Here is a 72,089-nt window from a genome sequence, read left to right as displayed (position 1 = left end):
TAGCCTTCCAGACTTTTCCATCATTTTTCATTAATTCAGACCGCTTCACTTTTCCTTTCTTACTCTGCCAAAAATTGCCTCAAATGCAATTTTTCTGTGCAGCCAAAGTAGTTGTTTTGCCATGTAGATCTATATACATCGCAGGAAATTGAGAAGTTGCTCCTGTATTTCAAGGAGAAAAGCTTTTGCTCACTGACCTGCAAATGCTACAGAAAAATCTATTTTAAATTGAATGTTGATCCAAATAAGAAAGGACTGTACCACATTACATGAAAAAAGAAGCACTCATCTTCCAATTATTCTTTGCTAAAGTCAATCATCTTGCTTTCTGTGATGGTGCAGCAAACACAAAAAGCAGTTGACTATCTTGTTACCATGGAATTAGGGCAAAATTATTGCAACAGCTATATTGTTAAATCCTGACCTTTCTGTTACAGGGTAGGACTATTTTTTCATTATAGGTATAATGCTAGGGATAAGAGGACCCTGCTCCTTATTAGGTCTCCTGTATGGACACAACTAATAATAAAGAATTAAGGAATGGACACACCACTTTCGCAATAAAAGTAACTGCTTCCTCATGTCAGACTGGTCAGGGCACGTTGCAGTAATGTGCCATGTGGGCCACTTTTCTGCTCTTCCAAGCAGGAACAGAATGTTTTGTTAAACCTTTTGCTGATTACAGCACATAGAGAAGGTAAGTCGTGGTCACAGAGCACAAAATAACTCCTGTATCAATATACCATCCTGCTTAAAGCCTTGTTTCACAAATGGAGCAATTTTTTTTGTTATGGCATTTTTTTCTGAAGAAAGATATGACACTGATAAATGTTTTCCTGTCTTCATCACAGCATTGGTGGAGCAGAATACTAGAGTGTTATATCATGCTTGATTAATTTGGAAAAGGACATTTTAAAGGGCTTATGGTCATTTCATCACATGTCAAAATTCTTGGTTAAAAAAATGAATTTTTGCAAATTCATTTGTAGTTCCCAGCAGAAGCCTCCACTCCTCACTTTGCATGAGTCATGGATGACTGAAAGGACAACCTGTGTAGGTGTAGAAACCAACAGATCTTGCTGTCCTGGCACCTGGATAGACAGTGCTGCTTGATCTAGCCCAAAACAGGTAACATGGATCAAACATCAGATCAAAATATCAGAATCCTTATATTTCATACTGTCTGTGGGAAGGGCAATTGAAAACGCAGTAATACAAAGATTAACAGAAGCTAAAAGTTTTGAAAAGAATAAAGGAAAAAAGTTCTACACATCAAATGCATTTGCTGGAGCTTATCCAGCTCTGCTAAGCCTTCCTCTGTTTTCTTTCACAAAATTGCCCTGACTATCCAACCAAGAAACAATCCTGAATTTGAAGCATGCAATCATGCACAAACACTTTCCAAAATCCTGTCAAAAGAGATGTTTACTGACACAGTCTTAGGGGAAAAAAAAAGTTTCCAGGTGTGTTTAGTGAATGTGTGTCTGTATATTTTAAGTCTGTAACTGCTTCAGAGATACAAGCTGGGAGAAATAGGCTTCACTACAGTCAGTGGAACCAGGATTTCAGGAGGAGGGAATAAAAGCTAAAGATGTAACTGCTGGGGGATAGATGTAGCCTGCATTTAAAAATCTGTTTTTAATTTCTATACACAATTTTTTTCAGTCATGTCTTTATTGTCATGTGCGACTTTATTGTCATGTGCAAACTCAAGCTTCTAGACAGACTCATTTTAATTAAGATCTCAAGATATATGGATATATTCTAAACCACAAAGGCAAGCAAGTTGATTCAAAAGATGTAATGATTTATTTGGGAGTGCATGTAGCAGTTGTGTTTTAGGTACTTAGAGTATCTAGTGATCACAAACACATTCTTTAAGATTTCCAGACCTGTTCATTTTGAAAGCTGCTCAATTACAAGAAAACTTGCAACACTATGCTAAGAACAGTTCCCAATAACATCCTTCCTGAAGCCTTTTTTTGTCTTTCATTTGTAGTGGGTAACTAGTTTAAATGGAAGTTTAACAGATATGTTACACACCATCGCGGAAAAATTAATTCAGTGCTAAATCGTATAGAATCCCAAGTTTGATGAATTACAAGCTAGATAGTAGTGTTAAAGACATAAATATGTACCCTCATAAATTTAGGGGGAAGATTATTTTTATCAATTGTCATTCTTTTTCCCATCCAATCATTCATAAGCAGTTATAAATATTGACCAGATTTTTTCATATCCAATTCAAGAGTTTAGACACTTCCATTGTGACATGCCTGGGATAAGACCCTATTTATATGGCATAACTTTTTGGCACTTCATAGAAACTTTGCTCTTATAAGTAGTTGTGAGCTGACATATTCAGAGGGTATTTTCTGAATTCTTAGAAACTGAATAGTCATAAAATAGAACCATGGAATCATATAGGCTAGAAGAGACCTTTAACGTCATTGACTCTGTGATGTTAACCCAGCACTGCCAAGTCCACCACTAAATCATGTATCCAAGGACCACATCTACATGTCTTGTAAATACCTCTGGGGCTGGTGACTCAACCATGGCCCTGAGTACTTATTTCCTCCCATCCTGTTGCCTACTTCACAGAATCACTGCATTTAACTGAGCCTGCTGACACTACAGTACTATGACATGTTGGATGTTATATTCATAGCATTTTATGTAGAAATCCTCTAGGTAAAGTGTTTAAAGACCATTCTACTTATGTAACAAGTGTGGAAAAAAATGTATTTCTGAATGCTTCAACAGCAAAAAGTAGCTCTGTTCTGGTTTTGGCAATACTTCTATAACTCGGGGAGCCAGAACAACACAAGTATTATTTGGGCCAGGAGAATTTCACAGAATTTTGGAAGACTCCTTTTGCTTTTTATTTCTTTCCATTGTTAAGTGTTAAGAAATTCCTGACACAGAATGTAGCAAATATTTTCAACTTCAGTCCTTGTCAATTCTTCAAGAGTTCTGCCTTCTTGTTCCAGAAAATGAATATACACAATGTTTTCATTTGTCTGTTTGACAAATACTCCTGAATGCTCAATAACTTATCTTTGAAATTAACCTGTCAGAGTAGTCATGACACAAATATAATGATGAAACATTACTCTGCTTTAAAGATGAATTTCTGCAACAGTAATAACTGGCCCCTGGGGTGTTACTGATTGATGAAGGAATACTTCAATAGAAATTGAACTAATTTATGTGCAGGTCTACAAGAAAAATCTGCATATTCTATGTGAAGATTCATTTGGCTAACCATGAAAAAAATCATGAGGGTTGTAGACTTCGATTTGTGTTTGTTCAAGAGACATGTTAAGATGATGTATATATTAACCTAGAATAAAAATATATATGCATATATATATCCTGTTTCTGTATTGTACATTATTTCTTTGCAATGTTCCACATTAAGATAAGAACTTATTTAGCTTTGAAAATATGGCAACTAATTATTACACTAAAATTAGTTTTTATAAACCAACAAATTTTACACAGTGAGGAAATATAAAACACATACTGCCTAATTCAAACCCAGAACTGTACTTTCTCTAATTGAATGTTAACAACCTGTAAAGTTAATCCCAATATTCCTTGCCTGATTGAGAAAGTACAGGAATGGTAATAATTATTTCACATAATAGCAGCTGTATGACCTTACCTTTTTTGATTTCTTGTGATATGGTGCAAATTTTGCACCATATTAGAAGAAATGAAACTAGGACACAAGGTCTTAATTTCAACTCAGTGAAGCTGAGCTTTCAAAAAGATGTTCCTTCCAAAAACTAGAAGTGAAAATTTACTGATTTTTAAATCATGTGGTATAATCATATCTAGTAAACTTCTTTGTGGTTTTCTTTTTTCATTTGGCTTGGTTTGGATTGGTTTTTAGGGATTGCATCATTGTTGTTGATTTTACATTTCCTTGTAATATAAGTCTGTCTGCCAGGGTAGGAACCGATAAATAGCTAATTTGATAGAAAGAAAAGAAAGAGTTGTTATGAGCCATGTCTTGGTCTCAGTAACTGCTTAGATCATGTTTCAGCTGGTATAAAGGGGTCTGAATGGCTTTCTCTGTTACAGAAGCTGGTGCTGTAAGACCTGCATATCTTGCCGTGATACTTTCATTCACCATTTTGCTCTTCACACCCTGGGTTTCATCAGATGGCCTAGATAAATTATTGACTTAAGATGCTGTTGAGTGACAATGCAGCTGTTCTATGAAGATAATGCAGAATGAGGGTTTTAGTGTCATTGCCCTGTCTTGGAATCATACAGCCTCCATTTCTTTCATTAATTAGCTGTAAACTGACAAACTATTTCCTGAAACTACCTAAATCTGTACACAGGGCACACTGACTTCACCACCACTTCCCTTCCCTCCACCAAAAAAAAAAAAAAATCATTTACAAGCAGTTTCTTGTATACATATACATACATATGTATATATAATATATGCATGGAATTCAAAAGCAAATGTTTTCCTATGGGTAGGATATTCATGTAGGTGAGCTATTACCACAATTATGTACACATGAAACTAAATGTCAAATATAAAATGGATGTGTTTCCAACTCTGTTTTACAAAAGGCATACAGCTTTTTAATGCAGTAGGTTTTGTTTAAGTTGGTTGATATTTTTTTGTGGAATTGCAGAGAAAATGAAAAGACCCCTTAACAGGATTTATTGAGCAAAGTTCAGTAAAGGTCATCCAATCAGTGGCTAAAAAATCTCACCATCTACTTGAATTTATCCAGGAGCTCATCTCAGTTGCTCCTATATAATATGTAATTTAGTGGGAACACTGTACAGAATTACCTGACTGTTTTCTATTTTACTCTAATGCTTTTGAAAGAAGCTATAATTTTCTGAGGAGAAGAAGCATATATTATGTTTCCTGTAATTGCTATCACCAGTTCTTTAGAATCACAAATGACCTTTTTTCCCTTTGATCAAAAGAATTTGAAATACTCTGAGTCTTCAAACTAAAATTCCCTTCATTTCAGACTGTGTATTTTTGAGTAACTTTGTCCATCAACATATATTAAGGAAAAACTTGATTATTTTTTGGGGATGAGATGGGCTTGTTTGATTTTGGTTTTGGGCATACAATCATCTTTGTTTTTATATCATAATCATTTCACAGAATTTAGGGACAAAATAATTGAGGAAGAAGGTTGCCCTTTCTTATTTTAAGACGTAAGCCACTGGGCATGTAGCTGAATGAAATACTTCTAGTGCAAATTTTTCACATATAGACACACACAATATCAGACAAGCTAAATATCTGTTTAGTAGAAAAAGCTGATAATATGTAATACATCACTATTTTTCAAATATTTCCATTCATTTCTCCAGTGAACTCTCTGACTTACAGACATGGATGGTAACTGAATTAATACAGAATTTGCAAAAGGTTCCTTCAAGTTTCTTCAATAGGATTTTTAAAATCACAGGTTTAAAACTTTCCTCAGTATTCTCACAATTTTACTGCCAAATTTATGACCCTCATAACCCCTGTCAGAAATGAAGCCTCACACAGCCACTCACTTTCTTCCCTGCAGTGTAATGGGGGAGGCAGTTGGAAGGGTAAAGTTGGGACAAAAGTTGTGGGTTGAAATAAAGATAGTTTAATAGGTAAAGCAAAGCTGTGCACGCAACCAAAGCAAAAGTGGGAATTCATTCACCTGCCTGTCCGTGGGAAGGGGCGTTCAGCCCTCTCCAGGAAAGCAGGGCTCCATCATGCGCGATGGCTGCTTAGGAACATCCCCCACTTCCCTCTCCTTCCCCCAGCTCTGAGCATGGCACCCCATGGTCTGGGTCAGCTGTCCTGGCTCTTTCCTCTCCCAAATCCTTGTGCATCCCCAGACTCCTTGCTGGTGGGTCAGGGCAGGCAGCATAAAAGGCCTTGATTCTCTATAGGCACTTCTCAGAATTAGCTGAAACATCCCTGCATGATCAACATTATTTCCAGCACAAATCCAAAATATACCCCCACACTAACTGCAAAAGAGAAAATATATATTTTCTCTATAGCTACTACAGAGAAAAGCACAAACCACCACAATATGTAAAAAAATGTAAAAAAATTACTATTTGTAATTTGTTTGTCATTAATCTTCCATGTCGGCTCTCCTGAAGCACATTTTTCTGAACAGATAATAGCAGATAACACAGATGCGTACTAAAATCTTTCTGTTTCTCTGACTTGGGAAATATGTTTTCTTCCACAAAGCCATTTGTTACACACATCTCTGTGAAAATTACACTTGAAAATCCAGCAAAATGTATTTCCTGTTTCCCTAAAGTATTGCAGGATTAGACTCTTTGCACTTCACGTAGTTTTTCCATGTTCCATTTAGCTCTGTGTCAGATGAGGAACAATGGAGAGGGACAGGGGAAGGACATGCCTCTTCAAGGATCTTCTCTCATTCTGAGCCCTGCCTGGGATGAATATGGACAAAATCTCTGCCTCCCTTTTTATATGTAGTCTGGATGTGCCTTTGTCTACAGGATGTAGAACCTCTGTAGAGTCTGGAACTTCCCTTGAGTGCAATGTGAGCATGAGTGGATAAAAAGCTTCTTTGTGTTCTTCTCCCTGCTCTGTGCAGCATTACAAAGGTTCATCTTGTCCTTAATCTGGTAGTCATGGGGCACTTTTTTCTATGGTCTTTAGATAGGCACTATAACTGCTTTAGAGATTGAGAAATTTAAACTATGCCACTTTTTGGTGAAATAAATAATAAGCAAACACCTAAATTAAGACAAAATATTGTTTTCAACATAGAAATACAATTTTTTTCAAGCTGGAACTTGCACTGTCTTTCTCCATGTGCTTCCTGTGATGGGCTGACTTTGCCTGAAAAGTGGCTTCTTTCACACAACTGAAGAGTGTTTTGGCAGCTCTATGATCTGGATACTGCCTGCTTCAGTCTGTCTGCCAGATCACACTATGAAATCTGAGACAAACTTAAATTAGTATCACAAAAAATGTTAGTAATAAAAAAGGACATGGCACATCCTCATGTTCCAGCCTGCATGGGAAACTGAGATTACATGAAGATACACATATTTTTGTTGTACTCGAGATTTTAAGGTACTCTTCTCTGTAAATAGAATCTAGAATAGAAAAAGAGATTTGTACTTAATCAAACCTTGACCAGTGCCCAGGCAAAAAAAAAAAAAAAAAAAGGACATGAAAACCTCCTCATTCAGAAATGTATTTGAAAAGTATAAATGTGCAAAAAACTGGCCGCTGCTGCATAAAAAAGCAAAAGAGTAAAAAATACAGAGCATGCAGATATTTATTTTTTAGAGCGTAAGTCAAACACTAGGCTGCCCAAGGTCAGGAATATATTTTCACTCTGGTCAGTTGCACATTACAGAATTTTCTTCACCTTTCTCAAAAGCATTGGATGCTACTTAGTTTTCAAAATAGCAAACAGGACCAACTGAAGTATTGGTTTAAGCTAAAAAGGCACTTGCGCAAATTCTGCAGGACTGGCAAGTTTTGCCTTACATCAGAGGTATGACTTTCTCAAACAAGCAGCACAATAAGAGCAGAAATACATTCTGGCATTTGCCTGCATAGCAGCAGTTTGCAGTGACCTATATTTGTCTTCTGGAACCAATTCTCAGTAGCCTCTGTAATGATCAAATTGATGGTTTAAAGGTGTGGCTCACTGGAAGTAATAAAATATGATGTTTTCCTTGTATTTCAGCTTCAAAATGGTTGAGAATTTGTGGCACAAAGCCACCAAAAATACATCATAATAATTTTCTGAATTTAATGACTTGTGGTTATGTAATCCCTCAAATATGCCAGTAGCAATCTTTTTAAAACTGATTGATTTTGACCCGTGGCTTTCTCTATGGTTTCTTCTATATAAAACAGCACTTTAAAATGTTCTTCAACTTGATCTTTATGGTATACATTTTATTTTCATTTCCAATTGCCATTTATTTTAAAATGGCAGGCACTTATTTAGTATCTTACAAGATTGACTCTTGGGAACCAGAAGCACTGTGATGTGTTTCTGCACTGACATCTCTTAGTGTGATTCCTAAGCCAAGCAGCAGAGCCACAAGAGAGAGCTGGCCTAATTAATATTAAAGTAGTTGTGTATCTGTCCTTTATTTCACTTTGTGACTACACATCTCATGTACTTCCCTTCCTCTTAAAATTGTCCCCAAAACAGTCCCCACAAAAGACTTTGACATTGAATGCACAGTTGGGAGGACTGTGCAAACTGCACCAACTCATACTTTGTTTGCCCAGAAACACACAAGCTCTTAGCCACACTCTCAAGCACTGCAGACTATGGCAAATTGTAACCCAAATTTGACCTAAATTCTTCTCTCACGCATCTCAGATGTCTCAGATTCCCAGGAGAGATCCTTCATTTTGTACTAGCTATCCTGTCTTTTGCCAAACAATTGCAGTACAAACCTGCAGTACCTAACTGAAGAGTCATAGCAATACCCAGCATGCTGGACAGGTCTGAAGGTAGCAGCAGTCTCCTCACAGAATTGATTTTAGTATGAGTGCTCAGCCATCTTTTGTAGAAACAATTAATGCGCTTGTAAAATAGAAGAGAAAGGTCCAGAAGGAGAATATGGACCAGAATCGCCCAGACTATGGAATCAGTTTTTTTCATAAGTCTAGGTTTTCACTATGTCCCCAGAGTTTTATTTATTCTTATTCTCAACAGAGAAATTAATTTCCAGCCTGACTGGGTACTGTGTTCTGTGGCTCCTGACTGTTCTGCAAGAAGATGCATGAGCAGCTTGGAAGTCCCGTGATGGCATGTGGGGCTTGAGGTGAGAAGCACTGCTAACCAGCTCTCCAGGGCTGATAAGAGCTAGTCTTTCTATGATATTGTGTATATGCAAACATAAAGCAAGGGGACAGTGTTGTCAGAGAACTAAATGTGAATTGAGACAGAGACACTAACTGAAGAATGGACACTATTCTTTACTTGTGAGAGCAGAAGTGTAATGGACCACTAAAACAAAAGCTGAAGGAGTACATCCATGCAAAATATGACCTGTGCCAAATACAACTGATATAGCACAGCAGTTGTATGTGAGAGAGCCTTGCATATTAGGATACTACTTAGATTTTTTTTCCCAGTTCTTGGTAGACACAATTTTTGCATTTTTGATTAATTATGAGGGAGGAATTTCCTCATTTTTAGCTGCATTAATTTTTTAAATGCCTGTCTTTTGTTTTATCTTAGCAGTACCAACTAGCACAATGAAGTTTTTACTGTATTACATAATGCACATGTCATGGACTGAATTTGTTCATTTTGCTATGCAAAAGATCCTGTTGCATGCAATAAAAACCTGGAAATAGGATTGTATATGCTGCAGCTACAGTGTCTAATATATCTTTCAAAGTTTTCTTGTCGCTGCCTTTTTAGGGGGAGGGTACGTGTTTAATAGTTGACCATAGTCTACAAATCAGGCCATTCTGATGACCAAATGTATGGACAATGCTCAGCCAATGCTAAAGACCCCAAGTTAGGCAGTGGGTCTGGCTGCAAATATAATTCCTGAAAATTTAACAGTGAATTATTTAGTTTAAATGGAAGCCTAACCTTTGTTCTGCAAATTATAAACCTACCAAATTTGATCTGCCATAATTTCCCATTCTCTCACAAACCCTTGCAAATATTCATATTGCCTGACTCTGTTACAAGTTAATATCTCTCTAGGAAGTGTGTTTATTTTTATTAGATTCATTTAATCCTATATGTTCCCTTGCAGTTGTTTCCACCTGTTGGGAGCCATAGTACACACTTCTAATTCTGACTAGATAAGATCCTTCCATGCAAATCAGCTCTAGATATTTCAGCCCTTTGAATCTGAGTTGAACATTTGTTTAATTAAGTTTAAGTCTGCATGAGAAACCACGGCTTTATACCTAGTGTAAAAAAGAAAAAGTCTTTTGAATCCTCCAGCATCAGTTATTATCTAAGACAAGCTCCAGCCCACTAGAAACTGTTGTTATGTTATTGCAAAAGTTCCACACCTTCTCAATAATTTCTCATGGACATCTCCTCACAGCACTGATTCCTTCTTCCACACAGCACAGCCAACTCTCTCCTCACCCAGCTAACCCACTCTTCTGTAGCACTCATCTTCACCGGAAACAGCTGTGGCCTGTTAAGGGCAGCCTGTTCCTAATCTTTGGTGATTGGTACAGCGGCAACTCTTCAAGGGTGAGACTGCCTTCTGCACTATTCTCTTACATTCTATCCCTCCACAGGGAATTCCCATGCTACTATGACCCAGTCCCTTTCTTTTGTGAGCAGAAAGACATTAAACTGAGCCATAAAACTCTCTCTTATTTAAAATCATTTAATTTGATCAAATAGAAATGTGATGGTATAAAATGGGCACTGAAGAAAGAAGGGCAGCACCTATAATTTATACTTTGAATAAAGTGATGGGAGTGGCCTATTACCTGTTTTGCACTTTAGAGTGAAGGACCTATGCATTTCAGAGTGACGGAACTATACAATTTCAATATTTGAGTCACAAATATTTTATTCAAAAATTGCAGATTTGTAAAAATAAGCTTGAAACTAAAAACTGACATTTTTGGCTCATCTCAGGCAGCAGGCCATGTAATTATGGAGACTTGAGTGGAGATTAGAAGATGACATAACAATTACTTCCATGGTTTTAAATTTACCTACACCTGGAAGGGAAATCAGTAGTGATAACATAACAGCTCTTCACAGTAAGAAATGCATTACCACAAGGCAGTTCATACATAACAATATTTCTGAGCAAAAACAATATTATTTTTTGACATCAGGCAGGGGCAAGTTACACATGACACTTACTACTTCTTGCAGAACCTACTTTAAACCAAAATGATTAACAATGCCATCAATAATACCTTGCACGGTAGTATCATATCGTGGCAGTTTCAATACCATGCTTCAAACAGGGAAAGTGTTTAGAAAAATGTAAATTATCATCTAATTTTTATTCCAACTCTCTCTGGTTTTCCCTCCTGCTTGTCAAAAAATATAAAGCACCAAAGTGAAGAAGAAAATGCACAGCAATATTGATTCTGTCAATATATGCAAAGTAGTAATGAAATCTGTGTTAATTTGCGGCAATATTGATGTATGGTTTGAGATACCTTTAGGCTGGAGGCAATCATCTTCCTCCTGGTTTCAATCTGCAGCACCTTCATTGCAAAGACAGGATCTAAATGTGGGCCCTAGGAAAAGGGCAGCAAGACTCTACCGAGAAAGGGCTGGCTGGAATTTGAATGTTTGTATATGACATCTTCAATCTGACATATACACTGTTACTATAACTTCTGGCTTGCTTTAGAGACTTTTTATATCATCTGCCTATTACTGTATTGGGATACTTTTTTTGTTCCAACTTATTAACCAGATTTTAAAAATACCTCAAATTTTGGAAAATGGTGCACAAAGGTGCACACAAACACAGATGTTTGTCATCTACCTATGAAGTTTTAGACCCTCAAGGGACATGGAAGTGTTTTGGGAGACCTCCTGATTTTGGTCAAGAGAGGTACAAGTTCTTTTGCTGAATCTCAATTCTGAGTCCCAGTGGGACCCAGGAGACAAATAGCTCCTTTCATAGAACAGTTCAGTAAGGGTATGTGGAAGGAAAAGGTCTGCTCTTTTAAAGTACTTGATCAAGGACATTTTCCAATGCAGAAAGAGAGAAGTGAAATAGAAAGCCATAAACAAGGAGGACATAGAGAGCTACAACGCATATTAATTGATGGGCTTTCAAGAAATTAAGGGTGCAACTTTCGGGAAGCTCAGCCTGAACTTTGTAACTGGTAAGACTGTGAACCAGGAGAATCCCAGACTGGAAGGGGTGTGGGAATCTGTTTGGAGCTGTAGAAATCTATAAGGAATGCACAGGGAGAAGAAGGAGTCAGGAGGAATAAATAGGGGGGTACACATAAAGGTACAAAAGGTATAGTTCTGTGTAAAACAGAGCCAGTCAGTGTGCTTGTCTGACTGAGTCCTGCACCTGATCACTGCCCTCTGTCCTATCTTTTTTAAAAATCTTTTTCTGTAATATCCGTCATCATAATCCCACTCTATCCTTTGTGTGTGCATGTTCCAAAGACTTGGTGCCAGCTACCAGTGGGACCTGTATGTGTGAAAGTGAAAATTGCTGCCAGATCCTGGAGCCAGACCAGGATGGGGGTGTCCCTGACCTGTGGTGTCCCTGTGGGAGCAAGTGGGGGTCTCAGTGTTGATGGCTGAAATGAGTGATTTTTTTAAACTCCACATGTGGGGGGGAACAATGCAGGTCCCAAAACCAGCTACCGGGGGGGGGCGGGTGTGAGTAGATGAGGGATCAGTGCCAATGGCTGAAACAAGACCTGAGGATACAGTCTGTGTTCTAGGTGCCAGCTGCTGGGGAAAAAGAGTGCCTGGATCTTTCCCAGACCAGGGGGGCAGTGTGGGATGTGTGTGTGTGAATGCATATTAGCTGGGAAACCTCAGCCTGGACCTGCTGATGAGCAGTGAGGCCTTGGGTTGATGCTCCAGTCCTTTTTTGTATTTAGACCCAAAAGTTTATCCTATAATTTCTCCTTTGAACACATCACAAAATAGTTCTTATGCTTTAACTGATGCCTAGACTACCGCAATTGTCCTCATAGCCTGCTCAGTCCTATTCTGTTTGCCTCTCCTTTAAAGGAATTGAAATTATTTCATATTTTTATGATATGAATGAGCACACATGTCAACTCATTTTCCTTTAATTGCAGCCTGTCTTTGGCAGAATGGATTGTTTGTGACTCACAGGAGTCTTGTGCTTTATGTTTCAGAAGCTCAGAATTCTTCCACTTCCCCAGCAAGATCACTGACCTACATATCAGTTTCTTTGCCTTCCAAATAGAGTATGGAAAATGCCAAGTTTCTCAGTGTTTATAGAGCATCCAGCAAACTAAGTCCTGTGCATTAAATATTCTTCTGGTGGTTTGACACAACAAAATTAGACAGTAATAGTAATAACAAAAATAAATTCTAACATAATTTTTAGGTTTCCTTTGGTTAAACAATTTAATATCTATTCCATTTTTATCAACATTCACAGGATCCTGTAAAAAGAGTATTCAAATGCATTTTAAAAATCCAAACACTAAATGATGCATTGCGTGGATTTACTTTTACTTTTTCTGATACTTCTAAAAATAACACATAAGTAATATTACATTTACCACATTGTACTTACTCTTTCATTTTCACACATTTTTCATGTTTTAAAAATCGTCTTTTGGCAAACACACTGAAATAATTTTAGATATTTCCCTCTTCTCTTACATAAGATCTAAACATCACATTTTATACAGTCAATTTAACTTACTGCACATTATCTCAACCAATAAAACATTAAAAGCAATGTGCTTCTTGGGATACAAAATTGGAAAAAAAGGGTTCTAATAATTTTAATTTTTTATATCTACAGAAATCACAATACCAAAATCTTTTCTTAAAAATGGAAAGCACTTAATTCCCTAGAATCTTGTCAAAGGCTTTTTCTGACCTCCAATCACAATTATTTCATATTTTGAAGTTTTATTCATTTCAGTCAGACTACAGAAATCCTCTTGTCTCTCTTCAGTATAATTGTATAATGTTAGTGGGAAATTTTAATCCTCTTTATCATCACAGTTACCATTTAATTTAATAGCCATAAGAATTATCAGTTGTATTATTACTGTTATTATTGTAGTTCTCAAAAGTCCCATTTCAGACTTAATATATATGTGAATATGCTCATGTCCACAAATGTTTACAACCTAAACCAACAACCAGACATTTGATTCAACTTGACAGATGTAGTAGGAAACCACTGCTTTCCTCATTACAAAATTTTAGTATGAGGTCCACTCTGCATCCCCACCATACTTCAGCTTAGAGGGCTGGTTCAAAATAGCTCAGGAAAGCAGTAAAAATTATCAATTCAGGATCAACAGCACATCTTTACAAAGAGGAATAGTCAAGTCTTTTATATCATGTTTAGCATGTAAAATAGGTGATATTCAGCAATTCACAGTGAACTTCAGGATGGAAACCCCATAATAAGTATTAAGGATGTTCACAGAGTTATAGATAAAACAAAAACTTTATTTCACTAAAGCGTCCATCAAAATCTAAGAGAAGTTTCAACTACCTTTTCAATGCAAAATTATTATATTTTGCACATCCTTGAACTTCCTGTAAAGAAAATTTATGTAATGGTATGACAAATATTATTTCCATTGCTGGGTAGGACTTGTGGAAAAATACAAGTAAGTTTTGGATAATCTTGTACAATTTTGGGATAAAATACAGCTGCTAAGCTTTTTCCATCCATTAGATGTGTTTTAAAGGAATTTTTGCATAAGATTCAGGAACTTACAACTTGTAAGAGTTTATGAGAAATACCTTCTCTAACTTTTGTACTTTAATATAAATCTGTGATAAATTTTATTGTGAGTATCCAAACCCAGAAATTCTTGCTCTGTGATGGGACTGGGGGAGAAAAACAGAGCACAACACCGAGCTGGAAAGGAGCTTGACAGAAGGAGACCTGCAGGTCTTGGTTGGACATTAGGCAGCAATGGGCTCTTGCTGCAGAGAAGGTAAATGGTATCCTGCACTGCATTTGGCAAAGTATTGCTGTCTGGCTGAGGGCTGTCACCCTTCCCTCCACCTCAGCACTGGTGAGGCCACACCAGGAGTGGTGTGTCCAGTTCTGGACATGGATGTACTGGAGAGGGTCCAATGAAGGGCCACAAAGATGTTGAAGGGACATCCCTGTGAGAAAAAGCTGAGAGAGCAGGTAAAGCTCTCAGGTTCACCTGGTAAAGAGAAGAAGGCTCAGGGTAATCACATCAAGGTATTTAAACACCTGATGAGAAGGTGCAGCGAGGAGAGCCAGGCTCTCCTAGCAGTGCCCAGTGACCGGACCAGAGGCAATGGGCACAAACTGAAACTCAGGAAGTTTCCTCTGAGCACCAGGAAACGCCTTCTCCCTGAGAAGGTGACTGAGCACTGGCACAGGCTGCCCAGAGAGGCTGGGAGGTCTCCATCCTTAGAGAAATTGAAAAGCCATCTGACCATGGGTCTGGAGAAGGGGCTTTAGGGTGGCCTGGCTGGACCAGATGATCTTCAGAGGTCCCAGCCTCAACCATTCTTTGACGGCTTTAGTAATAAGATTTTTGTCCCCTAAAAGTTAGCACAAAGATCTTAATTTATGCTGTGTCTGTAGAAATATATTTGTTTAAAAAACAGCAAACATGCTTTTAAACTTACAAACGTCCATCTGCTTGCTAAAATGGAGAAGATTCTCCCTATTACATAATTGTATGATAACAATGTGGGTTTGGACCTGGGGGCCAGCATTTTTTCATTATAGTATACCTGTGATTTATGATCTGCATTAATTGCCAGTTGATTTTTGAGGTGATGATAAAAAAGCTGAGGCCTGGACACTCATGAGAAACTGTCACACCCTTTTATGATGAAGACATAAAAGGAATGATGCTTAATTTCCTCTGCTCTGAGAACATTCCCATCTTAAGACTCTTAAAAATACACTGCCAAATGTTATGCTGTGTGTGAGGTAGGGTAACTGAATTAAAAGGGACCAGAGAAGGCAAATGATGAGCTTTACTTTAATAACCTGTGAGTTCCTTCACTGCTGTGTATATTTAACAGAAGTACAATTTTGATTTTGCACTTGACCCATCCTAGAGAAATTTAGAAATGAGTACTAAACTCTTTGGAAGAATAACTTCAAAAGCTGAGTGAGATTTTAAAAAATATTTAGTTCTTTGATATATCTGTGACCTTGTACTATGTTTTGACTATAACAGCAAGTCTTCACTTTTACAATTTTCAGATAAATACTAACTGAAACAAATCAGAAATGAGAATGCTTCTAAAAAGAAAGGCCGTTCTGTCCCTCACAGGGTCCATAGCTAGGTCATCCATGTGATTTAGACTCACCATTTTTCCATCTGGGTGTTTCATTTCAAGTGAGATGGAGAATTATGTACTTGGTAACTGTGGAAGGTCAAAGATAAATATGCAGAGCAGCAGAACATTGTGTAAATATCTAACTGTGCAATCACTGTAGATTTGATTTTAAAATAGATTTTCTGTGTCACTCAGATGCTTAGCTACATGAAAGTATTTAAAGCAGCAAAGAAAAGCAGTTGACACTGACAATCCACTCATTTAGCTTGAGCTACTACATAAAGAAGTACTTCTCCAATAAAAGCAAACACAAGCATCTGAATATCTGGTAAAGAGACTGTAGAAGTATCATATAACCTTGGGTTCTTTTTTACTTTTGTAAGAAATTAGTAAGCAATACAAATATGTACCAAGACATTGGCCTGACACCCTTCTACTCTAAAGATTGATCCAGCAGTTTGACAGCACAATGCATACAATGATATGGTGAAGTTTGTAGATATATGACATAAGGCTGGTATGATTTATTTGAAAGAGTCCTGATTAGTATGCAGCTGATTCAGTTTCAAAATGTTGTACCTGTTTCCTGTAATGCAAAACTGCACTTCTTCAAATCTGCCTTCCAGAACCAGGATTACTAAAACACTCATAATCTTCCACTTAGCACTCCTCCATATGGAAATTTTCCATACAATGTGTAGCACCAGGCATTTTATGTGGATGATAAAACTGCTGAGAATATTTTGGAAATTCAGTGAAAGCATAACATATTCACTTGTTTGAGTACACAACAAAATAATTCAAATTTTTATTGCCTTTATGGAGCATGCTTTCCTTACAAATCAAAGATAAATTTTACTAGAGAGAAATGAAGAAAACATCAGGCTTCATCAAGATTTTCTAAATAAAAGATGAGATATGTTGAATACAGAACATGAAAGACATGAAATCCCTTTTTACACATAATGTCACAATTTATTAATCCCTGATCACATTTCAGAATCTTTTGGGTTTTTTGGGGGTGAGGGCATTTTTACTGCCTCAAAATCCTGTTATATGGGCCTATTTACTTTGCCAGTAAATAACATCAAATCTGTATTTGGAATCAGAAAATTTTTTTTGATATATGAATTTTCAAAAAATTCACAAGTGAAACAAATCATAAGGCTCTTTGGTCCATGTCTCAGAAGTGAGTAGGTATGCAAGCACATGCCTGTGATCACAGAAGGCCAAGAGCAAAGTTTTGGTATGCTGCCTGTCAAAAGTATATGGTCCCTTCCCAACTCAGACCAGCGCATTTGCTGCTCAATGCTTGTAACTGGTCTGCATTGATCTCCAGGACATTTTCCAAAATGGTAGCATGCCATGATCCCCTCTACACTGGAACTTAGGGAGAGGGACGTCCTGGATTGTATGCTACCGGAGAGCATTGCTCCTGCATCATACAGATATTTTTCTGTCTTTTGCAAAACTTTCTTTCCTCTGCAAATGAAAGAGTAGTGAAAAGGGGATGGAGGAGGAGTTGACCCTTCCCTTCTATTCTATAGAAGTACAGAAATGACAGGATGAAGGAGAAAGGAAACAAAAGTATCACTCTTGCAAGAAAACAACAAAAGGATCAATCTTGCAAGGCAAAGAGTTTTTGCTGAAGATGTTGAGTGCTCTTGTTTATCTCAGCTACAAGTGAAAGTGCTCAACAGCAGGGACAGAAATGGGCCTGTACAGAACTCTAAACAATATAATAGGAAAGATTTGCTAGAAAGGAACATCTTTGTAAGTAGGAAAATAACACAACGCTGGATGGAAAAGGACATGATATTTTGAGAACAATAGTGCCATTACAAGTGATGACAATAAATAACATAAAGATGATAGGAGGGGGATGGAACATAATCAGTGCTCTCAGCAGTATTTTTTTCATGGATACAATACAAGAGGTATGTCCCACTGGAAGATCACTAATTATTAATACACTTGAGCTGACTCTGTGTACATCAACCAAAATCCAGGGCCATTAATGAATTTATATTAAAACCTAAAATGGTCTTTCTTTGTGAAGGAAGGAGACAATGATCAAGGATATGATTCTCCTGTCACATCATCTCTTACCATGTTTGACTCTATTGACTGTAATAGGTCAGTTCCTTGTTTGCAGTGCTGGCACTGGAATAAAGGACTGATATTCAGTAATTCTAAAGGCCAGAGAAAGCAGACATATTTTACAGATAACCATGAGCTGCTGTACAATATATTTTCTGTGAATTTTTTGCTATACATCTCTAAGCTTTAGAAGACAGACATTTGTTGAAGATTTGAGATGTATAGAAAATTCTGCAGTATGGTTTTTAAAAGGGAGAAGTGCTGCAAGATAGAATCCAGTCATGGGCTTCAATAATGTCATGAACACACATTGTATACAGTGAAAGTAGCAAGGCAAATATCACAGCTTTTGATGTAAGTTTTTTCTATGTCTCTCGTCTTTTTCACTTAAGGCAGCCTCACTCCTGTGAGTACAGTAACATTTGGATAAAGAGCTTGCTGAAGACTACAATGACACCTTTTCTGGAATGGAGGAGAAAAATGCTCTCATGACTAGATCTTTTTTGTAAGAGCTCAGGTTACTTCTCCTTTCTGTTCAATTTTGATTGTCACAAAATGAGTCACCTTGATCCAGGCAGTCAGATTTCACTAACCCAGTAAATGATGTTCTTAGATTATAAGGGACATAGCACAAAACATGAGTCCTTATTAACCATTCAAGTGCATTCCAACCAAAAAATGTCCTCTCAGTTTTCACAGAGAGGTGTTAGTAAGCGAACATGATAATTCCCTTTGTTTATTTTTTATTCTGTTTAGCAAATAGGTATGAAGCTATTATCTGCATTTGAAAAAGGAAATGCAAACTCTTAATTTACAGAACATTTCAGTCTAATTCTCTTACTGGAAACAATTGTTAAGCAAACATCCCACAGGGTACAAATAAACCCATGATTTCAGCACTCTCTCTATGTCTTCCTAAAAACAGTAGTCTGGACAAAACCTACTTGCAATTGCTGAAATTTTGAGTGTCTTGCATTTCTAATTCTGACCAGTTTGAGAAAGCACATGAACAAGATATTTTAGAATTACAAATACATTTTCTAAATTATGTGGAGGTAAAAAAACAGAAACTGATATCTAATGATAGTTACTTCATTTGGGATTATTTATTTCATTAATAATCCTAGAAATTTAGCCCTGCCATTTCAAGACAGATTCATCTTGCCTATTTTTTCTACTTGCTACTCACCCATTAACGATATCTATCAATTTATTTGCCACTATCAAGGCAGGTAGATGATACTAGAGTCAGTGGAGAGAAGATGGATAACCATACTAGGTGTTCAGTTAGTGCTTTAAAACTAACTCTTTAACTTGTTCTTCCATTTAAGGGTGTTTATTCTCTAGGTGATGCAACTATATTTCACAGGTCATTCTTTTAAGGTGCTCATTAAAATATTATGCTTTTATAATGTTATGCTTCTTTTTCTGGGAACTATGGTATGATCACAGCTAGCAGAGGGCTATTCAGTTATGATATATTGCAAAAGAATGTGTTATTCAAAATCTGCTGTCAAAAATGTTCTTCTGGTATGTTCTTTCAATTTGATATCTATGCTAAATTAAAAAAGGTAGTGACAAATACCATGTAACCAGAGCTTGGCACATTAAACATATTAAATGGTAAGCTGTTTTCTTAGGGTCATGCTATGCTATTAAAACATATAGAAATAATGAAAAGCAATAAATTTATGGTTTAAAAAAGAAGAGTCAGGGTATCATAAAATTTATAGTTTTTTGGGTTTTCTTAAAATTTAGGTATTAAAATTTTAGAAACTTCTAAATTCTTTACTCTTCCTTTCTTTATGTGGATTGAAACATTTTCAACTATTTTTTACCAAAGGGATTTTGGTATATGTTACCAAATCTATGCTTGTAACTGAATTATTTTAGTTTTCTCATTGATTAAATGCACTAAAAATAAATGCAGTTTTAAAGTCAGTATCCGATATTTAGATTCATTTCAGCATTTTACTGAGATGCGTGATTAATTTCAAAAGCTACTCTGAATCCATGAATCCTTTAGTCATTCCAAATGGCTACCCTTTGGTCTCTTTGTAGTTGATAAATAAAATATTTACTTTTTCTGGTTTCTGATTCATCAAATACATTTAAATTTCAGCTTCATTAAGAGATGTATCATCCCAAGCTCCATTGACTATATTAACTAGGTTGGCCCATTCAGATATAAATTTCTGTCATAGATGCCTTCAGTGTCTGTTATGACAAACTGTCACTAACATATTTTACATAGGCACAGTCTTTGTGTCTTATTTTTGTAATAGTATTGAACTCTTAAGATTCTGAAAATACTGACCTGCGTTCTTGGAAAATATTTTCAGCTCTTGAACACTGTGAATATCTAAACCTTTTGCTTTCCATTTCACAATAGTTTTACGACCAACCTTTTTCTCTTTGATTTGAAAATGAAGTTTCATTCATCTTCTCTTACTTAACAAAATATCCTCCACTTTGTTCCCAATACTGAGTAGCTCAAATAAAATGGAGTTGCTGAGTACTCCAGGTGCTGCCCCAGCCCTTGATCTCACCACATCAGGTTCATCATAGATTTCCATTTCATCTTCTCCAAGGCAAAATCTTGAATTTTTTTAATATCTTCCTTTTCTGTCTTAACATCACTTTTTTTTTATTTTTGTTTTACCCTTGATTTCAGTTTTGGTATCTTCTCAGCTCCTCACAACTGAATGCTCTTTTATTTCATAAGGCTCAAGAAAAGTTGGTGAAATCACTCTTTTCAATACTGCAACTCATTGAAGAAATAGAAAGTACTTTATCTGTAAGATCTGAAAAATTTTGTTTGCTCTTTTTCTCCAATTTTGCAAAACCTACCCAGATGTAAAACTTTCCCATAATGGTTCCTTGATTCAAATTTGATTTTGAAAACTGTTTTTCATCTATTTTACTTAGTTTATAAAAACACATATTTTAATTAGCTAAAAGAGGAACGGGCTATGGATAAGATAAGTGTAGCAAGATTTTCCTCCTTTGGATGTTATCTATGAATGTAAAAAGAATGATGGATATTATAGCATATTTTAACATTAAAATAAAAAAGAAACTTACTCAAGCAGCCAGAAATTATAATGAAGACAGTATTTGCCTAGTGGTATCTCCTGTTGCTCAGATCTCATTGCATGTTTTATTATTTTAGGCCTTTTCTATCATCTCCCCTTTCCATATCTCTCTCTCTTGATTTTATGACCTTCAGACCATACGTGAATTAAAGCTGACTATGATGATCTGTGCTAACTTTTAACTTAGAAAAAAGCCTTGCATTTTTAAAGCATTATCACATCAGAGGTATATGATAACTGCTAACAGTTATGAGAAAGAACTACATGAATGAATATGAGTTTTTCATCAGGAATGTTTTATAATACAAATGGTAAACAGAAAAAAACTAAGAGAGCTTGAAAATAACAGCTTCAAGAGACAGATGACTTAAACTATTGAAACCATGACTTGCTGTATTATGAAAATGCGATAATAACAGAAGGTAAATTTACTAAAGAATAGAATTAAACTATTTGTTTAAAATATGCTAACATTAACATGTTAACACTGTTATTAATTTATTTATTAAATCAGCAATACAAATAGCAATAATACAAATTGCCTTCCATCAAACCAGTTAATAAACTATGCAAAGCCTATAATCTCTAGTGTGGTCCTCTATTACCTCTATTAAGAGAATCCAGTTACAGGGGTTTTTTTAAGCCTTTATGGTTAGATTCTTTAATATCCAGCACTATCTCATGTATTTAACGTGAGGAACAGAGATAGAACAGCAGACTAGAATTTGTCAAGAGCTATGTTTCCAGATACCAATGTGGTTTTTGATATTTTTAAAACTTTCAGAAGGTCGGAAGAATTATGATGACACCTTGAATACATCATGCTTTTTGTACCCCATGACTGATATATCTTTCTCAAATCTAATGAAGGTCAAATAAAATAAGTTTCTTACATGTTCAATTAAGGATTTAAATTATCTCAATTTATTGCAGAAACCAAAACCTCTGGAATATTTCAGATTCATTTGTCTGATAATCTTCTATTATTGCACAATTTGGAAAGCACTAAATTACTTGTAATCATATTAAAATCATATTCCCAATTACTTGCAATCATAAAACCCCCACATATTTTATCCTTTCATATTGCAGAGACATGTGTTCATCATTTAAACTTAATTTAATTTTGTCTTATTCTTCTTCTACAATGCTAAAACTTTAATGAAATTAAATAAAAAAACATACTTTGCTTCAAAATAGTTCTCAAATGCATGCTTAAATTTCAGCAGTCAGGTAAATATGCTGCATGAAATCTGTCATATTCAGAGTCTCTTTAAATCCAAAGGTGTTCTTTAAAAGCTATAAATCACTTTAGAAAAAATATAAACCAAAAGTGATGCGTATCACTGGATGAAATTAGAACTAGAATATATTCAATATGAGTTCCTGCTGTACTTGTCCCCTTGCATCACTTGTTAAACCCAAGTGCTCAAGCACAGAGTACTGCTCACAAGAGAGCACAGAATCATGGAATGGTTTGGGTTATGATGGAAGGGAGCTCAAAGATCATCTGGTTCAAACATTGCTGCCATGGGCAGGGAACTTTCATGGACCAGGTCACTCAGGCCCCCACCTAACCTGGCCTTGCAAACTTTCAGGGATGAGGAATCCACAGCTACTCTGGGCGACCTGTTCCAGCATTGCCTCACTGGCCACACAGTGAAGAGGGTTTTCCCAATATCTAACCTAAACTTACCCTCCGTCAGCTTAAAGCCACTCCTCCTTGCCCTATCATTACATGCCCTTGCAAAAGCCCAGCTCCAGCTCTCTTGTAGGCACCCTTTAGGTACTGGAAGACTGCTCTAAGATCCCTCCTCTGATGCCATGGTGTTTTTTTTGCCTTTTCTTTTATACGTCTTCTGTACATTCCTTGTATTTTAGTTTCCATATTTGTAGCCTGCTACTGTAACTTTGTTGTGGTATTTCCCTAGGCAGAAGGACAAGATATTCTACAAGTCTCCTCGTTGAAGGCCTGAAGCCCTACACTATCTTGGCTCCCTCTAGAAACCAAGGTTGAAACCAGATATCTAGGACATATTTTTGTAAACAGGATACAAGCCCCATGCTGAGGGGGGCAGGCTCTAGAAGTTGCCAGAATAGGGGGACATTATCTATTATGCTTCTTGTTGGAGAGCCTTTGTCAGATACACTGATTTGCAAAGTTTATAAATACTGTGGATACGTCATGCGCTGCGTGCATTCTCTAGTGTTTTCCACCTTGACAGGTTGTGCACCTAAGGACTCTTATTAAACAAAGTAAAACCCCCTTAACTGTGTCCAACTCATAATTCTAGGAGGAGAGAGAAAGACATTAACAGCCTTCTCTTCTCCAGGCTGAACAACCCCAACTCTCTCAGCTTGTCTTCATGGGAGGGGTGCTTCAGATCGTCTTTGTGGCCCTGCTCTGGACTGGCTCCAAGAGGTCATTTTCCTCATGCTGGGACCCCTGGACTGGGGTGCAGAACTCCAGGTGGAGTCTCACCAGAGCAGAATAGGGAGGCAGAATCAGCTCTTTTGACCTTCTTGTCACTCTTCATTTCATGCAGCCCTGGTTAAGACTGCCTTTCTGGCCTGCATGCACACATTGACTCATGCAGAATAATAGTATAATATTACACATTCTACATCAATCCTGGTTTTCTTTGAAAACAAAACTAATTCAGTGTGTAAGGAAGATCCAAGCTGGGCACCTTGTGGCATATACAAGAGGCTGAGCAGTAAATGACTGCTGAATATTACATGAAGTTATCAATAGGAGCATCAGTGTAGCCGCAACGCGACTTCAGCTTTAAGAGTGAAGGAGCTTAAACTGCTTCTAATTTCATTACTTATTTTACTTATTTTTTATATTTCTAATAATGATTTTACACTTTCCCCATTTTTATTCTTCTGCTTTCTCTCTCTGACACTTGAGTTCTGGCTTGGGATTTTGTATATATACATCTCTATATATCTATATATAGATAGATATATAGACATTTAAGCAAACAGATTCACAGGCATGATTCATTCTACCATTCTATGAAATTGTTTGTCATGGAAACCAACTGGACTACTATTTTTAGAACAACTGTAATTTAAGTGTTAGCAACCTGAAAAAGTATTCACATGTTCTGTAATTGAATACTTCAGTGTAGAGTAATCACTCAGGCCACTCAGGCCCCCACCTAACCTGGCCCCTTTATACAGAAGCGTAAAGATGTTCTGATTGCAACTATAATTTAAAATTACCATGGAATCAGATTATATTGCTGCCAAGGTACCAGATATGTTCACTTCTTGGAGCATTAGTTTTTCCACTTCAGCAATTCAGACATGAGAACATTTAAACAATTATAATCTCCCAACAAAAATCTAACAACAAAGGATTGAACTGGAATGAACAGATAGGTAATCAGTCAGAGAGTTTTAAAAATTAACTAAAGCTATCTGGGCCTGGGATTCTTACTCCTTGACACTTCAAAGGAGACTCAGAACTTCAGAAGCTTCTCTTAATATTACAGATATTTTTACCTGAAACACCTGCATTCTGAGTGGACATAAAGATTCCAAGGCACACATGGTAACTAAGTGGTAGAAGACCCTAGTGGGCTGCTTGGGATGTTCAAACACCCACACATCTGCAGGTTTCCTGAGGGCTTGCAGCGGTTCTGTCATCCATTAACTAGTAGGTTATATCATTGTCAAGAAAGGTTTGTAACAGTTAAGTTCTAAGATAAAGCCAGGGGACAAAAATTAACTATTGCAGTGAGAGATTTAGAAATAGAATTAAAAAGAACACTTTGACATGTAGAGAAGAAAGAGAATGGGCATTAACTCCAGATCACATATCAGTGTGAGAAGAAGAATTGCACAACCTAAAGTTGAAAAGGAGCAGATTGTGTACTATGATATATAGAAATGTAGACTCATAGGAATCATTCTCCTGCCTGCAGAATGATGATGAGCCAACTGAGAGTTTATGGATACAGATTAAAGAGTGACACTGGAGTGGGTATCAGGCTAGATGACCAGGAAGAAGTAGACAATGCCCACTACAAATAAGAGTACCCTCATGTTCTCTGCTCTGGTCCTCATAGAAGACTTAACTACTCCAGTTGAAAGAGTAGTTTTGTTTCTTCCTGCTGGAAAGATAGGCAACACAGCAAGACAAAAGTAATCCAGGAGCATTGTCTCTCCAATTTAACTGTACCGATACTATAGGAGACTGTGCCAAAAGTCTTGCTAAATTCATGGTAAATCTCATCCACTGCTGCTCCTCATCTCTACAGCTGGTCACCTCATGTAAGAAGGCAATGAGGTTGGTCTGGTATGACTTGTTCCTGGTCATGCTGGCTGTTCCCATTTTTATGGTCTGTCAGTAGTTTGGCCACAGCTTCTGAGAAGATTTGGTTATCATTCCTAGAGACTGAAGATAGGCTGCTTGATATCAGATATCTATTTTATAATCTTTAGAGTAAGCTTGATGTCTGCCTTTTTTTATCCATCAGGAACCTTTCCAATCATCTTAAACTCTTGAAAATGATGAAAAGGTTCACAATGGTGTCAAGCAATCCCTTCAGTAGCCTTATCTGATTCACCTTATCTGATCACATGCACTTGTGTACACTCATTCTTGCTTAAGTGATTCTTAACTTGATCTTCCTCTGAAGTGGATAAAGCTTCACTCCTACAGACTGTCACTAGTCATAGAAAACAGGGAATATGAGGGTATACCTAAACAGTCAATATGTCACTTCCTTTAGATGTTTTAAGGGGAAAAAAAAAGCAAAGACAACTAGTGCACAGATTGTGTTTATCCTGTGTGATTATACTCTGCCATGTGGCAGTCATCACCACAGTTAAAGGTGGAAAGAATCTACATTAAAAGATCAATTTCTATTGAAAAAGAATGAAAATAAATGCTACCAGTACAATCAGTGTTCTCATTGCGCATAATCCGTATTTTGGCATGCATCTAGTTAATTGCATTAGGTAAAACAATGGCAATCACAGAGGTAAAAGATCCTTCAGACTGGGTTCTACTTGGCATAAATCACAGTGTACTTTTTAATGTATAGAGACAAAGATCTCTCAAGCAATGTTCATCCGCTATAACATAAAAGAGAAAAATCAAAATGATTACTTTTATTTTAGCCTTTGTTCTGCTATGATGCCCACTAAGTGCTAATTAAAAACCATTCTGAGTAGAGAGTGTGAAAAGACACTCAGATCTTCAATATATAAATTTGGATCAATTGGTAACAGTCAAGACTATTACTTAGACAAAACACCCTTCTTTGACAGCTTATTGCCAAAGAGAGCAAATATGTGAAAAGGCTGAGAATAAGATTGAGAAATGAGCCCCTCTAAAGCTACTGAAGCATGGATCCACCTTTTTTTCTTTCACTGTCATCCCGTCAGCTGTTCTTGATTTTTGTTTTTCTGAAGAAGCTTCCCTAGCATTCTCAAGGTTTAAACAGTTTAGGACTTAACATATATGAGCAATGGTTTTTTTCCAGGAATTAAGGCAAGGACAGTAGGTTTAATTATTATTTTCAGACTTTTTTATGTTAAGCCATACACAGCAGAAGAAAAAAATCCTCCAGAAAATGCTGCTATTTTGTAATCAAATAATTTTGCAGAAAGGTATCATATTGATGACAAAATTAGTGTCAAAGAGAAGTCTTGCAACTTTCTCATATCACTGGTGTTAAAATATTTAACTTCACCAATGTCAAAATATTTTGTTTCACATTTATTATTTCATATTCATGAACATGTCTTTAAATTCTTCAGAAATTATTCTTTTTTTCTTCACAGATCCTTTTTATTGCTAATTTCATTCCACAAAAGGCTTCAGTCTGAGCTACTCATTCTAATTTGCAATAAAATAAAAGATACAGAACCTTGAGGTTTTTTACTTGCTTTATTTATCATCAATTCATGCTTAGAAAAATATTTGGAAAAATACAAATTTCAATTTTTTTTGTCATCTGCCAGTGAGGACAGATGTAGCCTTCCCTTTATGCTCATTTCACCCTTCCCTCTACTCAAATTCCACCGCTGTGTAAAATTGCAGATGTACCAGATAGTCTTGTTATTCAGCAGTCCCAACTTTAGGATCAGTCTAGATACCCAAGATTTAGTAATGTGCCTATGCCTCTGGGGTTTCTAAACAATTGTCTCTTTCAGAGCAAACTACCCTTAAATATAATTTGCTAGAGAAAGACTAACACCATTCCTTTGGCTATAACAGGCAAGGTTTCTGATGTTATTCCAGGAAACCTTGCCTCTGACAGATTGCTGATAGTTCTGTGAATAGAGTTCAGCATCAGTACACTGGACTTCCCAATACCTTAATGAAATTTCTGGATTTGCCTTTTTTACATAGAAACACTCCATGGGATAAGACAAAACCAAGAAATTGTAAAAAACATCTACAGAGAGAGAAAGACACATTTTTTTCCAAGCGCCTCAAAATTCAGGGACATAATACTGAAAATGACAATAGCTTTTCTTCTAGATGGAAAATTGTACCTGAAAACAAAGGCATTACAGACTCAACCATCAGCTGCAAAAATATTCAAGCAAATAAGTTAGGTTTTCCAGAGGGATTTCATTAGCATTGCCTAAATATCTCCACACTGCAAAGGCTTATGTGAAGCATCCTCACCACACATAAATTAACAAAATTCTGCTTCACCATTTTGCTGTTGGGTAGCTAGAGCACAATGAGGCACTGTGGACTGGTGTCCCATTAATGCATTTATGAGTGGTGGTATATGTCTCTTACATATTGGAAACCACTGGAATGCATAACATCCTGAGAGTTGCAGCAGAGTGAGCGATTTGTCACAGTGCTCTGGTATCTTGGATGTGCACCCAAGCACTGAAGCACTGTACAAAATGTGGATACTGACCTGTTACAGTTTGTGGTGTCAACTCAATTAGAAGCACCTCAAGGATGAGTACTAGTTTATCTCTTGCTTGGAAGATACAGAGAAATACCCTAGGTTTAAGGGTTTTAGGTGTTCAACATCTCCAAAAATAGATGATCACAGGCATAGTCTGGAAAATGCCACCAGGCACTGAGACAATTTTATTCACTTGGTGATAACTGAATTGAGTTTTGGTGCTGAACATGGCAATTCTCATCTGAGCTCTAGCAAGCTTAAGTCAAGCTTAGGTCAAGGGCTATCTGCTATGCATACTGCAAAGAAAATATTTAAACCAGGTCTCTCAGATCTGAAGGAAGTGACTTCCCACTGCTGGATCAGACATCCTAACAATGTTTACATGCAGAATAGCTTTGGCAAAATGCCTGCTGCCACCTGAAATGTATTTTCACTGAAGGATTCTGAAAAAATCAGGTATCTGTATAGTCAGAGTGACATGCTCACAGATGGAGAGAGAGTTCTGTGTGCTGCTGTAAGGTATGATGCAAAGAGGACTATTCAGGGAACTATCACAAAGAAGTCTGAAGAACAGAACAACATAAACATCTTGTAGACTGCCCTCAAAAAGCCTTAAGTGGGTCCCACCCACAAGGTTAAACTCAGAAGAGGAGTCAAGTATGGCAGAAACTTTTTGTCTCAGAAAACATATGCCTTCTTGGTTGATATTACTGATATTTTTATCTTCCTCTTCAGCAAGCAGGTAAGATGATAAGACAGGTAGAGTTACACACAAAAAAAAAAAAAAAAAAAAACAGGAAGAACTGTAAGAGATAGCCTAGTGCTTATAGCTCATGTTCTTTTAATTCATGATGCAAAAAAGGGCATTTTTCTTCTATTCTGTCCATCTAAAATTATGGTGGACTTTATTTGACACTTGTGTAGCATTAGAAATCTCAAAATCTCTATATTTTGCAATTTTTATAGCATGTAAGTTCTTAATGTATGTGTCTAAAGTTCAGTGTTTACAACTCTTGATGAACCCCAAAAAGAAAGCATTGTGTGGTAAGGGGGACATTAGCTGAGACCAGGAAAACAGTTTTGCCAAATTAAGAGCCCTGAGAAATTCAGTCACAGAAAGATGGGAAGTGAAAGCCTGATTCGGACCCCAAAACATATTTAATAGTCCATAGTCAATGGAAAGTGCTGAATGAGATATTTCTTCTAGAAAGGCCATTTGTGAAACATCACAGTGATTCTTTTTATCAGTTATTTGCAAAGAAACAGACACTTACATTCTCCTACAAAGGGCCCCAAACCCTACCTACTTAATCTTGCTGCATTAGGTTACATTTAGATCTTCCTCTTGCAGTCAAAGTAATTGCAAAAGGTTCTTTTGTTTGTTCTCCAATCCTGTTAATCAGCCAAGGCCAAAAATCTATTAGGAAACTTCAAGGGTAAATGAAATGGGTGAATAACTTCTCTGGCTGTACTTTAAATTAGTCTTCACTGTCTCCCTAGCTCCAGCTCTAAGTAGAGCCTTGATGAATTCTGTCTATATATATATTTTTATTGAGCCTGCAATTCAGCAAAAGTCTGATTAAAGTAGTTTACTTTAAAGAGATAAAGTTGATGCTTTTATACCTAACCTGGTATTTTATATAGTCAGAGGAATCTTTAAAATATGTATTAAAGTTGTGGGGTTTTTTTAAAATTATGCTAAAAGAAATAAAGGAATGTCCATGAATAGATAATTAAATTTAGGGACTATAGTAATTTTAATTATATTTACTTTGCTAATCAGAGACACAGGGAGTTGCATCCATTTATTGCGAGCTTGACAAGTTTTATCTAAGAGTATTTTATAATTAAGATCATATATTAAGTCCTTGCTGGAGATAATAAATATTCCTAGGTAATTTAACAGAGAAAAAAAGGCATGTTACTCAACTGAAATAAGACAGAGCATATTCTGGAGGAATGATTTTGTATATGACAAGCTCCATGCAATAAAATCTAAGGTTTAAAGGAGAAATCTTTAGCCTGGAGAAAAGGAGGCTCAGGGGAAACCTTATCCCTCACTACAACTGCCTGAAAGGAGGTTGCAGCCAGGTGGGGGTCAGCCTCTTCCCCCAGGCAACAAATTACAGGACAAGAGGACACAGTCTTAAAGCTGTGCCAGGGGAGATTTAGGTTGGACATCAGGAAGAATTTTTTTACAGGAAGGGTAATTAAACATTGGAATGGACTGCCCCAGGAGACAGTAGAGTTATTGTCCCTAGAAGAGTGTAAGAAAAGACTGCAAATGGCATTCAGTGCCATGGCCCAGTTGGCAAGGTGGTGATAGGTCGTAGGTTGGACTCAATGACCTCAGAGGTCTTAAACTAATTGATTCTGTGATTCTTTGAGAAAAGAAAAATCTTAGTTTAACATTTTGGGTTGGAGGAACAGAGGATAAAGACTCCCATCTATTATTTTGATCCAAATTAATGTGGTTTTTTTTTTTTCATTTTACAATCTCTTTGTAAAAGTCCAGCAACTTCTGGAATATAAAGAAAAGTTAATTTTGTCAGGAGGAAAAAAAGCTGTCTTTTCTTTTTCCTGATGTCTTCCCTTGCCACACACTCAGAGATTTGACAACAGCTGACAAAATCAGCGATGCAGAAATGTTCAATTCAGTTTGTTGGAGGCTAGAAATATTCACGAGGATAATCCAGACTTGTTTTAATTTTGGAGTAACATTCCATTACTACATCAGCCACTTTACGCATCTTTATAGAAATGAAGTGTTTATTATTTTAATTACACTAATGCCACTATAGAAAGAAATTCCACATCTCAAATATTTCCTCTTTTTTATTCCTGAATCCTTCCTTACATATTGTTAGAACAAGTGATGACTTTAAGAGCCATAGAAAATTAAACCATCCTAGCAGTATTAAACCCCAATTTACTGAATCAGATTCACACAGTAAAAACCAGGTTTTTGCACAGAGAAAACATTAGTGAAATCTATCCTATAGGGTGAGGGGACCTTCTGAGGACTTTGTTACTGCTTTAAATTATGGTTTTGGGGGTAAAAGTCAGGGATGTAACCCACTAGATTTTGTCCCAGTACATATCAAACAACTAAGATAACTCATATCCCTGATTCATAGGCTTAAAAACTAGAGTGCAAAGAGGGTATTCCACTGTCTCTGTGGTATTTTTAAATACTAATTCCACTTTTAAATTCCACTTTGTATTTTGGAAGTGGAAGTTGCACCTATTACAACTTTGGACATATCTATATGCTATTATGTGAAATTTTAGGGCAGGCAGGTAATATGTATTCCCACTTGTCTGGTACTTGCATCTCTGTGGCATGAAAGTAGACATCTACATAAGTCATCCACAGTTTGAAAATATCTAGAAATAGATGCTGACATGTGCATACAAATATGAATGTTAAAATCTCAACAATAGTGTTTCAAAGAGCAGCAACAGCAAAGTGTCATCTTAACACTTTTATTTGCTGTCCTTGGATTACATTTTTGCACTGTGGTCTCACCAGAGTCCTTTCCAGTTGACTGCTTTCCTCCTGCCCCAAACACAGCATTCCATAAGATGTACCACTGAGAAACGAAATGGCAATATAAACCCTAATATGCACACTCTTGGATAGAGTAGTGCTCTGGGTATACAAACTTGTCTTTCTAGCACAGATTTGAGGCTAATTAAATATCAGTTGTGTTGTAAAACATTCAAGATCATTCTGCCTTTAAGTGTTATCAAGACTTTTTAAAGCTCTCAAAGTGGCACTAAACAGGGAATGTACATGTTTAAGTACTGATCTCTTTTTCTAACTGAGGTCTCCAGGTTATTTAAATTTTAGAAAGAGGGGATTCCTTTTTGGAACACCACTTACAGCTGTCCAGATTTAATTGGCAAATTCTAGTAAGATAAAAGTGAAAAAGCACCAAGAGAGAAGGAGTAGTCACTGGAGCCTTGATAAATATTGGAAATAGCAGATTATTAGGAATTCTTAAAAAACTTGCAGCTCTTCATACATGCTGTGGAAGGAAGTACTTGAGACTTCCTTTGACTGCGATGAATCTTTTGCAAAGCATATGGAATGAAGCTTAAAACTTGATAGTAATGCACACACATAAATTCTTTAGCATTATTATTTTCATGGAAGATTATTAATTACAGATAAATGCATACCTTTAATATTTCCCATTACTTGTGATTTGCTTAATAAAAACACAAATCATTGTGAGTATACAAAACAAATATTTAACACTAACTTTGAAGGGGTATTTTTCCATTGTGATATTACTAATGGGAATGAAGCCTGAGAAAATTTGTGCACGATATGGCCTATCAGGAGTTTGAAAATGCTAAAGACTGTTAAAAAAATTTTAATATATGCCTATATGTTAAGAAAAAAATGAAACAAAACAAAACAAAGATGGATTCAATTGTTGAGAGATATTGTAACTGTTTTCTGGTTAGTTTTTGAAGTTTTTAGTAGGAGGACTTTTACAAACATGTATCTTATAAAACAGTGCTTGGCCATATCAAACCACTGATTTTAAAATAGAATTCAGATTACTACAAAGACATTATATTACAATTTCACCCTATCTGCTCATCTCTTTTTATTTATTTAGCAAATGAAGACCCTGGATATAATTTTCCATCAAAAGTCACAGTGTGCATGAGAAAGTCAGAAAGTCAGTCTTCTAAAACAACTATAAATCATCGGAACAATTAATATTTTACTGGATATCACTATGACAGAAGCAATACAATTCAATAGCACTTTCTTAATTGCTTTGCATCTTTTGCATTTTGAATTATCGTAAGCTTCCAAAACAGTAGAATTGTCTTCTGTATAAGAGTAACATTCTATTACATAGCATTATAATCAGTGCTCTTTTCTTTTTTAGCATCCTACTTCTTATTAGGCTAAAACACTTTTCAGATTTGATGCTTCTTACAATAACTTTGCTTTATGAGGTTATCAGCGCTCAAAATAATAAAGTAAATCAATCTCCAATACTGGACTGAGATTTTGTAAAAACTTAATAACTTTCCTTTGGCTTTCTGTTTAAACAAAAAGTAATCAAAAAAACCCCTTGCTAGCCCAAAATCCTGAAAAAAAAATAAATTTGGGATATGTTAATTTTGCTACTTCCACAATATTAAGGAAGGCCTAGAAATGAAAAACTGTAAAGTACTTTATTAATTTTTTGTAGTATTTATGTGCCAAACATACTATGATATATTAATTTGAAGAAAATTACCTAATTCATAATCTATGTTTTCATAGATTATGAAATTATCATTATTATATTTTCATTTTCATATGTTTTCATGGTATGTCATCACAACATGGTGTGCTGTGTGTGCCACAGGCAGGTTGAAGCCAGAGATGGTTAGAAAATTTGAGTCACACATTGCAAAATTATACATGTTTTAATTTCTCTCCAATAAGAAGGTAATTCTATTTAACACCATTATCAACTTCATACCACATTAAATCAGGATTTAACACATTATTACATTTATCACATACAGTAAAACTGAAATCAAACTCAGGTAAAGCAAACCACTTGCATGGATGAGGGTTTTTCTCAAGATGTAATGGCAGAGAGATTTTATTTACCCATTAATGGCTGGTATCAGTCCATGCCCAATGTTAAATGCATCCAGTGTCCTAGAGCTGGAATTGCTGTCCCTTCAGCACCTCCTCATTGACTTGACTGGTACACTGGATACATGTGGGCACAAAAGGAAAGGCAAGGCTCTTCCACAAACAATTAATTATGTTACTCTGCTCTCATCTTACAGTAGCTGTGCTACTTTGCAGTGTTCAGACATCCTCAGGAAGTTACGATTTTGCCTTCCAATAAACAAATGAGCTTATTATTCTTAACACATTCTCATGGTCAAATTCATTTATGGCCATGAGGTTACTAATTCTGAAGTCAGTGTGGACAGAAACAAGTATTGTTGCAACTACTTTACAGCTGAAAAAACTGAGCTGGAGGCTCAGCTTAAAGTGAACAGCCTGAATTGCAGAGATACTGCTACTCAGATATTCCATTAACTTAAGCCAATGGAAAATTTAAATTTAAGCAACTTCTGAAGGGCCATAAGTGAGTTGCCTAAGGCTAGAGAAACAAACATTATTTGAGGTCTGTTTACAGCATCTTTTCTCATAGAAAGATAAAACCTCTCTACATATGAATAATCTATGGCTCATATTCAGTATTTCTATTGGGAAATCTTATAGCACTGAACAAAGGGTGGGTGCAATTCTTCACATCTTATAAACAAGAAAACAGAAAATCAAGAAAGGGCCAGTCGTATGTCTTAGTTTACACACTGTCAAGGGAAATAGAAAAGTGATGATATTCAGCAAGTTTATGCAGTGGCTATCTTCATAATATGAATTTCTTTCTTTCCTCATAGGGTTTGGAATTAGTTAAAAATTATATGAAAACTTTATTAAATGCTTCCTTGTTAATCTATCATGTTCCTTTAAACACTTCCCTAATGCAGTCATATCCTATTAGTAACCAACCACCCTCATTAATTCAATAAGAGAAAGTGTTTTATCGTATTGAAATTGTTTTTATTGAATTAGCTGAGATGATTAATGGTAGTATAATTCAATGGAAGAAGCTACTTTAATGTTAGTCAGACATCCCAGACTTGCAAAGGAACTTACTGTTAATATCCTATTTGTCATTGACAATAAAACAGCCCAAATGTTGACAATTCTTGTAGTTGTCTATACTCAAGACATGGTACTTGTTATCTTTATATATTGCAAGATATTTCATAATATACACAGGAGAAATGTGCAATAAGACATAAAGAAGTTGACCCATTAAAATTCTCTTTTGTCTCTGTGAATTTTTAAAGATTTTTGGTGTCCGCTCAAGAATAGAGGCCATATCTTGGATAAGAGCAGTGGAGCAGAGAAACAGCTTTATTCAGCTACAGAACCATTTGTTCCATTTTCCAGGGAGGCGTGATAAAAAGCTTGTAGATACATATTTGTTTAGCAGTTATGTTTGGGGCACTGAGAATTTTCCCTTGTATTCATCATTAGCTAGGTCACTCAAGCATAGGTATTTTTGTGTATTAAGGATTAGGCTCTTCAGCTGAAATCTGAGATTTTTTCTCTCACGTTACAAATGGTTCAGCAAATACAGTAATAATTTTTTGCCATTGTTATTATAGAGAATATAAAATTTTCATGACCAGAAATTAATTACAGCTCATTTGAATCCTGGCAACAGACACTTAATTAAATCTTTCTCCCATTTCACCCTCCCCTTGCCAAAAAGACTAGATACAAAATCCAAAATTAGCTTGATGCTAGTGTTAGGCTTTAATATATATTTATATATTTGAAGCCACTTAAAAAAAAGTAAATATGATGAGTTAAAACACAAAACAAAAATGAAACAGAAAGAGGAAAGCAAACAGCAAATGTAGGCATAAAAAAGCCACAGTCCTTTTCCTTTTTCTTTGTTACTCTCAATTTCCTTGCTGTCATAAAAGGATTGTTTATGCCCTGTTTGACTCTCACCTTCTAGAGGCTTTAATAAAATAACATCAATGAGTGTGGCATCAAACCTTACTTATTTTTGTACCGGGGGACTAGAAAGCAGTTTCCCTCAACTGTACTATTATGTTTTCAATTGAAAATTTTACATTTTGCCCACATTTTACATCCTTATTTTGGCAATACATTTCCCTCCCACTTTTTTGATATCTTCAGTAGTGTAAGAGCACTCAGTATTTTCTTCAAAAGCCAGCAGACACAAATTTGATTACAAGAACAGTAAAAGTGAGCACTATGTCTAGAAAACACCTGGCGCTTGCCTTTTGCCGTTCCCAGCTACAGTCCTGGATCTGTTCACTGCTGTCTGCTTTCCAGCTCTTTGACATGTCTAGGGAATTAGACTTGTCAGATTTGTCTGAATCAAGCCTCTCCCACGCTAGTCTCATCCCCTGGGCCTTGTAGGTTTCTCTGAAAAGGATCTGTTCTCTTTGCACTCTGTAAGCTGAGCAGCCCACATCCCTACTGAGATGCGCAGCTGGAAAATCCCAACTGACATCATCAAAAGCAGATGACTCTTATGTCTGTCTAGGGATGGGTAAGCTCATCTAGTTAGAATAGGACAGTATTAAACTGCAAGGCACTTGGGGCTTATCTAAAAGTGACTGTGATCCTGAGGGCTTCCTCTTTGCTGTGTATAGTCATTTAGACCCATACAAAGAGATTCCAAAATACGATCTTTCTGATCTGATACTTTTTGCAAACTCTAGAGACATGATACTTGCGGTGGTGGAAGTGAACCCAAAACTTCACTTCTTTCTCAGTTTCCCAAGCTCTGACTACAGTGATAAGAGTGTAGTTAACTAGTAAAACTACTAAAAGGCCAGATTTTTCCCCAGTTGCATGTAACTTAATTCATCTTGCTCTCATTCAGGTGCTGACAAACAAAAAGTCACTAACTGCAGTGGAGAGTGAAGGTAGAACTGGTTGTTGGCAATGGCTTACCAGAACATAACAAAAAGCCTTTTCCTAATTCCCTTGAGGTTCCTTCTTGCTATTTCATTGGGGCAGTTATTCACAGATTTTTGATAATAACCTGCATAACTTTTGAAATCTAATTATGAATTTTAAAATGGAGCAACAAAAGTTATTACATCTGGAACCAGAATCATTGAATCATAATTGCAGAGAAACCAGATAGCCTTTGCACAAGCAATGTGGAGTCCAGTCAGTGGAGTCACTGCAAACATTTTATCTTAAAAAAATAAAAGTACAGCTTCATGCTGCATAACAATTCAAATTTCCAGACTTATACAAGGGAAACCAGATGGACCAAAAGTATTTCCTGAGCTAAAATAGATGAACATAAAAGAGAAAGTGTTAAAAAGGAGTGTGACTGTACGTAAAAAGAAATTGGAAGTGTAAGTTTCTGATATTCCAATGTAAAAATAACTTTTAAATCAGCAAATACATGATTACGTGCACAAGACTTCATGTAGTGAGCTGAAAAGTTCAGTGTCTTATATTTATGGTTTTGGTAACCTAGAAATATGTTTTCCTGATACTGACCTGTGATTGTCAGAGTTCATCCCAAATCAGATCAGTCTTTTCTGAAACAACAGATGGTATCAATTATGTAGCTACAAAATTTTGATACAACCTTTACAATGTATTACTAATTCCCTCTTGTAAAAAAGTCCAAGATTTTGTGATGTGTAATTTCACTGCTTTAAGCAAGTTGGTTAAAAATTCTGTGAGCTGAAAAGAATAATTTCAGAATTCTGTTAAATACTTCCTATGTTTGTTTGTTTTTTTAGTGGCATTAAATCTTCTACAGAGACTTTTCCCAGTCAATTTTGACCTTTGAACTGTTCTGCGCATTGGTTATTGTGTAAACAAAAGGCTAGACAAAGTGAAGACAAACATTCTTACACTGCTTGCTTCAAAAATCTGCACATCTCTTTTTGAAGCTGCATGATGCACCACAGATGAGACATAATGAAGCACAGTATTCTGCTACTCTATGCCTTAGTTGGTAGATCTGTCTTGGGACTTCATTAGTATGTAACTCCTATGCAGTCAGTAAATGTACACCTCAGATTGTTATAACTCTGAACAACTAGGTAAGAACTGAATATTGTTCTTTCTTTTCTCATACTTGTTGGTGGGAACAGAGATAAATTCAAATTGGTCCTTGTCAATAGGATTAAAAATATCTAAAAATAGTTTCCTATGAGACACATACACATAAGGTAACTAATATGATGTGACTTACACCTACTCAGTGACAATTTTCATAACCCTTACTAGACAAAACTGCATGGAGAAGAAGAATAAGTTACTATATCATTAGGAGAAATTACCATATGTGCTCATGACTAGAATAAGTCACCCCTTCCCAGTCCCTCCCCCAAATTTCAAAAATAGGAGAAACAGAAACCATGAACCGTGAAGAATAGCATAATAAACTAAGAGTGAGAATTAGAGACTGAGTGATTCAGGTCAGAAGATGCTTCTGGAAATCTCAAATCCAACCTTTCCTCTCCTGTATTCCCAAACTCAAAGGGCAACTTCAATCACATAGCCAGACTTTGCCCAGTTATTCGAGTGTGTCCAAGAATGCAGAATCTCTGTGCAACTGTTCCTGTGTTAGAGGCCTTGATGGTGATCTTATTTTTTTTTAATATTTACAGAATTTCCTCTTTTTTGATACTGGTGAACTTGACTTTTTCGTCCTTTCTCTGTGCACATGCAAGTTGCCTCATCTCCTCTACAGCCTTCCTTTAAGTGACTGCAGAGAACACTGTGTCCACCTTCATTCTTTTATTGTTCAGGTTTACCTAAATAAGTGAACTTTGGCTTCTGCACTGTGCCTTCCATCCCCCAACTCCCTTGTGGTATGTGGGGAGCTCACTTCAGTTGGTCTTGCATTGGGGAGCCCGAAACTAGACTACAAATATGGCTAGCAGAATACCTGTTTCAGAAAACAAATATTCTGATTCTGAATACTTTCATTCAGTAACTTAATCCAGTCCTTTTGATGTTGTTAGCTACATCCTGTTACCACCAAAAACTTTCTATTTTGTTTGTGAAGAATCTTAGCCTTTGTCCATCCACGTTAGTCTAGACTGCAGACTCAAGTGTCGCAATCTTCGCAGATGCAGTTCAAGAAGGATCTCAAAATTCCAAATATTTAAATAAAGGCTTAGTCTATGCCAGAAATTGGATTGGAAAGAGAGTCCTGTTACCATTACCATATCCTTTTACTTTTTCTTCTTGAGAAAGCCCATATATAGAAAACCCAAAGTGAACCTCACATTACTCTATCACTTGAATGTATCAGTGTTGGACCTATTTCTGGTTTATACTCTTAAATACAGTCTTTGTAGTCAGATGTTTTATTTTCTTTCCATTCAGCTTCTTTATCCAATAATTTTTCAATTTTGGTCTTAAAAGCTAACTATGGCAGGGAGGTGCAGAAAGAAGCCACATCAATAAACCTAATTTCAGCCTCCTTTTCACAAGAAACAGTAGTCTCCTTACACTCCACTGCTTTTACAGCCCTTACTCAGAGAACTGAGATTTCAGTCCGTGTGATTTATAATTGGAAAGCAGAAACTATAACATTCACCTGCTGTTCATATCCACAAATGGAATGATACAAGGCAGTTTCATCACTCAACATAATAATTGGCATATACCAGCTCTTGTATGCAGTATTCAGATCCCTAAGGTCCGCTAACAAGTTCTTGTAGCTACATGCAGATGTAGTGGAGAAAAAGCAGAAAAACAGCACAACATTTTTCATATCACAGTGGTTCTGATTAATTCATGTGGCGGAATTGGGTTTCATCTTTATCTTACAGATGTTACTGTAAAGTGAAGCTGGCCCTACTGATATCAAGGTCTCAAACTAGCCTGCAAATTATACCAGAGAAGAAATAACTAGAGAGAAGCAAGAACATTTACAAAAGACAAAGAAAAAAATTATTGCAGATAATTTCAGAAACATCTACTTTTCTGGAGTATAAATTGCAGTATTGAAATTTAGTATTTCACTGTAAAAAGATCCAAGCATATTTCCCTGTTTTTAACTTACTAACATTTTAAGATAATTCAAAATTAAGTCATTGCCAGTTCAATGGAACACTTCAGCATGCATATGACGTGAAACAGCAGTAAAGTTCATTCATGCTAGGAATGGTCCATTCAGTTCATTTATTATTACCCGTGCAAAAAAAAATGACCTAAACACTAAGGAAACAAAACTTCAAGATCATGGCTCCTGTCACTCAAAATGTTGAAAATTCTCATAAAATTTCACTGACTATGCTGCATTTCAGTGACTTATTGTTCTTTGATAGGGTTTGTGGCTAAGAATGCCATAAAATAGTGTGTGCAGAAAATAAGGTGCAGAAAAAGAAATACTTAGTCCCTTCTGAGATTTTCTTTTCTCCCAATGCTACTGAAAAATACAGGATTAAAATAACCACATTTCAAGAAATGCCAAAATAGGAAAGAGTGGACATTTTTCTGAATAATGAGATCCCTGAGTGGACTGTTAAAAAAAAAAAAAAGCAAAACAGGAAAATGTGATGGTACAGGCAAGAGATATCCATATTTCTTCTCTTAAGATGGATGGGAGATGATGTGACTTGATTCCTCATTACCATCCGTAAAGCCCTTAAGTACACAGTTGTTTCTAGGCAGGTGGGAATTTTTATGGAATTATCTGTGACTACTCACACATTAAATATGTGAGTAATCTGCTGGTTTGAAAACTGATAGCAATATATGTGAATTTCTCAAAGTTGTGTATGCAAACATCAGTAAACATACTGCCTCCTCTCAAAGTTCTACAGGAGGAAACTTTTGCCATTGGTCTTCAATTCTGTCAAATGGGAAGGAAATAATTTTCTGTTCCAGGATTTCTGTCATGAAAGATAAAATACAAAGACTTCCTGCATATCAAATAACCATTTCTAAATAGTGTAATTTGTAAATGGTTATAGCAAAAACGCAAGCAGAAAAGATAAACGTAGCTGTGATTCATATAAAAGTAAATAATCACACTTTGGGAAAAAAACATCAATAATATTAAATGGTGAGTTTCTAAGGAAACCTCCTCTAGACCAAAATGCTTTTGAGTTTATTTATAGTATAATGCTAGGAGGAACACGCAAATAGGTAAATTCATAGATGAAGAGCAAATTAAATGGAGCAAGTACTGTGTTATGAAACAAATCTGTTATGCGTAAATGTATATTCACTCTTGAAGGTCTGTGTAATGGTCTCTGTTAAAAATGTCAATATTTTTGTAAATTAATGGCATCTTCCCTTATGTCTGGATATTTCTTTTGGTAAATGCAGGAAACTGCTGTCATTTCTAATATCAATTTGTAGTAAGACTGGATAAATGTTGACCTTTTTTAGTCAACCAGTAAACCTAAGAAAAACATGAGAGTGGACAAAATTATGAAATTCCCTTTGTTGGATGGAAATGTTAGCAGCTGGTTTTATTTTCTGTGTATCTAAACTTAGTCTTGCCTAGTGACTTGTTTTTGTAAAGCAAAAAATTTCTCTTGATCTTTCAAACCACTGTGACAAATGCACTTTGTAATCAGATGTGGGTCAGTAACACAACAACAGGAGAGTGACAGTCATTTACAAATCTCTTTTTCTTTAGCACTTAACATGTTAGTTATTAAGTAAAACTAGTCTGAAACCCATACTTTTAAAGGCAGATGAATAATCAGCTGCCTCAGTTTAAGAGGAAAAAACACTAATAGCAATATCAAGGATCAATCTTTTAAACAAATTAGATATGTCTTGGGTGACAAATAATGTTCTTTTTTTGTCTTTGTCTTTCAGTCTATAATAGTATATTATGTTCTAAATATCTATTTTAGAGCTCCTGAAAATATTTTGTTCTGTAGAAGTTGGCATTTGCAATGTTTATCACAATTTATAACCCAGCTTGATGATACTCATAATGCTGAATGTTGTTTCTACACAGATTACTCTGACTAACCTTACCTACGCTGGGACCGGATCACCTTAAGCTCTGCTAGACTCTAGACAAGAACTGGACTGCTTAAACCATCTAATGCTGCAGGTATCTAAAAGTACTAGATATCATCTCATCTGTTCAAAAGCTTCTCATAATACCTAATTTAATTTGCTTTAATACACTCAGAGAAACCCTAATCTGTGATGGTAGTAGCCCATCTCTTATGTGGAGCTTCACTCTTTAGCCTGGCTGTCAATATTGAGAGAGATACACCTGAGCTGACAGTGTTCATTTTCAGTATCAGAAAGTTTTGATGCCTTTGGGTAACTACTACCTATAAACTCCATATTTAGTCAAAAAAAGTCCAAGCCTAACTTTGTGGGTTGGATGATCCTGTAAAGTAACACCATACCATCCCTGAAGCTGGAGGAATTGAGGCATTCTGCTTAAAGATCACTTTTTCTTCTGCCAGGTTTTTAGATATCCCACCCAAGCCCAAATGCTTAATTCTAATATTTCATGTCCTAAGGTACCTAAATTGATCATAAGACATCTAGGTCTCTCTTTTATCCTTTATCTCAGGATGACAATAACTATTGTGTCCAGTGGATGGAGACGGCTCTGAATTACTGGATTGCAGGAGGTTATTTCCAAAGCTGTGACAACAAGGAATGGACAAACAACAATTATATACTATGACCTCCAGAGAAAGTCTCATTGAATGAGCTTCCCTTGTGTACTACAGGAGAGTTGCTGTGTGATTCTTTGCATGAAGCTGATTTCTTGCTTTCTTTTCTTTTGCTGAGTGAAATCATTGTTTTTTAATCTCACCCCTAAAAAGATATCTTTACCATGACACCTTCAACAAAGACTGCAGAAAACATGAAGAAGAACTGTTGGATTAAATCCACTCTTTTTCTCTGGTATGACTGCAATTACAGACTCCCAAAGTGGGTTTGACCAAGGATAAAACTTGTCTGTATGAGTAGCAATCTAAGCAAGTGACACAATCATGGCAAACAAAAGATGCTGCAGTTTTCATGTCCATATTCTGGTTACCATAGGTTCAAAGTCACCCAGTTATCTTCTAGGATACCCACCCAGTTATCTATCTAAGTTACCCACTATCTTCTGTTTTTATTCATCCCTGGATAAATGTATGTTTTGGAAGCAAGACAATTTTCCAGTGTTTCCTGCCTAGGCAACAATAGAGATGATCCCTGAATCTCCAGAGCCACACATTTACTGCTAGATATCTACTGTCACAAATTTGGTGTGTTACTTGCCATCTCCTCATCCCCTGAAAAGCATTACAGCAGAATTCTGTCTTTTCCAGAATATCAGCCATCTATCCCCAACATCCTTTCTTAGCAACTTGAAAGAAGTTGGGGTTTATTCTAAGTTGGGAGAACAAATACCAAAAGGCAATAGGCTTTCTTTTCTGTTGAATATCTTTTTTTAATGGAATAAGTCATAACTATAATTTATTTTACAGAGCGAGGAGATAAAGTAACCTTCAGTGTACAAAAGCACCACAAAAGCTTCACAATCTCAGCTGCCAAATACTTTTCAAGGGCTGAAGAAATCACAGATTTTCTCTTATATATGGTCTCAGCTACTGACATTGTGCTTGTTCCCACTCTTATTAAAAACACTGGAAGCTCTACAGACCTGAGTGCTGCAACTGCATTTTGCCCAGTAGCTGTACAGCCTAGAAAATGCAAATAGATAAGGAATTTGAAAAACTAATTTTTATTTTTCTTAATTTTAAAAATTTTAATATCTGACTTCAGCTTTTTTAACATGCAGATCAAGATTTTCAACACTATCATCTAAGAAAAACCTGACATGTTTCCAATTTCCCCACAATTTTCAATTGCTGTCTCCCTAAAAGCTTTGGTCCTGCTCTCTGGTGCATAAGGCCACAGAGATCTTTTTCTGTCCCTCCAAAGGCTGAGCATATAAAGCTAAAGTCGTTCCTAGTGTTGAGTCAGTGATTTCAGTAGAGTTTCTTCAAGAACACATTTGACCCACCATCTCATAACTGCAGTTTGGTAAAACAGCTTCTATTCTTTCTAATATCAGCATGACTATTGAAAAGTAAATTTAAGATAAGGAACTGTGAATACTAGTGATTTCTTTTGGCTGTAATCCCTGATATATACTGAGTGATTCTAAGGACATTTGAAATTCCATTTATTTATAATTTGATTATTGGGACCAAACAGCATAACTATTAAAAAGCCTCCCCACTGCTAAATTATTCTTTACATTTCCGTTCTGTTTATTTTTTACTGTAACTGTTTTTGTCACTTCTCCTTATTCAGAAGCACTCCCCCTTTATCACAGCTTTTAAAGGTACAAAACAAACTAACCACTCAAGCAAAAAATAAATCCACAGTAAACTGTAATTTTCCTAATGGCAAGGGCATCTTTCACATCTATCTCTTCAAACATAATGCTTCTACTTTAAAGGTGGGCTACAGCTAGTCTTTAGACCCTGCCTGGTAGTATTCATTTCCCTATTCAGACAGTGAACTCAGAAGGATAAATGGATTTCTGGAATAACATGAATTCCATGGTTTTCCACTTGAAATAGAAGACTTCCATGGGATTTATATAATTACTGGGGTTTCTGTGGTTCTTCTGAAAAAATTTAAATTCACTCTATTTGCTAGGAACTTTAGTTATATACCTGTTGGGAAACTGTGAAGGAAACAGGCTTTACTAGAATGCTTTTCTCACCATCTGTGCTTCAACCTCTTGTGGCACCTCATAAAGGTGATTGCTTTTCTTTTCCTTCAAAGGTTTTATGTTTGTAGGTTTGCTATGAATCTAGAGGGGTTTTGGCAGCACAACCAGTTACTTTCCTACTCACCTGGCCATTACTACTGAATTAATTTACTGGTCTGAATCTGCTACTGTCCTTAAAGGAAATGCCATATCCTCATTATATTCTTCCATTATACAAAACATACTGCCATCATTTAGGTCATGTCAGGCTCTAATGACATTTAGTGACATTTCCCGTTACTATTAGAGCTAGTTACCTACTCCTGGTCACAGTCTGCTTCTTTATATCTCTAGGGTAGTTTTAATAAGACTCTGTGGGGACAATAGCTATATTAGGACTTCTACCTAAGTCTTATGTGAATGGTACTGAAAAGCTCCAGAATTTTTCCACTGTCCTATGTATTTTTTTGATTCATTTATGCAACATCTACCAGTATAAAATTCTTTGGACCCACTGGGTTACTTCTACCATGAAAAACAAATTTAGTTGTCCTCTGTAATGTAGCCTCCTTAAGAAAAATGTATTTTAAAAAAAAATACACGCCTTCTAAAATAGTAAAAAATCTCCCAGACTTATGGGAATAGCAACAACTTTTAAATTCGGTAATGCCGGCCTGTTAGATCCTGACCACATGAAGCTATATTTGCAACTAAGTCGTATTCATTTAGACATATTTATTGACACAAATTTCTCCAACTGGCTTGATTTGTTCAAAATTTTAGAGACAATGCTTTTTGAAAGAAATTTGAAAACTTAACAAGCAGGCTTTGAATACCAGTTTTATTTTCATAGTTTTGTTTTATCTTTTGGGGCTTTTTTTTGTTTGGTTGGTTTTTTTTGGTCAAACTACACAAATGAAGGATCAGCTAGAAAATCTTGGAATTTATTAAGCATGCTTTTCTCCAGACCTCAGATGCAAAACAGCTGGGCTATATTTGACAAACTGTAACTGAGGATTGCCTGTGCTTTTTCTCCCTCACATTCATTATCTGCCAGCAATGGAAGGCACAATGGGTCCTGATGATAGGGCAGTGGATTTGGTCTCAGGATACATGCTACTATTCCTGGTCTTGCTAATGATCTGTTCTGTGATACAGAGTAAATTTCTCCGCCTCTCTTTGTCCCAATGTCTCTTTGTCATGAAGATAGCTACATAAAGCATTTGGAGATCTAAAGATCTTTGAGTTATATGCTATTATCATTTATTATTTATTCTCTGCTCTTCTGTGTGAGTTTTTAAAAGACATTCTCTGTGAACTGATGCACATTTTTCTACGGCAGGCAATCCACACTTGTCTGAAGAGTCGGGCTGTGAGCACAACGAGAGACAGGGAATTTTTTTCATCTTGTTTCCATAGAGTTCTTGTACAGATAAGTTTCTTCCATAAAAATTATGAGCTGATCAGGTAGCCAAGTGTATGAGTTTTCAACAGGGATATGTAATTTTCCAATTTATTTCTATGCATTTCTAGTGCATCATTATTCAAGGTAAAATAGGGTGTGCTTGGCTAAGCTGAAGGCTGTTTAAGGTTCATTGACAGCAACTGGTAAAGAACTAACTGGCACATACTGGAACCTATCATGTACCCACACCTGTCTCTCTAAATGCTGTAATGCTGAGGATTTTCTCTACCAGAAGCAGGCTGCAGTGAGTCTTTGAAAAAAAAAAAAAAAAGGAATTAGGAAAAAAAACAAACTACAACTTTTTCCTTTTTTCCAGTGTTATTCCATACTAGATTTTAGATTTTGTTTGCCAGCCCCAGCTGTTGTTTTTATTAGCTTTCCTCAAAAGCTGGCAATAATATCATGAGGCTCTGTGAGAGCTTTTTTCTTTGACTCTTAACGCCCACACAGCTGCAGCAAATGTGATGGGCTCTAGTTGCATGACAGTTTAGTTAGCAACAGAAACAGTTCAAAACTTGGAGGCGTACCAAGAAAAATTTTCACCTCCATTCTGGTCCCTTTACTGTTTTAGATTATTTAAAAGTAGCACCTGGACTAAAGTATGTGCCCCTAAACAGTCTTGTGCTGGCTGTGCTCGTGCTCCATCCCCCAGATCAGCAGGCTGGCACAATGTAAAGCACAGCAAGCAGTGCATATTACCTAGGCTTTGGCATGATACAGATTTGCCCTGGTTTGGGAGGTGAGCTTGATTTATGGTCAGCATGAGCCTACATCTGTCTTCAAATGAGCTGCAAATGTTCCCCAGCCAGCCCCAGGTTTCCCCTGCAAATGGCTGCAGACAGCCGTGCTGGTAAGGATCCTGGTGAAGGCAGTTACCAGGGATGGAGCAGGTAAAGGGTAAGGGACCAGCCTGCCACAACTCCAGCACTGAGAAATAGTGCATCTGCTTGCAGCCTCTCAAACAGAACAGCTCCAAATCAGGGGGGCAGAGGAGAAGCTGAACACAGAAATCACTTTGGCAGAGCTCCTACTCCTATTAGAATTCACCCTGCTGTACTTCATCTTTCTTCCTTGGGAAAACCACTGCTAGCAGCAACAGGTCATTCAGTTCACAGGCATGCTGCAGTTTTGCTTTCTTTGCTTCAATTATTATTGCTAGTGTCAGCTGTCATTTAATTCTAGTCATGCTGTTTGATTGTGCTGAAATCCATCATTAAGATCTTTAAAGTTCCAAGCATTTTCTTTATCCCAATCTCCCAAAAAATTAAAAAGCAGCAAAGAAAATCAAAAATGTTATTGCTCTTTCATAATAGCGCCATCTCTATCATTTCCTGAAAGTTTTTTTCTTGTAATTTAAGGGACAATATTAAAAAGAAAATTATAAAAAGGGAAAGGTTGGATGGGAAAAAGCTTGTAAGAGAACATAATGATTATACAAGTAGAAAGCAGATCAGGTATACAAAGAAATGATGTTACCAGAAAAACTGATTGCTTGTTCTGTAATAGGAACAAAATTATAGAAGTAATGGGTAAGAGAAAATAGGAAATAGTAAATGTGGCATACTGCAGAAAGCATTTAATATCACTGGCAAAAGACAAGAGTATGAATGAACCTACAGGGCCAGGTACTGGTAGTTATTATTCATTGTATAGTGCTAATGTATCAGCGGTTTCATGGTCAGTAGTTCCCATTAAAAAAAACAAAGTACCTGAGGTAAAGACTGAGTCCTATGGTACCAAATCCTGCCCTATGGACGGTGAAAGCACCTCCGCAGTCCCAAATATTATAATGAAATCTACCTAAGAGGAAGATAATTAAGGGGGTGAAGAGGGGAAAATAAACCAAATCAGACAACCAGGTGACTGCATTCATATGTTACAGTATTTTTATCTAATCCTCCAGCTGTGACACAAAGTCACACATCCAGACAGCAGGTATCTGATTAGCTGCTTCGGCTTTACTGCTGCTGTTTCATACTAAGACAGAACAAAACAACTCACAATTCACGTTACAGTAACAGCTTCTTGGTCCTAGTGTGAGGTCCTGACTCATCATGGGCTTTTTTCCTGCAGTTTCTGCTGTTCATATGTGTAATTAATAAACATAATGTTGATGCATTTAGTTGCTATAGAAACCATTATTTCTTTAGTTTCCCGTGAGGATTCTGAGCAAATCTGCAGTAAGTTTGACCCAACTCTGTCACCTTCTCATAGTCTTGAATGAAGCAAGTTATGACTCCTGGGAGTAATATTTGAATTTCTGTCTATGATTAAAATTCTATAAATTTGCATAGCAATTTGTCCCCATAGACTGTTACGAAATGTATCCTCAAGACCTTATAAATTATATCACCCAGAGGAATTGTATTAGGCTTTTTTTCATTAAATGAAAACAATCAGTGTTGGCAATTTAAATACAGTTTGCTTAAACTTACTGTATAATTTGAAAATACTATAAAATGCAAATAGTTTTTAAAATAAATATGCTAAGAACAAATTATAAGGACGTGTCAAGGTTGAATACAACTTATCTTCCCTGAAATCCAGAATACAAAAATCACAACAATAATGAAAGTATTTTATTCTTGGAGTACCCTGCTGTGCAGTGAATTTTAGGAACATCTGGTCAACATCAATATTGCAGCATTTAAAATTTTTACAATTCATGATATTTTAAAAGTATATGTGGTACACAAATGCAGATGTCAAAATCTGTACCATTCATAAACATAATGCAACATGGTAGGGGTGGTAGACAGAAAAACTGGTGACTGTGAGAGTGACAGGGGAAGGCAGTTTAATGTATAAACCATCCCCACAAACTAGAACACAGGTGTGTCTCATTCCAAATTAGTGTCCCAACCTGCAGGATAGAGAGGTTTGCTCATACCCCATAAATATTTAGATGCACTGATAAAACTTTAATGGGAGGGAACTAGAGCTTCTACCAGACCAATCTAATGCTCACAGTCCCTAAATGAGTAAATAGTCACAAGATCTGTGTTAGAGAACCAAAATACTGAACTACTGAGATACAGGAAGGAGAGCTGATTGGAAACTCTCCAATTCAGGAAAGGATTCCTCCTTTCACTGTTGCCATGCTCTGAAAGAAAGTATAACACTGAATTTTTCTGCAGCATCTGATCACAGACAAGATCTCTTTGCCACTATCTCTTGTGAAAGATATGTGACAGAATCACAATTTCTGCATTTAGCTGAGATTTAAATATGAGATAATCACAGAACTGTTGAGTATGATAACAACAAAACACCCAAAGGCTCCTCCAGAGTTAGTACTAGTTGAGAAAAAGGCTGTGCAGAGATGCCTGCCTCAGCTTGCATCCTGCTTCATGCCCTCTGTACATCCAAACCTGTATTTCTGAGGAGAATCCATGCCTGCCCCCATGTTTTGAGAGCAGGCATTTTTTCATTAAGTGAAAAATAAGTACTGTTGTATATATGTATAGAATCAAAGCCCATTATATTAAGGGCATGTAAATGTATTTGGGAGTGGTCATGGTTCTTTAAGCAAAAGAACTGATGGATAATGTCCTTTTGGACAGCATTAACACACATTAATAAAAGGAGTCATAACAATAAAAAAGGAAAATGCCATCTTTCCAAAAGCTTTATCCTTTTTTCATTCCTCTGTTTTTTCTCTGAAATGACATCTTGACAGGGGAGACTATTTGGGTATTGCTCTTAATGGGCTCTCAAATATGCTGTTATTAGGAAATGTAATGAAGTTCCTCCCCTGTGTTCAATTCACTTCTATTTGTTTATTTTAGGGATGCAGAAAGGGCTGAAATTTTTGCCCCTGTGAACTTTATGGAATAATGGATCATTTCCTCTAATTGTTTTCTCTTTTTTTGTTGTTTACAAAAGGAGGACAACTTAGGAGACTTTCTGTAAAGGCCCAGGGATGTCATTATGTCTATTGCTATTCATAATTGGATATCTCCATGTAATTTAAAACTATTAGTGATTAAAAATAAGAGTAAAAGTAAACAAAACACTCTTATGAGATGGTAGGGATGTTTTCATCTCTTCAGAGAAGAGCTGATATTTTTGGATGAAAATATTCATTGTGTTTCTTCTGTGCATTGAATAACATGAGTGAGGGGAAAGGAAAAATAGGGGAAGAGGTTAAGGCATGATCAATTTATATAGGAATAGTCAACATTTTAGAGACTCAATAAACATCCCCAAATACAGAACTTTACATCTTTATCCTTTTTTTACTAATCATATGACCTGATACTATGGATATTCTCATTTAGTTTAGATGCTTTCATTACTCTTTTGCATATAATTTAACAACAAGTGAAGTAAATCGTGTGCACCCATGATCTATTGCAAAATAGCACAAAGAACCTTCCTAAGATTATCTTTGTCAGCAGAGGGAAAGAGATCTGAAATAAGGATGGTGTCGTTAAGATCCGATTATTAAAATTATTAGAGAGATTCCTGTCCCTAATTCAAGGTGTAAATGAGACCATATGCTGAAGTCAATAGCACAGATTTTATTTAACATTAAATAAGGAGGAGAGAGAGAGAGTGAGAGAGAGATGGGGAAAGGGGCTGGGTGGGGGGAGAGGAAAGAAAGTGAAAGAGATACAGATTAAGTAGAAAAAAGATATCATTATTCCATAGATTCTGATGACATCCCAATGAGCCTCTCCTTCTGGTCTTCTCAGTGGTTACAGACTACCCATGAAATGGGATGGGATGGGGAGTCCACAAGACTCCTCTTTCATTGGGTTTTTGTTGTACAGAGTCTAGGTGGAAATGTCCCCAGTAGCACGGGATGATGGCTTATCATGCCTTTTATCAGCCTTTTCCCTTATCTGAAATACCACTTTGTTTTCTGCAGCTGGGAGGCCACTGTGTGCATCACTAGCAAAGCACCCAACCAATTGCTTGAGTCAGTAGCACCAGTCCCCTAAAGCACCTGGGGTTTACTGCAGTGGCCAAGGCTAGCAGTTCCATCTCTTACACTTGTGGATGCTTTCTTCTCTTTAGCCTGGGATAGCTGAACAACAGAACCACCTTTTCTTACCTCAGGGTCCTTTTGAGGTCCAGATCAATAGGCATACACGGGGTGGGTGGGCTACAATAGATGAGCAGCTGTTTCTTTGCAGTTTGCTACAGTAGACAGAGGTCTTTTGGTGATCTTAAAATGTTTAAGCCATTAACTATTTCAGTCTCTGACAGGTGCTCATACATTGAAATGGCCAGCTAGGATGTGTATGTCATTTACATACATTGTGACAACAGTTGCTGATTTCAGCACAATGACACTTGGATTTGCTCTCTATGTGCCTTTAAGAAACTTGGAGAGTTCTTTCCACCTTTCATTTGGAGGAATAATACAGTCTTTTAGATCTATATATTTTTTTCCCCACTTGCTGTTCTTAAGACATTCAGTTACTAAATATTAAAGCAATTTGATGAACTGAACATACAAGAAGTAGTAATGAACAGAAATTTTATCATGCATTCTCAAAGATTTTTTGATCTGTATCTGGGAACATGGGGAGCTAACACTGCACACAAACAATGCTTGTATCCCTTTAATCATGGGATGATGCGTGGCTTATTTCCTCATATATCTAAAATAGCTTACAGCTATTTTATACTTAACTCCTGTACTCACTGCAGTGTAACTGTGCTGACAGAACATATACTGAAATTTCCCAGTGCCCTCCTGCAGTTTTCTCTCTACAAAGGCAAAATTATACTATCCGTATTTTTTTAAAAAATTATTTAAAATCACATGAAAGTGTGTGTTGACAGGTCTGTGATGACAGCATTGTTCAACTGGAGAATATCTGGGAATGAGATCCTACATCAGTTATAGTTTACTTACTATTGAGCAGCATTAATAGAAGTATTCTTTAGAGACATTTGAATAGGTCTTGAAGGAAAAGGTGCAAATCCCTAACTCTTTTAAGGATTCAGAGATAAATTTTTTAAATCTATAAGGTGACAGTTTTAAGAGACAATTCCCTCCCAAGAATTTCACACATAGTAAGTACACAGTGACTTTAGGGGAAAGTCTGTGACCAGATAAATTCAAGTGAATAGGAAAATAGAAAACAAGGCTCCAAAATTAGGCAGGAATACAATTATAGAAAGTCCTTAAAATCAAGCTGGAAGGCTTCTAATTCCTATACAAACTAAGGGAGTAGATGAAATTATTTAAATTGGGGCATGATGTAATGTATGTAAATATGAGTAGATGAGACCTGCCAGGATGATTACTCATTAAAACAAATCATTATTTCATCCAGCAAAGCAAATTATATGAATCCAAATTCAATACCTATGAGATACAAACCAGTTATTTGTGAAAGAACACAAAGAAATTTTATCTTTTACTAACAAGAATGGGCAGTTATGGCACTTCTGTCTTTATAAAGTTCTTTCTAAGAAAACATTCTTTTTTAATGCTGCAATGAGACATGCCCCATTTCACATGTTCACATAAGCTAGAAGAATAAATAATGCAGAAACAAGCCAGTAATTAAGTGAAGGGGAAAGAAAAAGCAAAAAAAATCGTAAAGATTTCAGCAGGATACCAAATGAAAGTGTTTGGGGTCAGGCCTCTCCCAGTATGGGACCCTGAGTCATTGATCTGTTTTACTCTGTGAGGCACTTTGGTGTTGTCTCTGGTTGGACTTAATGAAGGAGTCGAACAGTGTGATCAAGTGCAAGATAAGAAGATTAACGCATAAACGGAAACCCAATATATTTTTTTCTTTATTTTGACTGTCAACTAGATGATTTTTTTATCTTGCATTGTGGAGTAATTAATAAAATTAAACTAAAAAAATATTTTTCTCTTTTTTTGTTAGCTTATTAATTTTTCAAATAAATGAGACCAAGAAATAGGTCAAGGTATATTTAACTGTGTAATACTGAGGACAAACCAGGAATCCAGACATACCATTTGCCATTGATTTTAGGGTCCTGACACAAATCACAGACCCTCTAGGGCCCTAAGTGGAGAGAAATCTTATCCTCACTGCAGTCTTGAGGTGACATTAAGTCTCTTGTTCTTTTATTTTCTTTCCTGCAACTTTCTCCTTCTTCCTCTTTTCCTTCTTTTCCTTATCTGTTTCTTTTTGGAATTCTTTCCTAAAATACAAATTCTGTCTTTAAATTTTATCATTAAAAAAAAATTTGTTCCCAAATCTGTTGCTTTTCACCTCATTTTAAGTTGAATGACAGTTTACCCAAACTATGTCTTTTTCTATCACACCAAAATGTTAAAACAAATTAACAGACACATAGGCTAAAATATTGAATTTCATCATCTGAATATGAAAAATTTTTGAAAACAAAATTTAAAAAAATATTTTGATGGTAAGATTTCCTAGGTAGTTATCTGTGAAAATATTCAAGGTAAAAAGACATTTTAAAGACAATTTTCTGTTTTTAAAAATACTTCTTGGATCTGCTTTTTCAGAGTATCATGAAATGTGCTAACTTTGGTGTCCTGAGAAAAATTACTTAAGACATGGCTCTTTAAGAAAATTAAATCGGGTGAATGTGTTATGTGATGGTACTCAGCTAAAAATCTTTCAATTTATTATAGTTTTAATTTCTCATCTATACTTCATCAGTGGTCAATAAAGCAGGTAAATGGTCTTCAGATACATTTTCTTATTAACAAAACCATTTCTGTTTTATAAGAGTCTGGCTTTCTCAGGAATTACTTATGTTTATGTGCATACAACTTTAATTTTCCTGGAAATTACTGTTGCTTCCACAACTTTTCTTTTATATTTTTTTTAACACTAGTTATGACAAGTCTTTCATTAGCTAGAAAGAAAGCCAATCCATTTTATATTGCTATTATGCATTTTTTCCATTGAATACATATTTCCATATAATTCAATGATACATCAGTCATTGGAGAGGTTATAACAATGCAAATCAAATACATATCTTGCAGCATCTGTGATTATAGATGTAATATTGAATTCTTTAACACCTGGTTTCCATTCAGACATGTTTCTATACCTGTTCTTTTGCTGCAGTCATTTTCCTTATGAAAGTTAATAGAGCTCAGGAAAACTGCCAAGAATTACCTCTAAGTTTCATGGTCACCTTCCTGTGCGGTGTAACTGGAATGGCTCAAAGCCTGTGGGACAATACAAACAATCTTGCTAGTATTCTTGGCTGTTTACCAAAACAGAACATTTCATTTGTGTACAGAGAATTTTCCCAATAACAAATTCTTTTCAGCCATGGCTTTTCATCAACACCACAAAGAGAAATTAAATTGAATATGCCTACTGCCTCTTGAATATAACTGACTTAAGGCAAGTACTCAGTGACCAATATCCAAATTATTGTGACTACTGGACTAGATTTCCCTCTTGTTCATTGTTCATACTGCTCCTGTAAGCTGTGCCCTCATCAGCAATCATATTTATTTACACACTTAAGTCTTTGCTAGATAAATAGATAGATGGGGAGAGAGACAGAGAAATATGAAGGTCTGAAATGATCTTTTTCAAGGCCTTGGGCTTGTAAACAGTTCTAATATGCAGAATGAAATAGGATGTTTGTTTAAAGTTTCGCTCAATCTGCTCCAAGGCATTCTTCTCATGGATGACATGGTCTGGGACACAGCTCTGCATGAGCAGCACCCTGTCTGCACATATCTGAGGCCAACTCATCAACCTCAACAATGAGTATGTCACATGCAACAAAACTTGTAATTCTCTCTTCTTCTGTTTTTTCCTCAAAATGACAATGATCTCATGACAGCTGGCCTGAAGGAGATATTATTACCTCATCCTTTGGAATGGTTTATAAGCTGAGGAGACAGAGCTTCCTTTCTCCCAGATACATATACACACATGCAGATGTACAAAACATCAGGATTTGTTAATTCATGCTTCTGAATAGAATTGGAACTGAACCTAAAATTTAAGTCCAGCTGTTCAAATTTCAGAACAGATCTGAGCTACTGAAGGATTGGGTGTTTCAGCATTAGTACCAAGGTGACTTTTTAAGTCCTGCAGAAGGATTTCTATCTGCCTGATGTAAGCACCTCAGTAACTAGATTTTTTTGTGAGTACTTGAAATACACATAAAGATATAGCATTAAAGAAACTCTTACTAGACATCGAAAATTTGAGTTTAAGGTGGATGTCTGTGTTAGATTGGATATCATGCATGCCTTTTGTTTTTTACAAGGTCAGGTGAGCGGAAATCGGGAAGCAGACCTGCATACATGTAATTCATACATGTAGGCAGCTTGTTGCTTAAATGAAGTAAATGTTTGAGCAAAAGAGTATTATAATCAGTCTACTTCATCTTGTGGGAAAAGTCAAAAGATCCAACTGTAGACTTTTTTTGACAGGAAGTCACTGCCTTTTTTTTCTTTAAGACTAAAGATTAAAATATGGTTGTGAAGAAGAACATATTGTTAATACAGATATTTAGGCACAGTACTGAGAATGAAAAGCTTTTATAGCAGTTGGTCTGATATCTTGTCATTCTGTCACCTGAGAATGACAGCCTGATAGGTTGCAGCAAGAGGCAAGGAAATTTCACTTTGAAAAACATCAGCAGCTTTCGTACATCTGTTAATTAAAGCAATCTGCCAGTGTTCCTCTAAGGTATTCAATGAATCAATGTTAAGCTAATGTGACACATTTTCACTACTTCTGTAATAGAATTGGAAGTAACACATTTATTTATCAGGTGGCACCGATCTACACTTCCCTGTCTGAGGATGGGTTTTGATTGTCACACTATCACCGTCTGGCCTAGGTGTGACATACTGAAGATTTCCAATCTGTTTCAGTGAAGTTATAAAATAGCATGTGGATCCTGTGTTTCTCCTGTAACATTCAAGCAGTATTTGAGCCTTGGATTTCGTTATCAGTATTATTGCTCTATATCTTAACAGAATTGGAGAGCAACAATTGTTCGCAATTGATCTTCAACAAAAAGATTTCTTTAATCTAATTCAGTCACAATGTAGGGTTTCATACAAATTTCTACTTCAGCTCTAAAGCAGAACTCATGATTCTGACATTTTGTTTTATTCTCAGCATTAACAGCTGGTATAAAAAGTACTACCTTTCCTTGACTGATGACAGGATTTAATTCATGGGACTTACATAAAGTGTCTTTACTCCTGATTGTTAATCCTCAGAGACGTTTAACCAAGAAAAAATCAAGTTCAGTCTGTTTTTCCCAAAAAGTGCAAAGCATTGAATTAAGAAGAAAATTGCTGGAAAATATTAACATAGTATACAGTATGTAAACAAAATGTGATATAGATATTACATAAAAGAAATACATAAAGATGGCAATAGCTTTATAAACTGAACAGAATGACTGAAGATTGAAGTTGTAAGATACTGAGAAATATTTTTGAAGTCCCTCAGTGTGTGCAATCTCTTCCCTCAGCCAGGGGTTTAACTGCTGAGATCATTAATGGAATGGGACAGCAGTCTAACCTTGGATCAGACTATTGTGAAAATTAGCAAGGTTGCGGCAAAGAGCTGTAACAATTCTTGTGGAGTCCCAGCCCACTGGATTAGGAAATGTACTTATTCACAACCCGTTCCCCTAGCCTGAGCTGTGTTGTTGCTTCCCTGCTGTTATTTGTACAGCAACTGATTATCTTGATCAAGTCAATTTTGGGGACTCCTAGATGGCACAGAATAACACTGTGTGATTAATGGGGAGAAAAATGTCTAGCCATCAATTTCATATTTCATTGCAATGCACCTTACTGCAAAATAAATAAATAAATAGCAAGTACACATAGGATGGTGCTCTAGATTTACAGTTTAAAATTGGTTGATTTTCTTGAATGTCTTGTCTAATATCTGTGCCTATTGTAAGGCATAAATTACAATGGGCACAGATATTAGAAGCAGCAAATTTTTAAAATAGTCAACATGTCTGGTGCACTGTGAAACAGTCGCTCTTTGAACAGCTCAGCTCCACCAGTGCATTTAAGGTTGCTATTTAAAGGAATACAGTTGGTGGCTTTTCTTGAAATAAAGTGATAAAAAAACTCCATGTGAGTAAATCTTCTCCAAAAAGTAGTCAGAAGTCTTTAGAAAAATAACACCTTTAAAAAGTAAAATTAATATTTTTAAGAGATTTTGCCTTTATAAACTTCAAATATCATTTGCTTTCTATTGCTAACGGAAGTGCCAGCACATTTTGGTTATTCTAAAATCTAGAGTAGATACTCTGTAATTACCATAGATTGTTGTGCGTATGTGGCAAAGGATTCTGCACAAAAATGATGTGGCTTTTTTCAAAAAGACACATTTTTAAAAATAATCTAAATGTTGACAGAAGAAGGGGAAACAAAACAAAGTCAGTTGTTCCAGCATCTTTTCAGAATGACATCATATAGTGTAATCTTGGAAGTTCATAGACAGTGAATCACACCTAGCACATTGCATGTGGTGCTGAGAGATTAAACAGGAAAATAATCCTTACAAGAATGAAATCTCACAATGAAATACTAACATGCCCATGTGATAATATTTTAAAAGTTTTGGTTTAAAACAGGAGCCAAATAATTCAAACTAATGATAAATTTAACAGACTTGATGGTGCTGGTAGTGGCAACTTTACAAAATTACTTCATTTATCACAACGGATAGTGAAATTAATATTTGGAATACAGCACAGGTATTCAACAACTCATTCTGGGCATTCAAGTGAGCACATTGTGTGTAAAATTTGTAAACATGTGATTTACTACCCTTGAATCCAATTGGATGACTCTACTCTTTCCTCCTTTTAAAAAACGTCAGTAAAGAAATCAAAAGGCTCAGAGGGGTAACATCGTCTTGTTGAACACTTCATGTGCATTTCCAAATATTTTTAGCATTTCACTTGCACTCAGTAAGGCTGCTGAAACCAGTAGTTTTTCTAAAAGACTCCTAATGTCATTTAATGAGAACGGTTTCTATGTAATCCTGTATGGAATCTTAATTTGTGTTAGGTAAGTCACAGAGGAACACCAAAATCTTTATTTAAAAAAGACCAGAATATCAAATTTTGAGTTATCTATTTTCAATTTTTGGCTATTTTTGAAAATTAGCCTTATTCTTTATATGGGAAGTATGAAGGGTTTGCATTAAAACATAAATTTTTCAAAAGGGCATGTATTTCATCCATTTCAGCTGGGAAATCTGTTGCAGTGTTGGATGAACTACCTGAGCAGTCACAATTAGTGCAAAGTCTCAGGTCTATGATGTAGTTGTTGAATTATTTCCCTAATTTGAACAATCACTGTTATGCACTATTGAATCTTAAACCAGAGACGGAATAGATTTCAGTAATTATTGATTCCATCTCACAAAATCCTAGATTATTTCCAAATACATATTTGTAGTGTTCAGTTCAGTGTTGTTGTAAATAAGTTTTATAGCAAGTTTATCAGGTATTTTAAAACTGAAGTACATCTTGCCAAGCCTTTCTATGATTTAGGAGGTATTCAGACTGGATTTTACATGTAACATTATTAACTGATTGTCAGTACATATATGATTGTTTATATGATGACTGTAAATTTACATAATATGTTCAGATGCTAAAATGCAGTTAAACACCTTATTTCCATCAGTGAAATTTAAAAAAGCCATTTCCATTAAGTTACCTGATATTTTTAGATAGTGTAACATTACATTTAACTTGAAATGAGATCATTGATATGGTAATATTACTGATATGAAAGTGATAGAAGGAAAAATTCTTCTAAGTTCAAAATTCAGAATTTTAGAATTAAAATTCTGATGCTTTTTGTCAATTAACTTCTTTTGTACAAGTTGGGAAATAATTTCTTTCTTTCTGGTGTTCTATTTTTGTTCAAGTCTCAACTTTGTGTTTGCCAGCATCTGCAGAAGTAACGAGCAGTTTTGCAAAAACTGAGGTCAATCACTGTTGCGAGTGGTCCACATCCAGTAAAGCTAGTGATGTAAAAACATGTTGGCTCTTACATTTTTTAGCATTCAGAACAATAATCTTCTAGTATTTCCTGATTTTGAACTCATGTCTTAAAGGAACTTGTCTTCCTCTTCAATTGCCATTTGTTTAGAAGAAATATCCCAACACTAGAGGAAGTGCTTGAAAAAAATTATATATAGTACATATATATATATATATATATATATATATATATAAAATAACTATATATTTAAGTTTCAGCAGAAATCACACTCTATATCTGAGCCTGAAAAAATTATTTCTATAATTAATTTATACAATTATTGAGATTAATAATTTCAGATATTTTCTGCTTTGAATTGTAAAGGACTGAATAAAAAGAAAAAAATTTATATTCTAACTTTTATTGTTCAAAAATTAGTGAGACAAAAAGCCCCTATGCATTGTTGCTAAGGTAAAATGAAGTTTGTAGAAATAAATTTTGCCTGTTTAAAAGTGAAAATATATACAAAAGTATATTAATTGGTTACTATAATTCCAGGAAACGAATCCCATATATTAAATTTAAAGGAAATACAAACACCATAAGGTATCAGAATTCATAAGTAAAGGAGGCTGGTTTATCCAATGATGAATAACGTCCTGTCTTCCATGTGAACAGATTCTTGAAATATAGTGACCAATTGCATAGATGACAAACCCTATTTTATGGAGTGTGATGGTTTTTTGTCATACTGACCTATATTATTTTCTCCAAAGTACTATTTCCTGTGCTGAAAAGGAAATAAAAACTGTATTGTTCTATCCTTACACCTATATTACTTAGATAAGTAATGGCAACGGCTTAATAGCTCCTGATCCTTTGGAGAACTTAATGCTTTATTCCCTCTGGGCTCTCTGTAGCTATTTTCACATGACTATTGTTACAAGAATGTTATCATTTTTTCCCCCTTTCTTTTTCTACACAAATTATCATGAGCTCTACAAAGGAGTGTGCTCTCCTGAAGACTTTGTGCAAGATAAATCCCTTTATTATTCTCCCAGAGGTCCAGTGACAGTGTGAGTCTCATACCTCTCCTATTCTGTTAGAAACTATGTAGGATTCAGCAAACAGAATCAAGAAGGATTTGTGAAGGAATCCTAACTACAATCACAAAGAGATCTGCTGAAAGAAGTCCATTGCAGGTCTGTTGCAATGGAAAAGTATTAATTCCCCATGACCATCCTGTGACTCAGGGCTTGCTGTCAGATTGCTTGAGAGCTGGCTGACTGTGTAAGAATATCAGGGATCAGCAAAGCCCTAAATATAGACTCTTTAAAAATATGGGCATTCTGAGCCATTTCCTCACTCTCTTTATGGATATAGTGATGTCTGAGGGCTTCATACTCACACCATACCTGCACTTGGAACTCATTAAAATGAGACCTGCAAATAACTGAAAATGAGATTACACTTTTTTGGCTCTAATTTAGTCCCTTGGGGCACCTTTCGCTTCTATTTTTGCTCATTATTCCTGCTGCTTACTTGCAATATCACTACAATAAGTTTGCTAAGTTCATCTTGTTTACGTTCTTTTTTTTTTCAGCAGGAACATTATTTTCCCTAACTGAAATACTGAAGATTAAAAAAGAAAATATTCCTAGATATATGTCCACCGTCTGTAGATCTGTAGTCAATATCAATATCAGCAGCATTTCACATTTTTCTTCCCTAATGAGTTCCAGCCATCCTGGTGTCTGATCAAAATGGCAAAAGGCTGGAAATCTTACGCTTATGCATCTTATTTTAGTAGAATCTTTCTACTTTTATTGAAAAAAACTTTTTTTTTTTTAAAAAAAAGTAATAAGATAACATTTTCAAGGCAGCAACTCGAGCAGCATTGACCTAAAATGTTCATGCTGACTCACAAAATGTCAGTTCTTTGAGAAGGTAAAGTAAAAGCCAAAAAGTGGCATTGTTGCCCTGTGGGCTGAAAAAGATTTGTAAATTTAACTTTCAGAAAAAAAAGTTGTCAAAATGTGAACTTCAGGTTTTAATACTTTAATATGATAACACATATGGTAATATGATAATTTGATAACAAATATGATAGCATATGAGGTATGGGATGGGATGCATCACAATAGCATTCCATTATTATCAGAAGTATTGAGTAGCACATTTTTATAGAGCGACTTATTTGTGTAATACAACTTTCACTATCTGATGTATCAACTCTCCACTTCATATTCACCAATATTTCCTTTAATATTATCACACTAAATAATGTTTATTTTCATAATGTGTAACAAAGAGAAAGATTTTAGAGTACTAACCACCTACAGAGGCAAAGTGATTAAGTGATATGTTTTACTTTCTAGTCTGTATTTGAGAAAAAAAATTTGAGAATGCAGCAAAGTGCTTTTTAGTTTTATGCACTGAAGTGCCATGCAAAACTGTACTGCTTTATATCTTCATGATTTGGAGTATTATGCCTACATAAATTCATAGAAGAAAAGACATGAAGCAAGCAGTTTATTATAGTATACTGTGAGAAGTGTGCTTTCATGTTTATATTTTTAATTTATGGTTATCAGATGGGCAATTTCCCTAGCAAAGTGTTGAAGGTCATTTTCTTTTTCCTCTTTCTTTTTACTTCAGTTTAGAATGTAATCTTTATTCGTGTCTTTATTTATTTTCAGTCAGGCCAATTGACCTTATTGCACACTTGTTGAATCTGGTTGCTGAGTAACTGACATCATGAAGGACAAAAATTAACAATAGTAAGATCCCATCAAAGGGCTGATATTTGCACTTAAAGTCTTTTGAAAGACAAATCTATATTATTAACTCTAAATCAGCAGTCTTAAATCCAGTCTGAATTCCCTCTTTAATTACCTACATAAATGCAGTTGAGTCTTTTTGAGATATGAACATTCATTTTCAAATCACAGAGATTTTTTTCTTAGTCCTCAGGCAATCTGGCCTTTTGAAGCCTGTAGCCTTAAAATCAAGACTAACAATTAACTGTAGCAATATGTTATCAATACTGCAGAAAATAGTAAATGCTAGAAAGGTTATTGTGGCTACCTATCCCCGAGACACCAACTTAAACCTAGTCTTAAAAACTATCCCAATACTATTTAATCATAATTTGATTAAGAATGTATGATGACTATTCAGACTTTTCCTATTTTGCAGAGTTCAAGGGAAAGTAAAAGAACCATGGAAATTTTAGTGAACAGCATTCAATGAATTTACCAGGGCCATCTTGCTCCTACTTTTTTGGTAAGAGCCAGTAAAAACATTTCTCACTGTGAATCATTCAATTAAGCTGTTACTATTGCTAAATACTGCTCACAACATACAAAGCTCAGTTGGTAATTAAAATTGCTGATGAAAACACAGTTTTGCCTTTGCTTATTTAAAATTTTTATATATATATAGCTTATCAGCAGGGTTTCATGAATTTAATGGGTGGTTTTTGGAGCTGTGAACCTTTTGTTCAGGAAAAAGTGATACCCAACCGGAGATTGCCATCTTACTGTGAGTCAATTGCCTTGCAAAGTAGAAAAGTGCATAGTGTGTGTACATTATGACAATTTTTGCATCGTAATGCAGCCTCTCCTTCCCCAATGTGTGAAGAACATGAATACAGATGACTATGTCATTCAATTAATTAGCACTAATTATTGCTTGCTGTACATGATGTAAAATACCATAATCACTTATTTTTTCAATTATTGCAAGGCTGGGATATCTCTGAGTGGTGACAGATACACTTACAGCAGGAGATGGTGGACTGATGCATTTTGATGGTTTATTCCAGTCATTGACACAGGAACCAACATGTTCATAGAATGATTTGACTTGGGAGGGACCTTAAAGACATTTTAGTTCTGACACCCCTGCCATGGTCAGGGCCAAGGGCCCCATCCAACCTGGCCTTGAACACTTCCAGGAATGGGGAATCCACAACTTCTTTAGGCAGCTTTTTCCATTGCTCATCCACCCTCAAAATAAAGAATTTCTTCCTAATATATAATCTAAACCTACACTTCTTCAGCTCAAGGCCATTCCCTCTTGTCCTGTCACTACAAGCCCTTGTAAAAAGTCCCTCTCCAGCCTTCTTCCAGGCCAACTTTAGTCCTCTGTTATATTAAGGAATTTTTAATGAAATCTAACAGATAATATTTCACATTGTTTGTTGAGCAGTAAACAATGAGTGCTTCTGTGTAAAAATCGCCAATATGATATAAATGCTCCAGTCATTGAAACAAAGTTGACGAAAAAAAAATTTCAAATTTCAGTCATTGCCTTTTTTTTCATTCTTAAGAGAATTTTGATGACTCTTCTATAAAGTTTAACATTAGTATTATAAGATAAACATATTCCATCCCATCACCAGATGTTCATGTAAGCACTGATGAACAGTGGTGACCTAGTCATCAACATTATGACCTTATTATACCAAAGAAAATAAAACAGCACACTTCACACTGAAAGAAATTGGATATTTTTCAAAGATATTTTTGTTTGTCTGAAAACAATCCTGAAGAAGAATTAACAGTTCTGCCTGCAAGGTCACTGAAAGAAAGCTGTCTAGGCAACTAGAGTATGAGTGGGACGCTATTTTCGAATTCCTTGGAAAATAAATTTGCTATTTTTCAGGATGGAGAGCCTGCCCTTTGAGGAAAGACTGAAAAAGTTAGGGGTCTTATCCCTAGAGAAGAGAAAGCTCAGGAATAAGCTCATTTTATGAAGTATTTACTTTTTTTTTATTATTTATTAAGTATTCCAGTACTTGAAGAGGACAAAGGTTATCCTCTCCCTTCTCAAGGAGCCACATTGAGAATCTGAGGACCATTGGGTACCAATTGCACTGTGAAGGGTATAGAAGTGTCAGAGACAGAAATAATTCATGCCTCGAACATTGATATAAAGTTGTAAACTGTGTAAAGACCATCCCTCTCTAAAGGATGCCTGACTAGAACTTTGGACTGGAAGTCAGACTACTGATTAGATAAATGGAAAACCATTCTTCAGTCACCAGGCCTAGGAAAAAAACAAACAAGGCTGGGGGAAAGGCATCCAGAAGAGAACCAAACTCAGGATCTGTGCTGAGTCACCTCTGGCTGGGTTTGGGGTGGGGGAGACCACAGCCCACAGAAGCCAGGTTTACACAGACCCATCTCCCAAAATGAGGGCGAGGGGGAAGAGGTTTCAGGTGTGACCTCTGGTCAGGGGCACTGAACACCCATCCTTCCTTTCGCAAACTGGCCCAGCTGAACACCCAACCCCACAGGCCAAATCCACAGGACTTTGATGTGAAAGGAAGCTGAGGAGATGTCATAATCCATCAAAGACACCCCCGAGGGCTCCCCAGAGGCTTTGCACCACAGGACTGCACAAGATGTAACAGATGCAGTCTGTTGCAAGAGAATGTCCCCCCCTCCTGACCAGGGGAGACATACCTGGACATTGCCACCTGGCCTGAGCCCATATTAACCCATTGGATTCTATGCTTTTTGGGGGACCTTCACCATCAAGAAGAGCAGAAGATGAGGATCAATGAGATGCCATCAGGATCTATGGAGTGGTGTTACTTTCTACCTAGTCTGTCTCTACCTCACTCTCTCGCCCCTCACATCCCCCGAGCTCCTCTTTCCCTATTTCTTCCTGTCCCCTTTTCTTTCCCTTATAGTTACTATCCAATAAAATTCATATCATTGACACTGGTATATGGTCCCATTTGCACCTTAATTTAGGTTGAGGAATTCCTCAATACTTTTAGTAACTGAACTGTAATAAGAAGAAAGAAACTTTTACAATGAGAATGTTCATCCACTGGTTCATGGTAGAGTGTTCATCACTGGAGGTTTTCAAGATGTAATTGGACAAGGTCCTAGAATGGATTCCTTCCAACTCAGAATATTCTGTGATTCTGTGATCCTGATTCTGTGATCTAGGCTTCCTTCCCAACAAAAGGTTGGACCAGACAATCTTTAATGCTCATTCTTAACCTGGACTACTCTATGATTCTAAAAATTAAGACAAACCTGCTTGTAGTTCCCCAGATCCTCCTTCCAGTCCTTTTTGTGGATGAGTGTCACATCGGCCAAGCTCCAGTCATCTGAGATCTCCTTGGTTAGCCAGGACAGATAATAAATGAAAGAGATCATGGCAAGCTCTTCTGCCAGCTCCCTCAGTGATCTTGGACAAATCCCATGCAGTTCCAGTTCTGAGCATCTAGTTGTCACAGCAGGTCACTCACTGCTTCCTCCCTGATTGCAGAGAATTTCTTCTGCTCCCTGTCCCTGACTCCCAGCCCAGGGGGCCAGATGCCTTGAGGGTAACCAGTCTTACTATCAAAGACTCAAGTAAAGAAGGCATTAAATACCCCAGCCTTTTCCACATTCTTAGTGGCAATGTTCCCCACTTTGCACCCAATGAAGTAATTGAGATTTTCCTTGGCTCTCCTTTTGTTGTTGATGCATTTAAAAAAACACGTTTTACTGTTTTTCATGGCAGTGGAAATAAGCAATTTGGTATATTTACTCAACATTATTAGTATTTCCCAGAATGCTTTTTGTCAAGGTTTTATTTTTTATTCGAAGCACTTTAGAAGCTGATTAAATATGCCAAATATTCATTACAGGTGAGGTCTTTTAAGCAAGTTGGAATTAAATATTTACCAGAAGTGCTGGCCTTTTTCCAGTTGCTAGAGAAGTAGTCTAGAAAACCAAATAATTCCACATGCCAAACTTGCTCATGGCTAAAATTTGGCAGGTCAATTCCCAGCAGCAGGAATTGTTTACTTCTCTTTTCCGGTTTCTTCATGGATATATTTGGATTTGTTTGTATACTTTCCCCTCATTGACCTAAGTTTGCCTTACGACTTTTTGTCAGCTGTTGATTTCTTTAATAAAAGCCTTTTCTTTTGTAGTGCTACAAAAGTGACTTGTCAAATTATGAAGTCTTGTAAAGATTTGCAGCAGATCAAAAAGAAAAGCAGTCTTTAGATCAGTAAAATGTGATCCAACAGATGACACAACATAAATAGGAACTTTCATAAACTATGTTCTACTCTCAAGTTTGTACAGAACTTGAAGCCTGACTGTCAGCATATTTAGGCCAAATTCTATATATATATATAAAATTATTTTTAATGTTCATTTTTAAAGATCTGTAGTATTCCTTTTTTTGATTTTTTTTTTTATTTTTACTTTTGAAAAGCACAGTCAAGCTGATTAATTACCTGGAAGAACCCACACTTTTTCAACAAATACTAGTTTCCAAAATATATCCCATTCAATGCAACTGTTGGGTCTTTTAATGACAATCTCAATTTGTGGGCCTGTCTGGAATTTCATTAACATACCATTAAGAAAAATGTATCATTCTCCAGCTCTGCTGACAGTTATAAAAAAGCAAAACAAGCAATTATGGACTTCAAATTTGGTTTAAAAATCAACACCATTGTATGGGCTAAACTATTGCAGTGTAAGTTTGGCCTGCATGAGTTAAAAGATTTTGGTGCCCAAAATTTACTGCTAATTTCTAAGCTCTTTAAAAATAGTTCACCAAAAGATATTCACCCAGCATCTGTTTTCTTTTGGGATTTTACTTTCATACTAGAGATATTTCTAGCATCTTTTTTCAGTTTTTATTGTGAGGGTTATAATATCCATGGATTGCTATGGATAAAAAGAGTTGGATCAGCCTATTAGCCTCCAAAATACTTAAGAAGTCATGTGAGGCTCAAATCAGGAGGGAGAAAAAAGAGGAAAAAAATGAAGCATATGCAGGACAGCTGCTAGTCTTTCTCTCTACACTATAATTAACTAGATCAACAAAGATGAGAAAATTATTTGTGTATTTACTTAGCTCTTCAGCGATTGGGAAGCTGAAAAGATTGTTCTATCAATGAATAGTTAGACATATTGACACTTGATTATCCTGGCAGCCAAAACAGGCTATAAAAATTTTTGATGCCAGCATATCAAAATATACAGTCCAAGAACAAAAGAAACTAACTTCCTATTTTGGAATAAATATTTATATATGTATTCATTTAGGAGTGAATGGAAAAATAATTACACGTAGAGGTCCTCTCCTAAATTCTGATATGCACAACACTCTTTTCACTGTGAAATAATATACAAAATCTCCAGAAGTTCATGTCATGGCTTACATTTGATGATGCATTATCCCTGAATAACACAAAGATATCCAAATATTATCCAGCACCTAACCAAACAGTATGAAAATTATTAGTTCAAAATGGCTTAATTTTATTGTTGATATTATCTACATAAAGTCTAATAATAATAATGGGAGGGGAGAGAACATTGTCAGTTAAAGACTATTTTGTCAGTTTAGTAGCAAAATTGTGCAAAATTTCTTAAATCATGACCATATTTTTCTAAATCACATACTAATCCTGCCAGCAGAATGTGTGTTTTCTTGCAGCTCTGGGTTTGGCATCATCAGATGCCAGCTTCATGTTCTTTTATTCTGCAATAAATGAGATTTCCAATATGTACTGACAATTTTTTATAATAAAAACAAAGCTAAATGAACTAAATAAATAATGCATTCCTGTGTCATGCTTGTCATGCTTAATTTATTAAAATCCTGAAAATTAAACTAATTTTCTGATTTTTCATATCCATCTGGCAGTTCATCCATCCATTTTTTTACCTTTCACTTCTATGATATTTGAACAACCAGAATAAATTACAAAGAAAATTGGTGGAAACCAGTTCTGTGGTGTGCCTAATTTTAGCTGATTTAACTTCCTGAATCTTTAAGGTAACTTTTTTTCAGTAGGACTATTAACAGCTCTCTGGGATTCACATTTTTAGCATAATTTTGTACAATGACATCATGCAGGCACTTACATATTTACAGGATAAGACTCGGTTCTATTTAAATAAAGATACACTTGCCTTCTTGGACGTCTCTTAATTTAATCAAATTGTGAATAATCTTATGTTTAAAACTAATAAGATCTCTTACAGGCTTAGAAAGGCTAAATGAAGAATATTTCACAATACATCCAACAGCCAGCATAGATGCTGAAAGGATGAAGATCATTTTTCCTGCTGAAACTGGCTCTTGTGATCCAGCCCTTTTTATCTAGAACTTATTGCAAGACTTGAAATTATTATTATAAATATATTCTGGAAAAATAGATCCATCATCCATACCATTGACGAACCTGGGATGAAGACAGGAGGATAACCAACTTTCAAAGTTGCCTCAATTGTTCCCAATTTTCTCTCTGTGTATAATCTTATACATGTTCTCCCAATGATACATTAATCATTGCCTATTGATTTCTCACTTTCCACATCTTTGTTTTAAAGATGTCTCTATTCAAGCCACTGATGGTACAAAATAACAATCTAACTGTATAGAGAGTACTAGAGGGTTCAAGACAGCCCAAGAAAAACTAAATAAAGGGATGGGGAAAACCTATATAAATCCCGCCAGGAATTTGGTAAGGGAAAGTCACTACCTGAATGTCTCAGGTGGAGACAGATTGGGGTAGGTCTAAGGTAAAAAGCTGAAGCAGTCCAAAAAACATTTGTATTGTCACAGTGCCAATTCACAGTTGCATCATTAGTGTTAATCAGAAGCTGTGCTTTGTCATTATTGCTATCAGAAGTGCACATCTGGAATCTAGAGAGCAACAGACTATTACAAAATGAAAGCTGAACTTTGGCTGGTATTTATGTCCAATGTATGAGAAAATCTGGCAAGAGTTTTTAATATAGGAAGATTCTTTTTCAGAAAAACAGCTTTCCTTTCTCCCCTCCTTGCTTCATGCTAGGCAGTATCATCCATTAGCTATGGATCCCCATGGCAGGACTGCATTCACTGTCAGTGGAGGAAGACATGCCTCTCTCCCTACTTTCTCAGAGAGGAGGGTAACTGATTTTGCTGCTTTACCCACAGCTCCACAGCTCACACATGTACTGACAGAGGTCTTGTTCCTCATTACCCTTCCCTCCATCCACACGTTTTCCCAATAACACTTTAGTCCTCAAGTACCAGCTAAAGAGGGAATTTAGTAATCAGTCATATTGCAAATGTAATTTTGGGAAATGTTGCCTTTCAAGGCATTTTTGAATTATACTTTTTCATTTGGGGAACAGAATTAGACACAGTTGCTGCTGAATAATCTCGTCTTACTGCTTCCTGTTTTATGGACTTTTATTATTGTTTCGTATGTACCAAATGAGACAAAATTCTAAAATTTATGGATGCCATATTTATAGTACAGATCAGTGAACAAGCATCAGGAAGCATCAGTTTTATAGGGGAATTAAGAGAGGTTGTTACAGCAAAATTTATTGTTTAGTCCGTGAAAGCTCAGACTTGAAAGGTTAGGCCACAAAGTAATAAAGATAGAACATCACAATCATAATCTCAGTAAGCAGTATAACATGAATATAAATGAAAAATGGACAGAAAGTAACAGAAATATATAGGTATGGCTAATATAATTTCCAGTTCTATTAACTTTGTCTATGACTCTGGAATATTATCACTGAATTACAAGCTATCAGAAGTAGATTTCCAAGTTTCCTTCTTTTTCTTGTCTTCCTTCCTTTCTTTCCCATACATTTCCTGAGAACTACTTTGAAAACACTCTTAATATATATTGTCTTTGCAAAACAGAAGAGATAGATTCTATAGACCATGGAAACAAGAGCCACTCTGGCCAAACAAGTAGAAAATATGGCCTCACAGTTCACCAGCAAAATTTATTGTGCCACCAAATAGCCTGCCTATTGCTCTTTATTCACCATAAGGTTACAGCTCTCTAACAGAATGTAAATAGATGTAAAGCAGTGATCAGGTCACAAGAGCACTTGACAGCAAGGAAACCCAATGTAACAATAAATACTGGAATACAAAATCAAGTCCTGGATTTTTGAAAACAGCCATTTACCAAGCCAGCATAATCCAGTGCTGTATAATGCTGACTCCTTCTTTAAGGATATGCAGAATTTTAAGCAGCTAAATAATTAATAAAATTAATGGTGTTCTCAGGGGACATACCTGCACTACAGTTGCCTGCAGCTGCATTTACACTGAATTGTTGATGCACCCTGAGGATACTGCAATACCACATTCCCCAGCCACAAATATTGTGTAGCTGTTGGAGCACCCAGTGGAGCATGGCAGTGCCCCAGATGGCACAGCAAGATTTGCCATCTGGAGGGCATCACACCTCACACGCTGTGTGGGCAGTGAGTGCTCCTGGTCATCACCAGCTCAGAAACCTCCAGCCTGGCCCCAGTGCCTGCCAAGCAGCATTGCCTGCTGCTAGGGACTGCACCAGGCTGAGTGCCCAGCGTGCCTGAGTGTGCCTCTCCACCTGGAAACTCCATCATGGCTGTGGAATGGACCATGACTACAAAACACCTGCCTCAACAGCCAGGGATCCCCTGCCAGGGGCATCTCATGGCCCATTGAGGACAGACTCCACACTTTTCCGTGAGAAATGGTGGGTGGCAAGAAATTAGGCCAGGTGTAAGGTCTGCATGAGAAGACTCCTCTGTGGTGCCAATGCAACACACCTGGACACACCACAGCACCTGCTGTCAGCACAACTTGGAAAGAATTTCAATGTAGTACTTATGCTTATAGTAAACTAAAAACAATAAAGAGATAATTTCATACCACAATTGGTTTTAAGTGCAAATATACACACAGAACGTAATATAAAGGAAAGTTGAAAAACATGAATAGTACCAGCTCTACTCATTTGGTCAATTACCTCTTACACACTTATCATGGCTTTTAGTTGCATATGCTACATTTCAGCATTTCTACTTTTGGATCTTCAAAATTTTCAGGTTACTTTGCATCATTCCAAGTTTTCTGATTAACTAATTGCTTCCCCTGGCTGGAGCAGATATCATGGCAATGAGCACGTTGGTGACACACAGAGACCTGAACTGTCCAAGGCTGATTACCCCCTCTCACTGACACAGCCAAGGCTGCTCAGCTCTGTGCCACATCAAGTCTAGAAGACAGTCTGACAGAATTACAGCTTTGTTGTGTTCCTCTCAAAACATTCTTGAATCATAGATAGATTAAAATACTTCCTATGAAAGTATTCGATATACACCACCTTCATGCTCCAAAAAACATGAAGATTTATTTGGTCTCAGACTGCATATTAACAAACTTTTTGTGTTGAATAAAATATCAATGTTTATATTGATAGAACTGAGTATCTTCCTAATACAGACAGAAGATTGAAATTACTCGCAACATCTTGCATCCTGTAAAATTCAAGAAGGCTATGATAAAAAAAAATTAATGCAATAAAGTAAGAGATCTTTAAATTCCAAGAAGTATTACTGATCTCAATATTACAAGCATAAAAGATTTAAGTAATTTCTGTATCTTTTATTTGTGATGAAAAACTGTATTTCCTTTTTGTTTTATTATCATCATGATTGTCACTTCTGTAAGCTATGAGATAATATGATGACTAACTAAAAAAGCAATACTTTTCATAAAATTTCCCATATAAGTACTGTCTGAAAAGGGTATGAGGTGTATGTGGTGTTAGTCAAATTCTGTTGAAGTAACTTAAATGTCATTTAAGCTACAGGAGGAAAAATTTAGAAACACGATTTAATATTTAACAAAAATTAAAAGCAACTATTTGTCTCTTTTATCTTCTCTCAGGACTGCCCAGAATGGAAAATTTCCCTGCTATCATCTCAGGAACTGCTGCAGGAGCAAGTGCACCCTCAGACCATGTGGGATGCCTGAGGAGCCATGAGAGGTTTTCATTGTAAAATCCATTTAACTGTGCTTATTCACAGCACCTGCCAATACCCTGTATCACCTCATCAGCACTGAACTCTAACATGAGCTGCTAGGAAAAGAAAAAAATACCTGGATTCTAGGTTAAACAGCGCAGCATAAGTGTGCCTATCTAGTACTCTCTGCTCCTCCATTTATCCCAGCGTGTTGGCTGCTGACGGGTGATACTTTAAGTCTGTTCAAAGATCATGAGGTATGTGCTATTTGTGGTTAGAAAACCTGCAAAAATGTACTTGTTTTGCCTTTATGCATTTGCTGTTACAAAATGTCAAAAGGCAATCTGTCATACACCATAGTAGCAATTAGTTGTGTGAAAAATTATCTCTTCTGAGAGAAATATCAAGCAGCAACTTTATAATTAAACAAGGAAGATCGTTTCAATTTTGTCTTAAATTTCATATGTTTATAAAGTCAAATTTATAAAAATAGATTTTTATAGAAATATTTATATTATATACTGATAATTTGT

Source organism: Melozone crissalis, unplaced genomic scaffold, assembly GCF_028551555.1.
Source record: "Melozone crissalis strain CALT ecotype California unplaced genomic scaffold, PUWL_Pcris_2 ptg000004l_1, whole genome shotgun sequence".
Classification (NCBI taxonomy): Eukaryota; Metazoa; Chordata; class Aves; order Passeriformes; family Passerellidae; genus Melozone; species Melozone crissalis.
This window is presented reverse-complemented; position numbering follows the sequence as displayed.